This window comes from Leopardus geoffroyi, chromosome C1 (genome assembly GCF_018350155.1).
Source record: "Leopardus geoffroyi isolate Oge1 chromosome C1, O.geoffroyi_Oge1_pat1.0, whole genome shotgun sequence".
Taxonomy (NCBI): domain Eukaryota; kingdom Metazoa; phylum Chordata; class Mammalia; order Carnivora; family Felidae; genus Leopardus; species Leopardus geoffroyi.
In genome coordinates this window covers 19,974,615-20,025,785 of record NC_059328.1, presented here as the reverse complement: position 1 = coordinate 20,025,785, position 51,171 = coordinate 19,974,615, and the positions used below count along the sequence as shown (strand labels likewise).

Genomic DNA, 51,171 nt, shown 5'->3' with positions numbered 1-51,171 from the left:
GAGCTAGAGGCATACATAGAAACTTCTAGATCTACAGGCCCTACCACATCCCAGCACCAAGCAGTCTTTTCCTCCTCAAGCTGACTTGGAATGCTCTGACGTGACAGGCTACAAAAGCCAGAGGGGATTCCAGCTCCTCACCAGGCCCAGGCTGCCTTGGGAGAGGCCCAGGCCAGTGTAGTCACTAAACCCCAGGGCCTCTTTCCCCCCTCAGATTTTATAAATGGAGACTTCATAGCCACAGAGCCATTATCTTAGAACTGGCAGATCCCGCAGGCCCCTTGGACAAGTTCTGGCCATGCCACTGGTCACTGTGAATAATTCCAAAAACCTGAAGCCACTCCTACTCTGAAGAAAACTTAATAGGATCTTACGCTAAAAAGGCAAAAACCTTCCTGTTAGTCTAAGAGTGGTGGTGGATTTTCCGCCTCTAGCCAAGAACCAAAAGGACTACCAGGATCTGACTGACTGGAACGGGCCAGTGCCCTGGTTTCACTCACAGTCCTCAGGGGCAACTACTCTCCCAGTGCATTAGGTCCTAGAAACCAAATTATAGGCTGCCTCATAAATGGAGCTTGGCTATTTAATCAACTGCTTCTGAGCTGGCAAACAGTCCTGAGTCCTGCACACAAATGAGGAGTTTTTACATGCAATTACCCTGCCATTTTCCTCAGAGCTGGACTGTAATGGGAAACCTGGAACCCAGTGAAAATCTGGAAGCCAGAATGGATTTGTCTCCAGAGAAAGCCCTCATCTCCTTTTTTCAGTGGCTGTGAAATTTGGAAAGTGCCCAAATCCCTTTCCTACACGTGAGCACGCTGTTTTGAAAACAGCCACCATTTTTTTCTAGCAATAAGGTAAAGTGCACAAAAATCTATCCACCTGGACTGGAGCAGGTAATGTGGGATTTCTCCATTCCCACTTAAAAAAAAAAAAAAATCTCAAATCCTTCAGGGTCCTCTTCCACCTCTACCTTTAGAGCCCCACACCACTATCCCAGGGACTGACGAGTTGAAGGGAACTTTCTTAGAAACTGGCCCATCAGCTTTCCCTAGGGGCAATGGCAGCGGGAAAGGGGGGGGAGGGGAGGGGAGGAGCTGGGCACGTGGCTGGCTGGAGCTCCAAGACCCAGGTTTGGGGCTGCGGGTTCTCCCCGTGGAGTTTTTTTTCCCCCACGGCCCCAGTGTTTTAACCCCACACCCAGGCAGCTCAGGAATCCCGGCGCAGATTGGAGAACTAGGACTAGGACAGCGCTACCCTCACGAAAGCGCCTCTGCCACCAACAGCCTGATGGCAAATATGGACTGAATCGTTGACATGGAAACCGGACTAAAGTCTTGCTCGCTCCCTCACAAGAGAGTTCTTATCACCAACCCCGACCGCAAAGCACTTGGCAAACGTGGACTGGATCTCCCGCCCAGAGGATCAGGCGGAGTTTCTGTGCGCTGCTTTAACTCCTGCGGCTGCGGCAGCCAAGGAGGGGGGCAGGGCTGCCAGGACAAACCGACTGAAAATGGCAGAGGATGTTCTCATTTTATCTGGCTTGTACAGTGTGCATGGATTGGGCCGAGAATAAGAGAACAACCTATTAAAATCCACGCAGTCAACTGCAAAATGTGGAACCGAGGCCTGGAGGGTTTGTTAAGAGAGAGAAACGTTTGCAGGGAGAGAAACAGCCCTTCCTTTCTCGAAATTTGCTTCCCCTAAGTGTGCGAAATACAAAACTCAACAAACAAACAAAAGATCAGTCTCGGCTCCTTCCCTTCCTCACTCCTTTTGGGGGAAGGCGTTTTAAGCCTTAGGACCCTAGTGGAGGAATTGCCTCTGTTCTGAATAAGGCGCTGGGAATCGGAGGAGCGCGGGGTTGTGGCCCTCACACGCGTCCCCGCCGCGGCAAAGCATCAGACACCCAGCGGAGCTCTCCCGAGTGCGAACTGGAGCTGCGAGTTTGAGCAAAAGGGCAACTATGTCAGTTGACGGAAGCCAGAAGCAGAGTTCAAATCCTGGCGTGGATTTCCGTCTGGAGCTGTCTGCTTCTTAAAGTTTGTAACTCGGTGTTCAGAAACAGCCCCAGCGGAGGCTTTGGGAGCAGTGTGAAAGTCTAGCACTACCATCTGACAGCGAGCAGCAAAACTTTGGGCTGCATATTAAGCGAGGAAAGTGGATTGAAGCAAGAGTCAAGGCAATTCATTATATTATCGGCTCCCAGACGGGAGCTGTAAGTTACGAACTGGATCGCCACGGAGAAAAATGGAATGGAGTCTAAATGGCGCTCAACAGCTCTTAGCGGTAAAATTGTGGCTGCCCAGCACCTAGGATCCTAAAGCAGCAGCAGCAGCAACCGTAGAGGCATCGAGCCTGGCGGGCGCTCAACGACTGCTTGAGTAGATGCTTTCTTCCACTCAAGATTTTAAAATAAAATCTCAAGATTTTAAAATAATTTGGAGGAATTTACATTTAGAATAATAAGGGACACATTTTGAGAAATGTTCATTTCTGCATGAGGCTTTCTTTTTTTTTTCCCCCACGAGAAGAGTAGCTCTGTAAAAATACCTCTAGGCATAAGTCAACTTGCTTTTTTTTTTTTCTTTTTGTATCAATATAGAATGAGAATGCTCCTCACCATCACCTCACCAAAAACTAAAACCAGAAATAAAATAAAGATCCACGTTGGTCTGGTTTGCGGCAGATTGCAAACAAAATGTAACACCCAGGTTCAATCTAACATGAGGAAATAGGTACCAACTCGTACACTCTAATATTTTAGAGTGCACATTTTACTGATCCACAAATTTCATTGATGAGTTTGCTGACTATTCCTTTGGAGACGACAGAGTAAAACTACTAACAATATTTTAAAGGCAAACAAACATACCTGAACTGGAGTTCTATAAAACCACTGGCAGATCAGGAATTTGGACATTTCTGCTGAGCCTCACTGAAGGTCTGTATTCCCCAACTGATACAAAAATAGTAGATGAAAAGCCTACTTGCAAAGAAGCTTGAAAGCCACTTTATACTCCATGAGAAGAGAAACTTCAAGATGCTGTATTTGATACTTACTACACCAAGTTGTTTTTAGATTTGGAAAGCTAAGTACCAACAATATTACCAAGGGAAGATCAGGTCAGCAATCTTAATATTGAAGCCTATTTCTCAGGAACAGGAAAAGTTTGTTATCTTTGACTTTCCATATGAAACCAATGTAGGCTGCTTTTGTTTTGCTTTACTTTAAAACCAATCGAGGAAAAGTTCACACATGTAAAATGATTACAAGGGAAATTTTTGAAAGCTGAGGGTAGAGGAGAAAATCAGAAGGAAGATAAAATATTCGAGGTGGGTATTTCTTTCAGCCTGATTGCATAAAGCTCTCTTCACTGCCATTTTACTGAGATAGGAAAAAGAGAGAGTGGGGAAGTTTCTTGTTGCAACTCTGGAATGGATCTGGAATGGAGTCTTCTGCTCCAACACAAGTTAAATGGAAGAGTGAGAAAGAAGGAAAAACTGTGAGCACTGACAAAATGGAGGGAAGCAGGCATGCAGTCCTGTAAGACAGGATGGAAGGCTAAAACAGCAAATGTTCTGCCTGCTCTCTGCCACACAGCCACCTCAAGAGAATACTCCCAGCGTGCTCATCCCAGGCTTTTTATGTAAGAATCAAAGAAAATCCAAAGGAACCTATTAGGCATAAGACAGGAAGTGAATGGCCCCTAAGGGAAAGCATTCTGACTAGCTTTAATAGAATTTAAACTCAGCCATCCTCCCTACAGAAAGAAAATGGCTTCTTCCAAAGATAAAAGAAAAGTTGACCAAACAAAAAAGTGAGCTGTGGAATACTTTAGTGGTAGTGTTGCGGCACTCCAGTGAAATGCACAACTTACCAATGACACCAAAGGAAACCTGCCGGGGGAAAAAAATCACAGTGGGCTTTGGCACTTTATCAAATGATCACTTTCTGCCCCGAAATTGAACAACATTGGATTCAGAAGCCCCCAGAGGGGCTGGAGGGTGGGGACCACCAGGTTGGTTCTCGTTGGCCTACCCCTCCAAAGATACTATTGGAAACCTGTGTACAAATGTGTTGTTCTTCCAGTCTTGCTGTGGAGGGAGAGAACAGGAGACAAAGGAGAAATAACCCAACATACTTCATTGAACCTATCTGACAGGCCATTGAGAAAACAGTGCTGAACCCACCACCCCTCCCACACATACACACAATCCTCTCTACTACAGTGTATTTTCATCAATAGAGTCCATCCACAAAATACACTCAAACGAAAGAATACACAATGCCATGAAACATTAGGCACTATTTTTGCCCCAAACACTAAGACCAGGATATAGATTATACATTTTTTTAAAAAAATGTGAGGTCCCTTTCGACCTCAGAACAAAGTCTGAGAGCTCATTTATTTATTTATTTTTTCCTAATCAGCCACAGCTACCTAAAAATATGGACACTCTGTCCAACAAAAACTGGAGTTTATGGCTGATGTTGTGTTTCCCCTTCAACCAGCTAAAGTTGGAAGTCCAAAGTATTCTAGGAAAGAAGTGTGATAGTTGACTCCACACCTACTCTCTGGTTTTTTATGAACTAGCAGCCAGTGTTTCTAAAATGGAATCCTAGGAGAGTTGGAATACTACATGGCTTTCAAAAAGATCTTCTCTAGGAAAAAAACTTAGAGGTAAGGAAGTAATCCTGATTGGCTACTGAAGATTTTGAGTAATCCATCACTAGCACAATACTGGAGAGGTTAGACAGAAACCATTTTTATAAACATAACCAAATACCACAGATCAAGGGCACTCATTTTCCCCCTTGAATACTCGCCTTTCATAATGAAGCAACCTTACCCTATGCACCTGCCTTTCTTCAGCAATCCTTGAGTTGCATGTGCTGTTCTGACCCAATCCCCACCAAAACGGGTCCTCTTCTGAGGCTCAGAAATCTTGTGAGCATGTTATTCTTCCAACTAGAAATTAATAGTATGACTATTGCTAATAATAAGATTATTCCAAAGCCATGGTTATAAACTTCATTAAGTACCTTGCTCCTTGCTTTAACTATCTCCTGGAATACTTATTAAGGCTATGTTTGGTGTAGACATTTCTAAAGTGCCACAGTAAGACCCACAGGACAGCCTTGCCATAGCAAGAGCTCTAGGACCGAATGCAGTAACAAACAGGAACAGTCATGCCGAGCCCTAACCGTTCACTGACATCACCTTTTGACTGCCTGTGAGTGATTCATATTCTCAGTGATCTGCTAATTGAAGATTAATTAATTTAGTAAGTTCTTCACCATTGCACATTATGCTATCTGACCTACCTCCCTCATCTCTACCACACGTGCGCGCGCACACACACACACACACACACACACACACACTGACGTTAGGTTTTGGTGTGCAATGCCAAAATGAGAAATATTTAGCAGGAACAACAGGAGAAACATTTTCTAAACAGCTAAAAACATGGAGGGGATCTGGATAATAAGGCACGTTTGTTTTCTGCCTTATTTGAGGTTTTTAATTCTGTACTTCAAACACAGAACACACACACATAGACACACACACATATACAGTATATATAATTCTTTTAAGAGATCACAGATGCCAGCCAGCATTAGAGTTATACCAAACATTTTCTACACTGCCATTTTCCAAACTAAGTGAAACAGAACAAAAACATGGAGAAGGAATTTACAGGAATGGAGTACTACAAAGACAGATGAAAACTCTGGTCAAGGTCTTTTGGGAGATGAGTGGGGATGGAGGATGAACTAGGGAAAGACAAGATTTAAAGGAGGATGACCTACCTAATATTCAAGGCAAAGAGCCTATAGTTTGAGAGCTATCTCAATATTTGAGACAAATGTCTGGACTTTCATTTTAAGGCAGAGTTCCAAATGGCTATCCTCGTTTATAAATTGTAATGATCAATCTTAGACTCACGAAATCTAATCAGATGAACTACGTATGCTCAGATGCATCAGAGCAGAGGCTCTCCATGACGCAAATGACTATCACTGCTCTGTGATGCTTTGAAACCAGTCTAGAATTTTCCACTTTTTGATTGTGGATATCAATTCTCTCATTCAGTTTACTATAAATGGGAGGCCCTTTGACAATTATTTTGCTGTGCCGTACAGCATTGTATATATCCTACCTTTGTACCTCCTATAAAGTACGTTGTAGGCTAATGTCTACTTAAGAGGAAAGACATGCCTCCAAAATAGTATAGGCCTTTTTCACTCAAAACTTATAAGTTCTTAGCACTCAGGTCAAGATCCCTCATTTTCAGAGAAAGTTGATGAAGAAAGAGAAAAGAGAAAGAAAGACAAACTTAAGACATGGCAATACCCATTCTATAGGTCCTTGAGATTTTGGTGAGTACCAAGAAAATAATGAATGTTAAAAGTACTTTGAGATCACCGGCCTAGTTATCAAAGGTATTATTATTAACAATATTACTAATGCTCTTACATGCAGGTTATATTTTAGTCATTCTTTTCCCCTCGTGAGAACTCAGACAAGTGAATTTGGATAACTTCTCCTGTTCCTCCTTCTTTTCTCTCTTCTCTCTCTCCTTTTTGTCTCAGTGTCACATAGGCTTTCACATCGGGTAATTGGACTCTGACTAAATAGTACGAAAGTGTCCATGAGGTACAATTTATGCCACACAGCTGCTTTCAAAGCTCAGGCGCCTGTCCATAACAGTGATCATAACAGGGACTCCTGCATAGATTGGAACCCAGTGCTGCTACGGCAGTTACGTAGAATGATGCGGTATTTGTTCTACCTACTTGACTGAGTCTGAGTTTAGAATGGTCTTTGATCTTTTTAAGAAGAGAAACAACTATCCACCAAAATGAATGGCTGAGATGCACCAAATCAAATAATGTCCTTAATTGGACAGATGAGGGCGAAAAGAACAAGCCGGACTTAGAGTCCGTTTAATTGCACCTCTCCAACAGAATCCTGGTGCTAGATGAGGAAACAGAATACAGCCTTCCACCCTTTTGATCCTTGCTATTGAAGACAAGAATTTGATCTTTAGATCAGTGTTTGGAGGGTTTCAAAATTAGTGACCTGGGAAGTCCCCAGCCAGCAGCTAGCACTTCCTCACTCCATGAGCGTGTGGTTATTCCTTTCAGGGGACTGGTGTCTCCAGCTCAGTCTTTTTGAGCACCTCATGTAGCAATGATGCAAAGCAGAACAGTTACTAGAAGAAATCCTAAATACTCAAAGCTACATTGAGCAGGTAGAAACTCCTGTTTTCTTTTTCAAATGTGAAAACATGTGTTCAAGAGAATTGTTTATAAGATGGATTTTTTTAAATGGCATCTTCAAAACCAGTTTGCTGTTGGAGTGATGTTTACCTTAAACTCTAAACGTTATAAAAGTTGGAGTGATGTTTACCTTAAACTCTACACACTTACCAGTTGACAGCATTAGAGTCTTCTATAATTTAAAAATCAAATAGAGAAGAAAACAAATTCTTGTCTCCATACTGCTTAGGCCTTCGTATAGGTAAGGCTGAGTACACGGTGATAGAAATGTGTTGGCAAGAGGTTAAATTTATAAAAGTATATAAAAAAAAAAGGAGAAACAAATTTCGCTAAGGCTGCATGGCAGGAACTTGCCAGTGACAACGTTTGCCACATTTTCTTCCAGAAACCAGGAAAACCAAGGAGATGAAGTCGGCCTAAAAGTCAGAAGAATATGAAAAGAAAAGTAAATAAAGACATTGGGCAGCCTCTTATATGTCCGTAACTTCCAGAGAATAGCCCGAGTGTAACGTGGGGGAACAAGGCACCTAGACTCACCTAGGGCTGTAGGCCATGAACCTCCAAGGTCAGAGTCTCAAGAAGGAAGAAGCAGCAGGCTTTGCTCCAGCCCAAGCCGTGTGCCAATGATGTCATGTCATTTGTAGCAGGAATCCCTCCTTCCATGGGGAGCTATTAAGGAGGAGCTCTGTTCCAAAACAGGGTTTTCCAAATCGCCTCTCTCTGTAGGCTTCCCCGAGGGCCAGGTATTAGAAGAACTTGCATGCTGTACCTGTAAAGGAAAAGGAAAATAACAGAGGCCCTAAAATGAAATTAAGCAACTCAGTCTGAAATTTTTTTTGATGAAAGTAGGGATAATTGTTGTTGAATTATTTCAGCCTCACACATAAGAATCAGGGAGACTGGGGTGCCTGGCTGGTGCAGTTGGAAGAGGATGTAACTCTTGATCTCGGGGTCGTGAGTTCGAGCCCCATGTAGGGTGTAGAGATTACTTAAATAAATAAAACTTAAAAAAAAAAAAAGAATCAAGGAGGCCGAAATTCCTTATTGAATACCTCAAATTTACTTTGAATCCCTTTTTTCTTAAAATTGTTTAATGTTTATTTCATTCTTGAGAGAGAGAGAGAGGGACAGAGGGTGAGTGGGAGAGGGGCAGAGAGAAAGAGAGGGAGACACAGAATCTGAAGCAGACTCCAGACTCTGAGCTGTCAGCATAGAGCTTGACGCGGGGCTCGAACCCGTGGACCTCGAGATCATGACCTGAGCTGAAGTCGGATGCTTAACTGACTGAGCCACCCAAGCGCCCCTACTTTGAATTCCTTAATATCAGAATGAATTTTTTAAAAGCACAAATCTATGTATGAAAAATTTTATATTCCATATGGATTTTACTAGAGCTCTAAACAACAATGCCTTCTGCAAATGGATGAAGAAAAATATTCATACAGAAGCATCTCTTACACAACCAAAATTTCAAGATTTAAGATGGATTTAGAAGAAAATATGGAGAAATACAGACATGAAAAAGAAAGGTGGATAGATCCTCCCATCTCATACACTTTTGATGACAATAATAGTAATCTCTTGAGTGACCACTATGTGCATGCCATCTAGTCTCTAGTGCTCACAAAAATCCACTAAGATAGATATTATTATCTCCAAATATAAACCAAGATACTGGAGCTCAGATTAAGCAATCCAGGCCATGATGCTTGTAAATGACAGAGTCAGGATTCAAACCTAGCTCTCTTACAAATTCCAAGTCCTGACTTTTCAATAAAAATAGATAGTAAATGCCATAGTGTATTTGGTAATGTACTTTTTCAAGATACCAGTATTAACTGTTTTATTAGATGCATCACCATACATATATATATGCCACTAGACATATTAATGCCACTATCAAGTATGAGGTCAAAATAAAACTATTTAATTGGTCTTTTAACTTTAGTATAGAGCTGACATACTACTGATCCCAATCAGACAATAAACATACTTTCTTTGGATGTCTTAGAGTCTCTCAGTTCAAAATGTGTTTCTAAGACTAGAAGCTTCGGGATCACCTAGGAGCTTCTTAGAAACGTACAATCTCAGGCCCTATTTCAGACCTTCTGAAACAATCTGCATTCTGACAAGATCCTTAGGTGCTTTGTATACAAATTAAAGTGTAAGTGGCACTGTCTTAGAGATGGATGACTCCAGAAAAAGGGATGCCTCTCACCCACACTGAAGTCATCTTTGTTCCTAAGACCAGGGAGGGAGAGAATTATTCACATTATTCACATTATTCACATTATTACCTTTCCTTTCTGTTTTTAAACCAAATGTTCATCAGTCATTCTTTTTTTTTTTTAGTAACAGCTTTATTGAGATATATTAAAATTCACTCATTGAAGCGCACAATTCAATTGTTTTTAGCTTACTCAGAGTTGTGCAACCATCACCACAATCAATTTTAGAACATTGCATCACCCCAGAATGAAACCCCATACTCTTTAGCAGTCGCCCCCCCCCCTCCCCTGCCCTCACCATTCTCACCAGCCCCAACCCTAGGCAACCACCAATCTTTCTGTCTCTACAGATTTGCTTGTTCTGGACATTTCATATAACACAATACAATATATGGTCTCTTGTGATTGGCTTCTTTCACTTACCATGTTCTCAGAGTTCATCCACGTTGTTCATCAATCCATCTTAATCCTTCCTCACAAGTGGAAGTTATTCTTTCAACAGATGTGCGGGTGCCAGGCCAGGGGACCCATCACCCAGTCCTCCCTATGGAACTCCTGAGTGCCACTGCTCCCCTAGGAAAAGCCTTTCTCTTCCCATTACTAACTACCCTAATAAGGAGGTCTTTAAGAGTTCCCTTTGCCCATCTTCTCCCTGGGATTTGGCGGCTCAAGGACAGCTGGCCCTTGGCCAAGTTTCTCTCCACAACACCTGCGGGCACACTACGAGTGCTGCCACCTTATGCCCATTTCTTGAAGTAGTGGACACTGGGTCAGGCCCCGTCTTCCTCCCCAGAGTCCTGCTCTCTGCTGTTTCCACAGCAAGGAAGGTTGTGACTCATGACTGAGTGTGACCAGGAGAGGTCGAGGGTGTGCCGTGTGGGAACACATGCCTGGTACCTTCAAACAACCAAGAGGCCGAGAAAGAAGCAAGTGCAAATGCACTTGGGGCGAAAGGGGACATGATTTTGCAATCTCTCTTCCTGATTCTCTTGGCTGTTTCTTCAGCCACCATTTGCTCTTCCTCTCCTCGCTTCACTTTCATTTCCCTATGTTATTCTTCGCAGAATAGGGAACCTAAACATCTCTCCCCTTTCCTTTCTACCTGGATTGTTTTCTCTTGTGCTTCCAGCAGCCCCACAGTGGTGCACTTAGACATTTGGATTCACTAAGTTACTTCTTAAAGAAGAGAGTCAGTCCAGGGGCGCCTGGGTGGCTCAGTCAGTTGAGCGTCGGACTTCGGCTCAGGTCATGATCTTGAGGTTCATAGGTTCAAGCCCCGCGTCGGGCTCTGTGCTGATGGCTCGGAGCCTAGAGCCTGCTTGGGTTTCTGTGTCTCCCTCTCTCTGCCCCTCCCCCACTCGTGCTCGCACTCTCTCTCTCTCTCTCAAAAATAAATTAAAAAAATATGTACATAAAAAAAGAGAGAGGGGCGCCTGGGTGGCGCAGTCGGTTAAGCGTCCGACTTCAGCCAGGTCACGATTTCGCGGCCGTGAGTTCGAGCCCCGCGTCAGGCTCTGGGCTGATGGCTCAGAGCCTGGAGCCTGTTTCTGATTCTGTGTCTTCCTCTCTCTCTGCCCCTCCCCCGTTCATGCTCTGTCTCTCTCTGTCCCCAAAATAAAATAAACGTTGAAAAAAAAAATTAAAAAAAAAAAAAAAAAAGAGAGAGAGTCGGTTTAAACATTCTGCCTTACTGGGAAGCAGGACAAGGAAGAGGTTTTTTTTTTTTTTTTTTTTTTTTGTTCTCCCAAATCAAGATAGTCTTCTTTAATGGAGAATTCTTGATATGAGACCTAAATTAACGTTCCCAGAGAAAAATCAGCGTAATAACGAAAACACTTTCTCGAGATGCTCGTGGCTGGATTTAGAACCTTGCTGGAGTTCATTTTGGGGTGGACAGTTTGGCTACAGGTTGTTGCACACTACCCCATACTTCCCGAGTAGCCCATATGTCCCCCAGTCATGGCCTTATTCCTGAGACAGGCTTTCCAAACTCACACTTCAGGTACCTCAAGCTCTCACTGTCACTCTGTCATATTCATTCAAGAAATGTTTGGCTCCTACTGCCCTCCAGAACTGTGCCGTACACAAGGCAGACAAGGATCCAGTTCTCAAGGCGTTTTGCACGAGAGAACGTGGAGAAGGATGTATAATGGTACACTGCAGCCGTAATAGACTCGTCATGTGTTTGGCCGATTCCCTCTGTGTGTCTTTTTTTTTTTTTAACGTTTTTTATTTATTTTTGAGACAGGGAGAGACAGAGCATGAACAGGGGAGGGTCAGAGAAAGGGAGACACAGAATCTGAAACAGGCTCCAGGCTCTGAGCTGTCAGCACAGAGCCCGACGCGGGGCTCGAACTCACGGACCTAGCGAGATCATGACCTGAGCTGAAGTCGGCTGCTTAACTGACTGAGCCACCCAGGCGCCCCATTCCCCTCTGTGTGTCTTAATGAACCCTGCTCTCTCGGACTGAAGCAGGCAAGAAAGACCTTGCTGTCTTGGACATCAAGGAAGAAAAGCAGGTGGACTGATGTGGTCCTGGCTGGTAGCCTTGCAGAACCTTCTACCTTCAACTTCCTTTGACACTTGAATCACCCTGAGAGCCACCGAGGTATCACAAAGGCTAAGAACCATGGTGGTAATGGATTTCATATTTCTGAATTCTTAGCTGATAGCTTATACGTATCAGGCTTTGCTTAGAAATTGTTCTTATACACAATGTTTGTTAATTTATATAGTTTCATATTTTTTAGCTGCATAAATGATTTCTCTTGGGGGTTTGTTTGCGTGACCATCCTTTAATCCTTGGACACTTAGAACAGGGTGTTACATACCTTTTCTATTTTCTACTCTTTTTGTCTCTCACAGAGCTGGGCATACCAATGGGAGCTTGTTAAACTTTTACTGTTAGTCAGCTTGTAGTGGAATGCATTATTTATCTTCTCTTGCTTGGGGGTCAAAGCAACCAACCAGATCTAAAGACACATTTAGAAGACCTGTCAACATAAACTGGTGTGTATTTACTCTGACTTTGCTATTACAATTCAGAAAAGCTGCACTTATCCACACCTTTGAAAAATATAACCGCCTGAATCAGTTTTCTAAATAATAAAAGTAATCCCTTTAAGTAGCAGATGCTTAAAAATCTGCCTTTAATGAAATATTATATTAAATAAAATAGATTTCTGCATTCTCAAAATGTATCTTATTTTCTTGGTCATTATTAGCATTCAGAACTCGAGGGCAAAGTAATGCATCTTTGAGAAACACAGAAATATGCTAGGCTTTTTAGTCTACCCAAAATGATCCAAGGTTGGTGTGTTTCTGTGTTCATTCATGTCCTTTTAATAATTTTCTTTTTTCCTTTTCTTTTTTTTTTTACATTCTTAATCTTCACTTTATTTTTTTTTAAGTTTATTTTTGAGAGAGAGAGACAGACAGAAAGAGTGTGAGTGGAGGAGAGGCAGAGAGAGAGGGGGACACAGAATCTGAAGCAGGCTCCAGGCTCTGAGCTGTCAGCACAGAGCCCGGCACGGGGGTCGAACTCACGAACCGTGAGATCATGACCTGAGCTGAAGTCGAATGCTTAATTGAGCCACCCAGGTGCTTCTATTTGTTTATTTTTTTTAATTTTAACTCCAGTATAGTTAACATACAGTGTTAGTTTCAGGTATACAGCATAGTGATCCAACCATTCTATATATTCCTCGGTGCTCATCATGGTAAGTGTACTCTTTTTTTTAAGTTTATTTATTTTGAGAGAGAGAGAGAGAGTGAGCACTGGGAGAGGCAGAAAGAGAAGGAGAGAGAGAGAATCGCAAGCAGTCTCTGCACTGTTAGTACAGAGCCCGACATGGGGCTCAAACTCACAAACTGTGAGATCCTGACCTGAGCCAAAACTAAGAGTCGGCCACTTAACCAACTGAACCACTCAGGTGCCCGGTAAGTGTACTCTTAATCCCCTTTGCCTATTTCACCCATCACCCCCACCTACCTCCCCTCCTCTCTGGTAGCCATCAGTTTGTTCTTTATAGTTAAGAGTCAGCTTTTGGTTTATCTCTTTGTTTTTTCTTTGTTCATTTGTTTCTTAAATTCCACATATGAGTGAAATCATATGGTTTTTGTCTTTCTCTGACTATTTCACTTAGCATTATACTCTATAGATCTACTCATTGTTGCAAATGGCAAGATTTCATTCTCTTTTATGGCTGAGTAACATTCCTATATATATATATATATATATATATATATATATATATATATATCACATCTTCTTTATCCATTCATCTATCAATGCACACTTGGGCTGGCTGCTTCCATAATAATAATTTTCTTTCTGGCTTTTTGCCCCCTATTTTGTTAAGATATTAGATAGTACCTCCTGAGACTTCCTGGGTGCCTAGCTTTGGTAATCCTCTCCCTAATCTGCATCTTGGGAAACCAGATAATCAAATTTATTAGCATTGTGTGTAAAGTAAGAGCAAACAGGTTTTGAATTTGAGAGTCTCTCCTAAAAGTGAGTAGTACTGACTTTCAAAGGCAGTTCAATGTTCCTTTTTATTTACTCCAGTATTCTGGGGGTGCCTAGGTGGCTCAGTCAGTTAAGCCTCTGACTTCAGCTCAGGTCATGATCTCATGGTTCATGAGTTCGAGCCCCACATGGGCTCTCTGCTGTCAGCACAAAGCCCGCTTCAGATCCTCTGTCCCCCTCTTTCTACTCCTCCCCTGCTCTCGCTGTCTCCAAAATAAACATTAAAAATAAAAAGAAAAAAGAAATAGTAAGTATAAAAGCTGATATTCAGATCCAATCCTGAATCAAAAGTCTGGATTTTCTAATTTTTTCTTTCAGAAAACAGAAAACAGACGTTTATTTGTCCAGTAACAGTCTGGCAGATCCTGGACCGCAGGCAGCTCTACTCCACTTGGTCAATCAAGGACTTGGGTTCCTTTCATATTGTTGCTTTGCTCCCCCCGCCCTTTTTTAATGTTTATTTATTCATTTCGAGAGAAAGCAAGAGCAGGGGAGCAAGAGCATTAAGACCTTTTTAATGTTTATTTATTCATTTCGAGAGAGAGGAAGAGGGAGAGGGAATGCCAAGCAGACTCCGTGTTCAGTGCCCCTGGATCCCACGACTCTGGGATCATGATCTGAGTTGAAATTAAGAGTCGCACATTTAACCGACTGAGCCATCCAGGCACCCCAGTTTTACTCTCTCTTATAGGGATTTCACCTCAGTTGCATGGTCAAAACTCTGTCTCAGGCACATCTGGTCCAGCTTGTTCTGGATCAGTAGTGGCCTGACAGGAGTGTGCAGAGGAAACTTCAGGTGCCTGTGTGTTGGGGGGAAGGAGGTATAGGGAATCTGGGTGCTCCTGGATGAATAAGGGTTAAGGACTAGGGGTGCCCATCTCCCTACCTCCACCTACCTCTCTCTCTCTGGTTCCCATACCTAGAAAGCTACTCTCAAAGTCCTCATCCTTTCTATTAAGCCAAATTGCCTTCCTTAAAACCATTGCTGAGAGATAATAAGAGGGTATTCAGCATGTATTCTGGTCATTGTGATCAACTTGACCATGGATGTATTGGCAATAAATGTAACCAACCAGCTGTGTCTATAATCAGCAATTATTATTTGAAGATAAAGTGGAAGTGCTTCTTTCCAGTTGCTACAATCTTCCTCTGAAGGAGGGGTTAGGGATAACTTGGACTAACCCAGCTTGAGCCAAAGGCCAAATCTTTTAAAGTCCAGGGTTAGGTTCCATAAGAGCAGATCTAAAGCCGCCCAAGGAAAGCCAAATGGCCAAATATTGGCCAGGGATATGAACACCCCCTCCCGAGTGCAAAGGCAAATAGTGGATTGGTGGAATATAGTGTTGAGATTTGGGTGAGAACAAGTACAGAAGTAGTTCAATAAGAAGAAATCTTAGATGGAGCGCCTGGCTGGCTCAGTTGGAAGAGTATATGACTCTTAATCATATACTCAGGGTTGTGAGTTTGAGCCCCATGTTGGGTATAGAGGGGACTTAAATAAATAAGTAAATCTTAGAAGAAGAAGAAGAAGAAGAAGAAGAAGAAGAAGAAGAAGAAATCTTAGGCAATTTTCTAAAACACCTGTGACTGGAAGACATGTAGAGGGGTCAATGTGGTTTAAAGGGACAGGATCTTCTGTGAAGATATATGAGATGACTTAAATCAGGGGAGCTATTCACAAGTTCCATTAGCCAATGGCATGGTCCCCTAATGAATAAATGACAGTGAGAATTGTGCTTTTTCTGAGTTTTTATTTAATATTTCTAGCAGCTTTGTGAAGCCTTTAATTCTTTTTTTTATGTTTATTTATTTTTGAGAGAGAGAGAGAGAGAGAGCAGGGGAGGGGCAGAAAGAGAGGGGCTCAGGGATCTGTCAGCAGGCTTCACGCTGATAGCAGAGTGCCCAATGTGGGGCTTGAACTCGTGAACCACGAGATCATGACCTGAGTTGAAGTCAGATGCTTAACTGATTGAGCCACCTGGGCACCTTTAATTCTTTATTTTTCTTCCTTATCCCATTAATTGTGACAAGCACCAATTCAGTTAATTCATATTTTCTTCCATTTTCTGCTTCTGCTTTAGGTAAGTTTTATGCTATGTAACCTATATGCTCATATATATTATTGTATTCATTTCTGCCCAAACTGCTTCTACCCAGTTAGCTATACTGTCCCGTGATTCCACCCTTGGGGTTGGTTTTTTCCCTTGACTTTTTTTCCTTCAAATTTTCAGATTTACAGTTTTGTCTGTTACTTGGCCTTCTGTACACCTACTACCTTTTTGCCTAGAAGATGTGAAACATCTGGTGTTCGTTGTGGTAAAGAGGTTTGGGATTCTAAGGGCTCTTCTTTCTTCAGATCCTGCAACCCATCAAAGTTGGGCCCCAAACTCCGTTTAACTAAAAGTCAACTGAGATCAATAATTCACCCTTCAAAGTTTTGCTTTGGATCTTTGTGTGAGGAGGAGGGAGAAGTAGGGATGTGGGCTGTGAGCTATGACTGATGAGAGATTCTGAGCTACACTACTTAGACACTCCTGATATCCTGACCCTTGAAAACTATATGAGAGGGGCGCCTGGGTGGCTCAGTCGGTTAAGCATCCGACTTCGGCTCAGGTCATGATCTTGCGGTCCGTGAGTTCGAGCCCCGCGTCAGGCTCTGTGCTGACTGCTCAGAGCCTGGAGCCTGTTTCAGATTCTGTGTCTCCCTCTCTCTCCGACCCTCCCTCACTCATGCTCTGTCTCTCTCTGTCTCAAAAATAAATAAACGTTAAAAAAAATTAAAAAAAAACCCACTCACTTAAAATACCTAATTCTATACTTGTTTAATGTCTGTCTACTTCACTGGGGCAGAGACCACATCTAACTTTTCATTAAGCACAACTCCCAGCATTCGGGAGGCATTCAAATATATATATATATATATATATATATATATATATATATATATGTAAATAAATAATAACCAATAAAATAAAGAATCTTAAACCCAAGAGTAATTGGCTGCCAACATTTTGTATCCCTAAAACATGTTTATAATGGTGTCTTTTCAAAAATCATCCTTCACGTAGGACGAAAACATTTATTTGCCTCTATTGTAGCACTATCATATCAAATAGAAGTTGTCCATCTGTGAGCTCCATGAGGGCAGGGACTTTAGTTTATCACCTTTGTATTTACAACATTTGCAAGTGCCCATCACAAAGACATTCAATAAATGCTTGCTGAGTGATAAATTAAGTGATCATGTGGAATGACTAAAGGTAGACTTTCCACGATATGAGTCAAGACTTGAAATTGTGCCATATCACTTAGTATTGCAGTTTGCGGAATTCTTTGCTTTGTTGTAGTATTATCAGTTACACTGAATTAAAAAATGAAGCCCTATAAATAATGCCTCTTGACCCAACCAAATTTTTAAAAAAAATTTTATGTTTTTATTTATTTTTGAGAGAGAGAAAGAGAACGTGAGCAGGGGAGGGGCGGAAAGAGAGGGAGGGAGACACAGAATCTGAAGCAGGCTCCGGGCTCCAAGCTGTCAGCACAGAGCCCATTGCAGGGCTCTAACTCGTAATCCACGAGAGCATGACCTGAGCCAAAGTTGGATGCTTAACTGACTGAGCCACCCAGGTGCCCTGACCAAACCGAATTTAATTTTTTTAAATGTTTATTCAATTTTGAGAATCAGAGACAGAGCATGAGTAGGGGAGGGGCAGAGAGAGAGGGAGACAGAGAATCTGAAGCAGGCTCCAGACTCTGAGCTGTCAGCATAGAGCCTGACGCAGGGCTTAACTCATGAGCCATGAGATCATGACCTGAGCTGAAGTTGGATGCTCAACCGAGCCACCCAGGGACGCCCAGGCGTCCCTGGACCAAACCAAATTTAAATAGGAGGTCCTACTCAGACAGTAAATCAGAGCAAGGATAGTAGCACCTTTTAGTCCAAATGCCATCCCAGTTCAGCAGGTAGAGAGCGCAGGAAGTTGACATCTCAACGTTTATTTATTTTTGGGACAGAGAGAGACAGAGTATGAACAGGGGAGGGGCAGAGAGAGAGGGAGACACAGAATCGGAAACAGGCTCCAGGCTCTGAGCCATCAGCCCAGAGCCCAACGCGGGGCTCGAACTCACGGACCGCGAGATCGTGACCTGGCTGAAGTCGGACGCTTAACCGACTGCGCCACCCAGGCGCCCCAGGAAGTTGACATCTCATAAGACATTTAGATCCACGCACTAGTCAATCGCTGTTTTTGCTAAACCAGCAAATCCAAGATTCTACAATTAGAAGGGCTCTCTTGAAAGACAATGCCATTCAAAATACTAGAAAGTTCAAGTGATAATAGGATTTGGATAACTCATGATACATGCAATAGTAAAGTTCAGAGCAAAATGCCTTGAGACTGTATGTAGTATTTACAGTAATACTTATAAATGGCCATGAGTGTAAATACTAATGTGTCCCAGAGCTTACTTTAAAAAAATTAAACTAGGGGCGCCTGGGTGGCGCAGTCGGTTAAGCGTCCGACTTCAGCCAGGTCACGATCTCGCGGTCCGTGAGTTCGAGCCCCGCGCCGGGCTCTGGGCTGATGGCTCAGAGCCTGGAGCCTGTTTCCGATTCTGTGTCTCCCTCTCTCTCTGCCCCTCCCCCGTTCATGCTCTGTCTCTCTCTGTCCCAAAAATAAATAAACGTTGAAAAAAAAATTAAACTAAATTAATTTTTATTTTATGTTATTGTGAAAACTTACAAGAGAACTATTAAAGTCTTTCTCAAAAAAAATAAAAAAAAAAATAAAGTCATTCTCAGTGGGGGGCACCTGGGTGGCTCATTTTGTTTAGTGTCCGACTCTCGATTTTGGCTTAGGTCATGATCTCATGGTTCAAGGGATCGAGCCCTGCATCAGGCTCTGTGTTGACAGCATGGAGCCTGCTTGGGTTTCTCTCTCTTTTCTCTTTCTTCCCCTCCCCCACTCGCACTCTCTCTCCCTCAAAATAATAAATACATTTTTTTTAAAAGCCATTCTCGGGGCACCTGGGTGGCTCAGTTGGTTAAGTGTCTGACTTCAGCTCAGGTCATGATCTCATGGTTCATGGGTTTGAGCCCCGCATCAGGCTCCACATACTGACAGTGCAGAGTCTGCTTGGTATTCTCTCTCCTCTCTCTCTGCCCCTCCCTGACTTGCATACACAGACTCTCTCGTAAAAATAAATAAATAAAATTAAAACAAAAAAAGTCAATTCTCAGTGGAAAAAGTACATCTAAAGTACATGTTATACCAGAACAGATCAATGATCTGTCCTGACTTCAACTAAAGCTGCTTATACAAATTACATAACCAGTATACATATTAAACCAGTATACTAATTAAACCAGTATACTAATTAAAACTAGCAAGAGTATCAGTTGATTTAGGGATGACTGAAAGTTGCACCAGTTAGTTTTCTTCTGTTACTTACAGTTCTATTGCAGTGGCTTCTTTAAAAAAATTTTTTTTTCAACGTTTATTTATTTTTGGGACAGAGAGAGACAGAGCATGAATGGGGGAGGGGCAGAGAGAGAAGGAGACACAGAATTGGAAACAGGCTCCAGGCTCTGAGCCATCAGCCCAGAGCCCGACGCGGGGCTCGAACTCACAGACCGCGAGATCGTGACCTGGCTGAAGTCGGACGCCCAACCGACTGCGCCACCCAGGCGCCCCTATTGCAGTGGCTTCTAATATAACTTATTCACATTAATGTATCTGTATAGAGTTCCAGCCTCAAAACAATGATGGAATTATCCTTCACTAGTGATCCTTCTGTTGACACCTTCTCATGCCATATACAAAGAAATGCCACAAAACAATAACAACAATGTGTCTCAAATGGCCAAAGTACCATGACCCTGGTCTATAAAACATAGACCCTGGTAAAGAGTCAAAGACAACAGTCAACCTGATCCTTGAGGGTACTCCCATGCCAAAACATTTTCATTTAGATCACCAAAAAGGGAGGGCATAGTAACACCCATGATGGATGACACAGCTTTGAAGAGGGCCTCCTAACAAAGTCAGAGGAGCCACCAACATATACCTGTGTTCGAATGGAATATTCAAGCACGATGCTCTACGACTGGGCTCTGGTTATATGATGTTGATAGAAAGAATATCTCAGCCCCAACTGTGGCTTGTCACCAAGAGTCTTTCATTGCAGTGGTCATAGGGAAGGAGCTTTGTTAACTGATAAAGCTGACAAAGCTGTTAATTAGCAGTTCCTGAGAAGGAACCACGAAGGCCTGAATTACAACTTTCACAGAAGTAGCCAACTTCATTATGTTTCAATTTAATATATCCAATTTCATCATAAATTCTCAAGCTACAATGGCAATAATTCATTCAACAGATATTTTTTAGGGGCACCTGGGTGGCTCAGTCGGTTAAGTGGCCGACTTGGGCTCAGGTCATAATCTCGCGGTTCACGAGTTCAGGCCTCGCGCCAGGCTCTGTGCGGACAGCTCAGAGCCTGGAGCCTGCTTTGAATTCCGTGTCTCCCTCTCTCTCTCTCTCTCTGCCCCTCCCCTGCTTGTGCTCTGTCTCTCTCACTTTCCAAGATAAATAATAAAACATGAAAAATGTTTTTAATAAAAAACATATTTTTTTAAAGGACTACAATTTCCCCGGTACTGTTTTGGATGTTAGGGATACAGAGGTAAACAAAGTGGACAAAAAACTCTACCCATAAAAACTTACATTTTAGTGGTGGGAGACAGATTATAAAAAAATAATTAAACTATAGGTAGAATATCTGCCCGATGACATAAAACAGGAAAGGGGGAAAGAGAATGCAACGTTAGGCAAGTTTGTGACTTTCAACAAGACAATGAAGAAATACCTCGGTGAGAAGGAAACGTGGAACAAAAATCTAAAGTGAGTTTATGAATTAACTCAGGCGGCCATTACACAATGCCATAAATTGGGGGGCTTAGACAACAGACATTTATTTTCTCACATTCTGGAGTCTGGAAATCTGAGATCAGGATGTCCTCATAGCTGGGTTCTAATGTTTATTTATTTTTGAGAGAGACAGAGACAGAATGCGAGTGGGTTAGGGGTAGAGAGAGAGGGAGACACAGAATCCCAAGCAGGCTCCAGGCTCCGAGCTGTCAGCACAGAGCCCAATGCAGGGCTCGAACTCACGAGCTGTGAGATCATGACCTGAGCCGAAGTCGGTCACTCAACCGACTGAGCCACCCAGGCACCCCTAGCTGGGTTCTGATAAGAGCTCTCTTCCTGCTGGCAGAAGGTAAACTTCTTGTTAGACACTTACATGGCCTTTCCTGGGTGTGTGCACATGGAAAGAGACAGTGAGAGGACTCTCTGGTGTTTCTTCTTACTTGGACACTAGTCCTATTGGATCAGAACACCACCCTCAAGACCTATTCAACCTTAATTACATAAAGGCCAACAAATTCTTACACTGGGGGGTCAGGGCTTTAACATATGAATCTGAGTGGAGGACAAAATTCAGTCTGTAGCAGGGAGTAAGCAGTGCAGATAACTGGGGGAAGAATGTTTTAGGCAGAGAGTTTGGGCCAGAAATGTAAGTTAGGGAGTTTCAGCATATAGACAATATAGACATAAAGACATCAGGCTAGATGAAATCACCAGTAGAGTGACTGTTGAGCAAAGCAGAAAAGGAGACTGAGAAGGAGTAGCTAGTGAGTGAGGAGGAGAAAACCAGGAGAGTGTAGTATCATGGAAGCCTAATGAATAAAGCATAGTATTTCAAGAAGGAGGGGGTGAGAGGTCAAATAAGAATGAAGGCTGAGCCCTGACCATTGGATCAACAATATGGAGGGTACTGGTGACTTTATCAAGTGCAATTTTGTTGGAGTAGCAAGGGCAAAAGGCTGGTACTTTCAAGAGAGACCGAGAAGAGGAATTCAGTATATTGAGTAAAAGCAACGAAAGAAAAAATGGACAACTTGAACTATATCAAAATTAAAACTTTTCATGGCAAACGATAGATGCCATCAAGAAAGTGAAAAGACCTGGGGCGCCTGGGTGGCGCAGTCGGTTAAGCGTCCGACTTCAGCCAGGTCAGGTCACGATCTCGCGGTCCGTGAGTTTGAGCCCTGCGTCGGGCTCTGGGCTGATGGCTCAGAGCCTGGAGCCTGTTTCCGATTCTGTGTCTCCCTCTCTCTCTGCCCCTCCCCCGTTCATGCTCTGTCTCTCTCTGTCCCAAAAATAAATAAAAACGGTGAAAAAAAAAAAAAAAAAAAAGAAAGTGAAAAGACCAAGCACCTGGCTGGCTCAGTACAGCTTGAGACTCTTGATCTCAGGGCTGTGGGTTCGAGCCCCACGTTGCGTGTAGAGATTACTTAAAAATAAAATATTTTTGGGGCACCTGGGTGGCTCAGTCGGTTAAGCATCCGGCTTCGGCTCAGGTCATGATCTCACAGTCCGTGAGTTCAAGCCCCGTGTCGGGCTCTGTGCTGACAGCTCAGAGCCTGGAGCCTGTTTCAGATTCTGTGTCTCCCTCTTTCTCTGACCCTCCCCTGCTCATGCTCTGCCTCTCTCTGTCTCAAAAATAAATAAAAACATTAAAAAAAATAAATAAAATATTTTTGATAGCTTTTCTTTTTCTTATTTTAAAAAATATTTATTTAATTTTGAGAGAGCACAAGCGGGGGAGGGCCAGAGGGAGGGGGACAGAGGATCTGACACAGGCTCTGCACTGACAGGTTGACAGTAACAAGCCTGATGTGGGGCTTGAGCTGAAGTCGCACGCTTAACCAACCGAGTCATCCAGGTGCCCCTAAAATCTTTTTTTTTTTTAAGTTTATTATTATTTATTTTGAGAGAGAGAAAGCACACACATGCACAAGCAGGGAAGGGCAGAGAGAGAGAGAGAAGTAGAGAAAATCCCAGGCAGGCCCCAAGTTGTCAGCACAGAGCCAGATGCAGGGCTCGATTTCACGAACCGGGGGATTACGACCTGAGCCTAAATCAAAAGTCAGACACTTAATAAACTGTGACACCTCGGTGCCACAAAAAAATAAATAAAATCTTTTATTTTTAATGTTTCATTATTATTTTTGAGAGAGAAAGAGAGAGAGAGAGAGAGAGAGCAGGGGAAGGGCAGACAGAGGGGGACAGAGGATTAGAAGCGGCCTCTGTACTGACAGCAGTGAGTCCAATGTGGGGCTCAAACTCATGAACTGTGAGATTACAGCCTGAACCAAAGTTGGATGCTCAACCAACCGAGCCACCCAGGCACGCCCCCAAAAATAAAATCTTCTTTTAAAAAAAGTGAAAAAATAGGGGCGCCTGGGTGGCTCAGTCGGTTAAGCATCTGACTTTGGCTCAGATCATGATCTCATGGTTAGTGAGTTCGAGCCCCGCGTCAGGCTCTGTGCTGACAGCTCAGAGCCTGGAGCCTCCTTTGAATTCTGTGTCTCCCTTCCTCTCTTCCCCTCTCCCGCTCACGCTCTGTCTCTCTCTCTCTCAAAAATAAGTAAAAAATGCTTAAAAAATAAACTATTTAGGGGCGCCTGGGTGGCGCAGTCGGTTAAGCGTCCGACTTCAGCCAGGTCACGATCTCGCGGTCCGTGAGTTCGAGCCCCGCGTCGGGCTCTGGGCTGATGGCTCAGAGCCTGGAGCCTGTTTCCGATTCTGTGTCTCCCTCTCTCTCTGCGCCTCCCCCGTTCATGCTCTGTCTCTCTCTGTCCCAAAGATAAATAAACTTAAAAAAAAAAAAAATTCTAAAAATAAATAAATAAATAAATAAACTATTTTAAAAAAAGTGAAAAAATAAAAAAACATTTTAAGGTGAAAAAATAACCTACAACATGGGAAAAATATTTACAAATCTGATAAGGGAGGGATACAGAATATATATTAAAAAGTTACAACTCAACAACAACAAAAAAACAAATAACCCAATTTTTTTCAAAGGGACACAGGATTTTTTTTTTTTTACTGTTTATTTATTTTTGAGAGACAGAGAGACAGAGCATGAGTGGGAGAGGGGCAGACAGAAAGGAAGACACAGATTCCAAAGCAGGCTTCAGGCTCTGAGCTGTCAGCACAGAGCTGGATGCGGGGCTCAAACTCACAAACCATGAGATCACGACCTGGGCTGAAGTTGGAGGCCTAACGGACTGGGCCACCGAGGCGCCCCTGGATACAGGATTTAAGTAGATTTTTTTCCAAATAAGATATGTAAATGACCACTAAACATATGAATAGATGCTCAACATCACTAACCATTAGAAAAATACAAATCAAAACCATAATGAGATATCAAATCACACCCATTAGGAATGGCTATAATCAAAAAAGCAGACAAGTGTTGGTGAAGATGCAGAGAAATTGGAACCCTTATATATTGCTGGTAGGTATGTAAAATGATACAGCATTTTAGAAAACAGTTTGGCAATTGCTCAAAAGTTAAACAGAGTTATCTTATAACCTAGCAATTCCACTTTTAGGTATATATGCAAGAGAAATAAAACTGTATGTCTGGGGCAGCTGGGTGGCTCAGCTGGTTAAGGATCCAACTCTTCAGTTTTGGCTCAGGTCATGATCTCACGGTTCATGAGTTCAGGCCCCACTTTGTGCTCTGCGCTGACAGCATGTAGCTTGCTTGGGATTCTTTCTCTCCCTCTCTCTCTGCCCTTTTCCCCACTCTCCCTCTCAAAATAAATAAATAAACTTATATAAATATATAAAATATATATAATATTTATATATATTTATGTATATAATATTTATATATCCAAACAAAAATCTGTATGCAAAAAAAAGTGTACATGGATGTTCACAGAAGTATTATTCATAATAGCCAAAAAATGGAAACAATCCAAATGTTCATCAACTGATGAATGGATAAATGAAAGTGGTATATTCAGACAGCAGAATTATTATTAAGCAATAAAAAGGAATCAAGTATTGACACATGCTACAACATGAATGAACTTGAAAACCCTATGCTAAATGAAAGAATCCAGTCACAAAAGGCCACATATTGTATGATTCCATTATACAAAAAGTCCATAGAGCAAATCCATAGAGACAAAAAGATTAGTGATTGTGTAGGGTTCTATAGGGTGGGAGTGATTAAGGAACAGGGGGTTTCTTTTGGGGATGATGAAAATATTCTAAAATCAATTGTGGTGATGGTTACACAACTCCAAATATGTTTAAATCATTGAATTGTATACTTTAAATGAGTGAATTTCATGGTATGTGAATTGTATCAAAATGAAGATATTTGTGTGTGTCTGTGTGTGTGTGTGCGCGTGCACACACGCGCGTGTTTAATTGCATAACAATGGCTTGAGGAACAAAGGCATAAATCTCCAGAGACACTCAACATCACCACTTGGGATTCAATTCTAAGTGTATCTGACTCCAAAGCCTGTGTGTTCTTAACCATTCTTCTGAACTACCTCCTAACGATCATTTCCTTAAGTTAGATTTCCTAACGATCATTTCCTTAAGTAGAATTAATTACTGAGACAAAGGATTTGAACAATTTGCTGCAAGGGTTGAAGGAGTCCCTGTAACCATCTGGGCTTGCCAGGTACATGGCCCCCTTCTAGACAAAGTGATCCAAACTGCTCTTTCCTCTTCAAGGGCTACAACTCATACAACCTGTTTTGAATGAAACAGACCTTGCCATCACAGCTGATTAAGACACAAACCAAAGGCAGCTACACACACCCTAGCCAACTGCCACTCAGGCAGTAGTGACAGCTCAGTGTTCAAAGGCAGCACTCAATAGTGAATAATGGCAAGTCAACCCAATCAAATTCTCTTTTTAGGGACATATAAATGCCAGGTGAACAAAGGGAAGGCAAGTAACCGAAGCCTGAACTGTTGAGCTCTTAGCAGCTGTGTGGTAAGTACAGAACATGAATTATTTGTAGAGAAGCTTTCAACTGTCATCTGAAGAGTGAACCCAAACACCTCTTGAAAACAAGCTCACCCAACAAGGAACAGCACACTGAAGTCATTTACTACTACTGACACTAATAAATTAATAGTGATACAAATGATACTACTACTAGTATCATCCATATGATACTAACCTAATCACATGAAGCATTCTCTAAGGAGGTTTCAAAGAGAAACCACGTCATTTCATCAGGTCAAATCATTGTACCAATAAAAGTTTCAAACCAATTGTATTTTGCTCAAGGGGAGCAGAAATGAACAGAAGTTAGAACATCTAATCCAACAAGGCCTCTAAACCTTCTAAATCTTCATCTCTCCCTCAACCTTAACACCCCTTTCCTACCCTGCACTCAGCTCGTGAATTTGCTTTCTATGTCACTAGGAAAATAAAGGCGATGAGATAGGAACTTTCTTGTTCTCTCACCCCCAAATCGACCATCCTATCTCCACCAGCTCTCCTATTCTCTGTCTTCTTTCCTGTGACAAAGGGAAAGTGTCCCCGTTCCTATTAAAGGCTAGTCAACTCCTTTGGGCCCCTTATCCCATCCCCTTTAGCCTAGTCTTGGACTTTGCTCCTGAAGTTCTCCCTAATCTCTCTCACATCGCTGATTCCTCCCTTTCTATTGAAAACATGTAAACATGCTCTAGTATCCCCTTACCCATACTTAATTTTTTTTTCTGGGAATTATTAGAAAAAAAACTTTTGTTGGAGCAAGGAAGGCTTTGAAAGTATGATACAAAACTCAGATAAATTCAACTATGTAAAAATGAAAGATTTCTGGAGAGAAAAACAACGTAAATAAGGTGAAAAGACATATCAGCAACTCCTATCACAGAGGGTTAAAGTGCCTGATGTACTAAGAGCTTCTACAGATGAATAAGAAAAAAACCAACAACTCACCAGAACAATGAGCAAGAGGATGGCAGAGACAATTCAAAGAAATACAACTAGCTTTTAAACTTTTGAAAATATATTCAACCTCACTCAAAATAAAAGAATGCAAATTAAAGGTACAACAAGAAACCATTTTCACTTACTAGATTGGCACAGATAAAAAAAATTTGATAACACACCGAATGGGGAAACACCTTCTCATCATTGCTGGTAGGAAATATACTGGTACAAATTATATAGAAACGTTTTGCACCATATCTGTCAAACTCACAAATGCACTCACTCTTTGACTCAGCAATTCTAAGTAATTTTATACTACAGATATATATTTCCACACATATGAAAAGGCCCATGTATAAAATCATTCATTGCAGTTTTGTTTGTAATAAAAGATTGGAAACCACCTAAATATTCATTAGTAGGATCACTAGGGAATTGAATAAATAAATTATTGTGTGATAACATAATGCAACCATAAATAAAGAAAGTGGGAGACCTTTTTGTATATCTATACAGAACAATCTTCAAGATAAGTAGATAAGTAGAAAAGCAAGGAACAGAAACAGTACGTATAGTGAGTTATACCATCTGTATATTTGTTTAAAAGGAGGAAAGGTAGAAAAAAATATATGTAAATATTTGCTTGTATATACAGAGAATATTTCCAGAAGGATTTGTAAGAGACTGGAAACATTGAAATGAGGGAGGAAAACAGAGTGACTGGGGGAAAGGTATGGGAATGAGATTTGCACTGTAAACAAATCATTTTGTACCATGTAATGTAATCTATTAAAAAGATTTTTTTTAAATAGGCTCCACACCCAGTTGGGGCTTGAACTCACAACCCTGAGATCAAGAGTCACATGCTCTGCCAACTGAGCCAGCAAGGTACCCCCAAAATTTTGTTTTTATATAAAAAAAATTTTTTTCTAAGTTTTCCCTGTCCTATCACCCTATTTCTTTACAAAACTACTCAAAGCATTTGTCTCTATTTGCTGTTTCTACTTTCTCATCTCCATTCTCTTTTTAATCCATTCGAACATAGTTTTTGTCCCTGCCATTCTACTGAAACTACCTTGTCCAGGTCATTATAACCTCTACCTTGCCAGACAAATCCAATGGGCATATCTCTACCCTCATCTTAATCTCTCAACAGTATTCAACACTGTCAACTACTCCCTCCTTGAAGTCATTTCTTTTCTTGGCTTGTAGGATACTTCATTATCCTAGTTTTCTTCTTGCCTCCTTAGTCACACTTCAATCATCTTGTTGGATTCTCCTCTTCCTCTGACTTTTGAAGATTGACTCTGCCTTTGGCTCTTTTCTGCTCTATCCATACTTTGCCCTAGGTGATCCCATTTAGTCACATCGCTTTAAGTACTGCCATGGACCACCTGACTTATAATTCGGTTCCATTTCTCTTCTCTAAGCTCCTGAAGTCATAATTCTATATTTAGTTTTTCAAGGAACCATTAAACTATTTTCTAAAACATGGCATCATTTTACATTCCCACCAGCAATATATAAGGGCTCCAATTTCTCCATATTCTTACCAAGAACTGTTATTATCTTTTATATTATAGCCATCCTAGGAGATGTGAAGTGATATCTCACTGGAGTTTTTATTTGCATCTTCCTAATGAATAATTATGTTGAGCATCATTCATGTTCTCGTTGGCCATTTGTATATCTTTTTTGGAAAAAGACTATTCTAGTCCTTTGCCCATTTTTTTAATTGGGTTGTTTGGTTCTTGGTTAAGTTGTAGGAATTCTTTATGTACTCTAGATATTAATCCCTTATCAGGTATATGATTTGCAAATATCTTGTCCCATTCTATGGGTTGCCTTTTACTCTGCTGATAGTATCTTTTGATACACAAAAGCTTTTAATTTTGATGTTCAACTTATCATTTTTTTTTCTTTTGTTGCCTGTATTTTTGGTGTCATATCCAAGAAATCATTGCCAAATCCAATGACATGGAGACTTTCCTCTGTTTTTTCTTCTAAGAGTTTTATAGTTTTAGTAGTTACATTTATGTCTTTGATCCATTTTTAGATAATTTCTGTATATGGTGTAAGGTAAGAGTCTTTTGCTTGTGGATGTCCAGTTTTCCCACTACCTTTTGTTGAAAAGACTGTCCTTTCCCCATTGAGTGGTCTTGACAACCTTGTTAAAAATCATTTGACCATATATGCAAGAGTTTATTTCTGGATTCTATTTTCTATTCCATTGGTCATGCCTGTTTTTATGCAAAGTAGACTTTTAAAGATACCATTTTTAACTCTTCAGATTGGCAGTATATCAAAACATTGATAACATTCAGTATTGAAAAGGATGTGAAGAGATGAGGATTCTTACACAATGCTGGGGGAAATGAGAATCACTATGACCTTTTTGGAAAGTAATGTAGAGGTGTCAAAATTTAAGATATTCTTTTAATGCAACACATAGGATCTTTTTTATAGAAATAAAAAACTAGTGCATAAGTATATGTGTACAAAGATATTTATTGTGGTATCATTCGTAGGGGGAAGAGGCTGAACTGAAAAAGTCAGGTAGCTATTCTCTTTGCATCTTTCTCTCCTTGCAGTCACATGTTTTCTCACTTCTGTTTTCCTCTGTATTTCTTCCTGGACTTGCAAATGGACCAACTAGATCACTGGGTAGGAGTCTCTCTGATCTTACAAATCTCAGTGTTCACCATCATCTTAGTCTTGAGTTACCATTTTGCTCATTTACAAATCTGCTATTTTTTTATGCCACTTTTTATAGTTTCTACTTGTCTGCCAAGTTTTTCAAGTTTGGTTTTTTTATCTCCTTGAACATAGTTCAGAGAGTTGTTTTATAGTCTGTGTCTAAAGATTGCAACATACAGAATCAATCCCTGTGGGTCTGGTTCTATTATTTGTTATTTCTCCTCCTTATTCATGGTGTCTTGTCTCCTTGTTTGCCTGGTTATCTCTGTGCTGGACACTCTATTTGAAAAAAAAATTTTTTTAAATAATTTGGTGCTGAGGATGATTATATTTTTCTTTAAAGAGGATTTTTATTTACTCTTGCTACTAGCAATTAGGGCCAACTTAATATAAGTTCAGGCCCTGAGATTTTTCGGGGCCACTTAAATGATATGAAGTCAGCCTGCAATATGAGGATTAGTTTCCTTCTGGTGTTCCCTTACACCTACAATGTGGCATTTCATTCTATTTTATTTATTTATTTTTTTAAATGTTCATTTATTTTTGAGAGAGAGAGAGAGAGAGAGAGAGAGAGAGAAACAGAGTGCAAGAGGCAGAGAGGCAGAGAGAGGAGACACAGAATCCAAAGCAGGCTCCAGGCTCTGAGCTGTCAGCACAGAGCCCAATGTGGGGCTTGAACCCAGAACTGTAAGATCATGACCTGAGTCAAAGTAGGACGCTTAACTGACTGAGTCACCCAAGTGCCCCTACAGCGCAGCATTTTAAACTCCTAGCCAAAGCAGAGGGTAAAATGTCAGGACATTTATGGACCCTGGACTCCAACTTTTGTCCCCATCAGCACCCAAGGCTGCCAAAAGTGCAGCTTAGATTGACAGTATGTCTCCTGAACTAGTAAAAGTAGTAAATGCTACCAGACAAAAGCAGCATGAGTGTCAGGCTCATCACTCCAAATTTCTTATCTATCCAAAATGTTGGCCCAGTAATTCCTCACTATCTTGTTAGTTAGTTATTAGATGCTTCTGGAGGATGCTTTTTATGTTGTGTCCAGCTGGGTTAGCTGTCTTCAGTAAGAGGGTTGACCTGAATTACATAGTCTATCATCAGTAACAATGGAAGCCCATTCCGTTTACTTTATTTCTGCAAGAGAAAATCTCATTAGCTCCAGTCAAGGGCCTATTCCTACTCTTGTGGCCAGGGTTCTAAGGTCATTTAGTATACAGAACATTCAATTGCTTTGAGAAGGGCAGGTTCCTAACAAGGGGATATGGGCATGGAATAAATGATTGGCATCTTTAATATACCAAATTACTTGCTGTTCTTTAAATATACCCTCCTATATCATATTCCTGTGCTTTTTCATGTGTTGTCTCCGCAGCCAGGATTTGCTCCCCTCTGTTCACCAGGCAAACTCTTTTTTTATTTTCAAGACTTAACTCAAAGAAGACTACCTTATCTCAAAAACAAGCAAAGAAAAACAAACAAAAAGACACTTCTTCTTCTATATGCTCTTTGTAATGTGCATAAATCTTTTCATAGAAATGATTCTATCCTAAAGGATATCATTCCTATTATTCTATCCTAAAGGATAGGAATTATTTTTTTTTTCACTGATGAGAACTGACATTGTGCCAGGCACATTCAACAAATATTTGTTGAGTAAATGAATGAATGGGAGTAAAGAACAAATGATTCTATAAAATTCCAACTCCAAAAAATAACTTATTTCCATGGTTTGTTATTCACTAGACCTTAATTCTTAGAAAAACCTTTTTCCCTCTCCTGCTAAAAATAAATAATACAGATATGTTTTGAGAAAGAGTAAATAATGATATCATTTTAGAAGCAATTGCCTAATTTCTTTTGCTTTACTAGATTTGGTACTCTCAGATTCTGACTCATTTGTTTTCATGGTTGGAAGACAAGGCTTCAAACTCATTAGTTGGCTTTATGGCCATTTCACATTTTGCCTACCTCCCTCTCCATTCCCACAAACAACACCCCCCCCCTTCCATTTTTATCTTTTCTTCCTTCTAAATTTTCATTCTTTTTTCATAGAAAGGACATTCACTGATCACACAACCGGTCAAACGCAGCAAAAGAAACACACAACTTTATATCCACAGTTCTGTAACTTTTCTGAAAATCAGAGGCCTAAAGCATACATCAAGTTTAATAAGGAGTCATAGCAATTTCTAACAAATTTGGACCATTCATAAGGGACCCCTATCAACCAGTTCTAACAGTTGCACTGCAAGGGAGAAGGAGCAAAATCTTTGTGAATACCAATGAGATACCTTACCTTCTGAAGATCTTTTTGAGAAAGATTAGGAGGGCAGACAGGCCACACATTAGTAATCACCTTCACCAGCACAAGGGAAACAGAAAGTATCTGTTTAACCATATTCCCAAAAAAGGAGAGACTAGAAGAAATCAGACAGAAACACCATAGTAGCTTTAGAAGCTACAAGCAATAGAAGCAACAAAAAGAGAGTTGAGGTGTGACCAGTTATACAAAACTGGAAGCATACAAGAAAAAAATACCATTAAGTAGTTGTTTCAACTTGAATGTGAAGATATCCACTGTCTTTTTTTCATGTTTATGTTTATTTACTTATTTTTGAGAGAGAGAGAGAAAGTGGGGGAACGGCAGAGAGTGAGGGAGAGAGAGAGACTCTCAAGCAGGCTCTGCACTATCAGCTCAGAGCCTGATGTAGGGCTCAAGCCCACGAACTGTGAGATCATGACCTGAGCTGAAGTTGGACTCTTTAGAAAAGAATCAGTAGCCCAAAACTACAGAAGCAAAATAAATATAATAGAGTTTTACCCAAAGAATGACTTACAAAGTGGATTTCCTAGGTTTTTTTTCGTAAAATATGCTCATTCATTAACAATAAGAAACTTCTGCTATTCCATAGGTACTGATAATTTGAGCCATTTCTTTGATCTGTTGAAAGGCTGCCTTTTCAGTTGTAGCCTCAAGTTCCCAGAATCATTGGTGACAACCTAAGTGGATTTAATATCATTTCCCAAGGCTTACTTGGGAATTATCAGCCTGTGATGTTCAAGAATCTCAGGTGCCCCCACCCAATATTTGCATTTTTGTATGCAGAAGAAAAAAATTATTTAAGTTGAGGGGAGGGCAAAAGAAAAGAATGAGTAAACTAATACTTTTTTTAAAGAGGTAACTATTGATGGCATCAGGATGTGAAACCCCAACTATTGGCACCAACCCCACTGCCTCTGGGTTCTAGCATTTTTTATTTTTTATTTTTGAGAGAGAGAGACAGGGGATGTACAGAGAGAGAGAGGGAGACACAGAATCTGAACAAGGCTCCAGGCTCCAAGCTGTCAGCACAGAGCCTGACGTGGGGTTCGAACTCACAAATTGGATATCATCACCTTAGCAGAAGTCTGTTGCTTAACTGACTGAGCCACCCAGGCGCCCCACCAATACTTTAAAAAAACATTTTTTTAATGTTTTTATTTATTTTTGAGACAGAGAGAGACAGAGCATGAGCAGGGGAGGGGCAGAGAGAGAGTGAGACACAGAATCCAAAGCAGGCTCCAGGCTCTGAGCTGTCAGCACAGAGCCCAATGCGGAGCTCGAACTCACGAGCCATGAGATCATGACCTGAGCCAAAGTGGGTCACCCAACCGACTGAGCCACCTAGGAGCTCCCCTAAAATATTTTTTAGATAATACAAATACTATAAGCAGTAATTAGACAAAACAAATTCAGAACCCCAGTTAAACTCTTTGCTCTCAATGTTGAAAATTAAGTGAAAGCAATTTTTATAATTCAGAAAAATAAATACTGTGGAAATGTGGAAAATATGGACTGGCTCAATTCTGTAATGATACATGATGAAATGCCATCTGTACAAGTAACAAATAACAGAACAAATCAATGGAAGTGAAGAATAATCTTCAAATGTAATTTAGACATTTTAGTTGCAAAGATGTTGATCTGCATTCATATGTGTTGCTAATTTAAAGAAAGAACTAAGTAAATGTCTTTCTGGATCCTAATGATAAAAATATAATAATTATTTCAATTTAATTTTCCACTCATTCATTCAAATATTTTTGGAGCACCTGCTATGATGTGGAAGACACTGGGGTTACTATGGGGTGGGGGTGGGGGGTTGAAAATAAAAGGTGAAAATGAGCTCCTAACTTCAGGGTGTATATATATATATATTTTTTTTTCTTAATTAACATAATTCACATACCATAACATTTATCATTTAAATTTAAAGGGTACAGGGTTGCCTGGCTAGCTCAGTCAGTGGAGCATACAACTCTTGATCTTGGGCTTGTAAGCTCGAGCCCCATGTTGGGTGTAGAGATCACTTAAAAATATAAAATCTTGAAAAAATAAAAGTGTACAATTCATCAATGGTTTTAAGTACATTCACAAAGTTGTGCAAGCATCACCACTATGTAATTCCAGAACATTTTCATCACCCCCCAAAGAAAACCTTGTATCTACTAGCAACCACGTCCCATTTCCACCTCCTCCTAGAGCCTGTGGTGGCCACTAATCTACTCTGTCTCTATGAATTTTCCTATTCTGTACATTTCATATAAGTGGAATCATACAATATGTAGCCTTTTTAGACTGGCTTCTTACATTTAACATAACATTTTCGAGTTTCATCCGTGTTCTAACAAGTTTCAGTACTTCATTCTTTTTTATTTCTAAGCAACATTCCATTGTATGATTATACCACATTTTGTTTATCCATTCATCAGCTGACAGACACCTGGATGGTTTCCACTTTCAAGCTATTATAAATATTGCTGCTATGGACATTTGTGTACAAGTTTTTGTTTGAACAAAGTTAACTAATACAGAATGATTAATCAATGTACTAATTATGTTTGGATTAATGCATCAATGTATTGATACAGAAGTAATGGATAGTGGTAAGCATCATGCAGTGGATTTTTATTGGTTTTGGCTTCCCAACTTCGATTCCTCCTTCCTATTAGTACAGTGTCCATATTCGCTTATGTGTAATAACATAAGGAAGCTTCTAAAGAAGCTGACTTCACACTCAAATCCAGGGTAGCCCTTATTGGCTTAAGTCCAGCACATCCTATCTCCATGGACATTGATTAGTTCAGTGACAGGCAAGTGACAGTAATTCAAACCGATGAGATATGAAAAGATCTTTGCTGGGGCTTCTGAGAAAGATGCTTCCTTGCTATTCTGAAGTAGCTGCCTTGAGAGATGTTCTTTTACTACTAGAGATGAGGGAAGCACATACAGCTCTCTTAGAAACTGCTACAGTCATATTGAGACTGAGCATATTGACCCATACCGAGCAAAATTTAGAAAATCAAAGATTTTGTAAAAGAAATCAGGTCTTTGGTAATATCACTGAGCCTCAATACCGAGGACCAAGTTTCAGGTGACGATTAACAAATTCTCTTAATTTATTTTAATGTTTATTTATTTATTTTGAGAGAGAGAGAGAAAGCATGATGAGTGGGGGAGGGTCAGAGAGAGACAGAGAGAGAGAGAGAGAGAGAAGGAGAGAGAAAATCCCAAGCAGTCTCCATGCTGTGCTGTTAGCATAGAGCCTGACGTGGGGTGCCATCTCACAAACCTGTGAGATTGTGACATGAACCGAAACTAAGCCGAGCTTAACCAACTGAGCTACCTAGGTGCCCCTCCCTTAATTGTTTAAGCCAGTTTGAGTTGAGTTTGTCTGTTGCTTACAATCAAAAGATTATATCATAATATTAACGGAAACTAAATTTTTATAGCACTTTATAGTGTAAGTCTAAGCTATGTGAATTCAGTGGTAGACACATTGGATACTGCCTGAGGGAGTCATGAAAGTCTTCCTGCAGAAAGTGACATTTGAGTTACAACTTGCAATTTAGAAAGTATTTACTAAGTACAATGGACTAAACAAAATTAGGCAGATTTCTTTTATTGCAGATCTTCTCAGAGACTTTAATATTCATTCATAATATATGCATAATATAAATTATACATATATTCAAGAGAGGGAAATAATATACCATGTTTACTAAATTTATTTCACTCTGAACACCTAGTAATATCTCAAAGAATCCAGCTGGCTTGGTAAACACTGGTATGTATAATGTGTCAGTGGATGGCTAGAAGAGAAGAAAAGATCATCTTGGCCATCTTATTAGAAAATTTTCATGAAGACGAAGGCATTTGAAACAAATTTTAAGAGATTGGTGAATCGTGAACAAGTAGAATGGATCTAGGTAGTTTCTTGACCAAGACAAGTTCATCAATTAAACCCTTTAGTCAAGAAGAAATCTGAAAGGGTAGTCATCAGCAGTGTCATTCTTTAAAGTTTATCAGGAAGGCTTTTTTTTTTTTTTTTTTTTTCTGGAGTCCTGGAGCAAATTCAACAAATAAAAAGATAATAGCTATTAGTAAAATAAGCTAAAGTGAAAACATTTTAAATGTATTGCCCACTGTATTTGTAGGAAATACCTGTAGAAGAGAGGCATGAGTAATGAGCGACTGATTTCTCTGTATTTGATAAGACATCTAGTAATCTGCTTGTCACATTTCAGTTTCACTTTATAATTGTGAATGAACCCTGAGATACATACTACATCTTTTCAGCTCTGGCTGTCTAACAGGAACAACTGATAGTTGGAGAAAACTCTGCAAGTTCGTAGGTTATAAACTTAGGGAATTAAGGGTTGTTACCTTATTAAGACAGAATCATTAAGTCTCTAAAAGCCCATTTACAATTATTCATGGTTAACACCATTTACCTCAAATGAATAGTCCTTTCTTTTCTTCATTTTTCCAAATCAGGTCTATGAATAACGGGGTGATTAAAGCTTGAAAAGGAAAAGAGACCAGAGATACTCACATGCATATCCATTTTTTATTTTCCGAAGAAAATTGTATAACTTTGCCATAAATTGCTTTCAAGAAAGGCTTAGTTTACACATAAAAAGATGGTGGGGACGTGAAGATGGGGGTGGGTTGGGGGATGGCAGTGGGAGATTAACTAATAAAAGAAACCCAAAGACTATTTCTCTGAAAAGCTACATGGCAGAAGGAAGAAAATACAAACATTGGCCTTAGGACAAAGTCTCCATTGACTTCTTACATCCATCAGTCAGCGCTTACCCAAACTCCCCACTGAAGTAGCATTTTGCATACCACACACCTACCAATAGAAGGTCAATTTATCCTGAAGCAGGTAAAGCACATAAAACCAAATTCCTGGGCTGCAAAGATGCAAATGCTGACAAAATAAGGTGTTTACAGGGAACTTCTTATCAACAGCTAAGTCTTTAAAGGAGAAAAAAAATCTGAGATACTCCTCAAGGTACCAGATCCATACACCAAACATTTTCTTCCAGGTTTTGTTAACTAGGGGCTGAATCGTTAACAGAACTATCTTAAAAATACATAAATTATGAGAAATTATTATTGCCATTCCTCTTCCCTTTAAGAATTGCTACATTAGGGAGCCTGGCTGCTCAGTTGGTAGAGCATGTGACTCTTGATCTCAGGGTAATGAGTTTGAACCCCACGTTGGTCTTAGAGATTACTTAAGGAAATTAAAAAAAAAAATCTACATTATTATTAGGACCCAAAGACTTGTTCACTACCCTCGTCTTTCACTTCCTTCTTGCTAATTCTTTTTCTTGATACTTTACTCTGTTCCTGTGAACCTGATTACCAAAGGTCTTTTCGAATAAACAATTCATATTTTAGGAATATAGATAATGGTATTTTTTCAGCAAGTCGAATACAATTCAAGACTCTACTTTTTGGGGCTTAACAAAAGATCGCTCATTCATTAACTAATAATATTCTAATTATTGTCAATTGTTTCCATTGGACTATGGAATTTTTTATGGTAGAGACAGATATTATCAACCACTATTTTTTCTTAAATTATTTTCGAAATACTGTGTAAGTATAAAATAATGCACTGAAGATACACAAATATACAAGGGTATCTTTCATTATCTTAAAATAAAATGATCTCAGCCACTCCCCCATTGTATCACCCCAGGAAGTAAAAATCATGGAATACAACTATTTCTTCACCTTTCACCATGGCAAAAATGACAGACAGAATGCATAAGCTAAGTCTGCTCTGGAATGGTAAAAAGGCAAAACTGAGGAAATAAGGAAGATCCAGGTGATTGAGAATTGAGAACTAAGTAAAAGATAAGGATAGGAAAGAGAGAGAGACTGACAGATAGACCCAAGTCCATATAATTACACTGTAGGAAATATAAGATCCAGATAAGAACATGGGTGCTGAGATAGAAAGAACAGGGTCCTGGGAGTCAGGTTATTGCATTCTTGCCCCACCTCTCAGATACCAGCGTTATGATGCTAGCTTCTGTTTCCTCATCTGGGGTATAAGGAAATTGAACAAACTGCCTCTGATATTCCATCTTTAACTTTCTAAGAATCAATGGAAGGCTCCCAAGTGGTGGAAGGTAATATAAGCCAAGATGGAAATTTGGAGGAATCTGAAGCCTAGCAAGACTCTCACAGAGGGAGTGAAGACAGGAACAGCCAAAGTAGGAAAAGAAACTGAGAGAAGTTGAAGAGTCAAGAACAGATCCCACATGAACGGTCTCCATTTTTCTACCAACACTCTAAGAGAAGAGAAAATAACCCAATTTAATAACCTAAAATAAATCTTATAATGTACTTACTGCTATTAGGTTGAGCCATATACAAAACTGTTGATATTCAGTTGTGACAAAACTAGCAATTTCATATGGTTCAAGTTAATTATTTTCCATTATCCCATTTGGAGACAAGGAGTCCTCATACCGATGATAATTAGCTGATTTACATAGAAAACAACATATTTGAGCCCTTAATTTCTTTATAAAGCTGATATTAGTCAGTAACTAGTAGAACTATTAAATGACCCACACCAACTACTGTGGTTAGATCACTCTCCTTAAGACTATAATTCTGAGATGCTATATCCTCTCTTTCTCCCAGCATATTATGCCTTAATTTTCCATCAAGAAAACGGAATCATAGAATCACAGAAATGAAAACATACAATTTTATTTTAGTTTTTATTTTTTTATTTAAAAAATGTAATGTTTGTATTCATTTTTGAGAGAGAGACAGAGTGCCATCGGGAGGGGCAGAGAGAGGAGACACAGAATCTGAAGCAGGCTCCAGGTTCTGAGCTGTCAGCACAGAGCCCAACGTGGGGCTTGAACCCACAACCTGTGAGATCATGACCTGAGCCTAAGTTGGATGCTTAACCGACTGAGCCACCCAGGCGCCCCCATACAATTTTATTTTTTTAACATTTTATTTATTTGTTTGTTTGTTTATTTGTTTATTATTTTTTATTTTTTTATTTTTTTTAAATTTTCTTTTTTCAACGTTTATTTATTTTTGGGACAGAGAGAGACAGAGCATGAACGGGGGAGGGGCAGAGAGAGAGGGAGACACAGAATCGGAAACAGGCTCCAGGCTCTGAGCCATCAGCCCAGAGCCTGACGCGGGGCTCGAACTCACGGACCGCGAGATCGTGACCTGGCTGAAGTCGGACGCTTAATCGACTGCGCCACCCAGGCGCCCCTATTATTTTTTATTTTTAAGTAACCTCTACACCCAGTGTGGGACTCAAACCCACAACTCCAAGATCAAGAGTTACATGCTCCACTGACTAAGCCAGCCAGGCGTCCCAGAAAATATACAATTTTCTTGAGAGTACATAAAAAGACCTTGAGATGGCGTGACCTATGGAAAAAAGTTTAAACAATAAAATAAACCATTACTCTATGGGAGAAGGGTTACAAGTAATACCATATAAAAGAACCCAATTATGTACAGAAAAGGTTGGCAGTAAAGAAAGATGCTGAACCTACAAGAGAAAGGGGTATCCCAACCATAAGCTCAAAAACTTCAAATTGATCCTTGCCTAATCATGAAGGAACTGAAAGAAGCATTTAGTTATGTTACTGTGGTTCTCTAGTAGAAGGAACTAGCTCTAAGGAACCAAGAAACTAAAAAGAGAAGTAAAAAGGGGTGGCTCAATTTTTGCCATCCAAACACAAACACCAAAGGATCAGTTAGTGTTGTAAAAAGAGGACTGACATCTGGAGATCTGAGTTTGGGCCCTAACTCTTGTCACTAACTTGTTGCGATCTTGAGCGAGTCTTCACCTTCCAAAATATGAATTTTCACCTCCTCAAAGTGAGGGGGTGTAACAAATGATCTAAAACAATATAATTTCAAACTGACAGAACATTTCAAGAATAGTAGAAGGAATCTTAACTACAGAGAACACACAGTAGGGAGGTGGGTGTGGGGGGATGGGTGAAGTAGGTGCTGGGGATTAAGGATGCACTTGTTATGATGAACACTGGGTGTTGTATGAAAGTGTTGAATCGCTATATTGTGCACCTGAAACTAATATTACACTGTATGTTAACTAACTGGAATTTAAATAAAAACTTAACAACAACAACAAAAGAATAGTATGGGGCACCTGGGTGGCTCAGTCAGTTGAGCGGCCGACTTCGGCTCAGGTCATGATCTCACGGCTTGTGAGTTTGAGCCCAGTGGCGGGCTCTGGGCTGGAAGCTCGCTCGGAGCCTGGAGCCTGCTTCCAATTCTGTGTCCCTCTCTTGCTCTGCTCCTCCTCCGCTCTGCTCCTCCTATGCTCATGCTCTGTCTCTCTAAGAATAAATAAAACATAAAAAAAAAAAAAAAAAAAGAATAGTAGAAGGAACTCCTCTTAAGTTTTTTATCCAAATCAAATTTTATTACCTCTGCTCCATATGCCTTATTATTCTACCTTTATATATATAGACTTATAAATATATGCATTTTTCTGAACCATTTGAGACTTAGATATCATACTCTTTTACTCCTAAATTTTTACTCCGTGTGTTATTTACTAAGAACAAGGTCATTCTCTATGCAGCCACAGTATAGATATAAAAATTGGGACATTTAACATTGATACAATACTATTATCTAATTCACGATCCATGTTAAATGTTGCCATTTGTACTAAAATCATTTTTTTTTATTTTTATTTTTTCAACGTTTATTTATTTTTGGGACAGAGAGAGACAGAGCATGAACGGGGGAGGGGCAGAGAGAGAGGGAGACACAGAATCGGAAACAGGCTCCAGGCTCTGAGCCATCAGCCCAGAGCCCGACGCGGGGCTCGAACTCACGGACCGCGAGATCGTGACCTGGCTGAAGTCGGACGCTTAACCGACTGCGCCACCCAGGCGCCCCTGTACTAAAATCATTTTTTAGGGCTTTTTTTTTTTTTTTCCCCTAGTCCAGGATCAAATATAAGGTCACACACTACATTCAGTTTTCATGTCTCTTTTGCCTCTTTTAATCTGGACCAGTCCCTCAGCCTTTCTCAGCCTTTCTGTTGTTTCCTGACCTTGACGTTTTTGAAGGGTACAGGCCAGTTATTTTGTAAAATGGCTCTCAATTTGGGTTTGTTTGACATTTCCTCATGATTAGATTCAGTTTGTACATTTTTGGCAGGATTACCAGTGAAGCAATGTTGTGTCCTCAGTACTTCTTATTAAGAGATGACGTAGGCTTGATGACTTGGTGAAGGTCGTATTAAAGAGGATCCTCCACTATTTCCCCTTTATAATTATTAAAATAGTTTATGGAGAGATACTTCACCATGCAAATACCCTGCTCCTCAACAAACTTCCACCCATTTTGCCAGTTTCAGCATCCATGAGTGAGTTTCTCACTCCACCATTTCATCTATATTTACTAGTTGTCATCCTCTGATAGGAAATGCTTTCACTTTTCCTACATTTATATAATGATTTATTTACTTCTTTATATCAGTGTGGACTCATAGGCTCTTATCTCATTCAATGGTTTATAACCCGTTACTAATAGTAATTATTTTGATTAAAGCAGGGTTCTTTTTTTTTTTTTTTTTTTTTTAAGTTTATTTATTTTGAGAGAGAGAGGACACAAGTTGAGGAGGGGCAGAGGGAGGGAGAGACAGAATCCCAAGCAGGCTCCATGCTGTCAGCGCAGAGCCCGATGTGGGGCTCAAACTCACAAACTGTGAGATCATGACCTGAGCCAAGCTCAAGAGTCAGACATTTAACTATCTGTGCCACCCAGGTGTCCCAAAGCAAGGGTTCTTAATCATTCTTTGTACCATGGACTCCTTTGTCAATGTGGAGAAGCCTACAGACCTCTCGTCAGAATGATGTTTTTAAACTCATTAAATATTTACAGACGACATTACATAGGTTTCCAAATGCAACATACTGAAATAGTGATCAAAATATTAAAAATTTATGATACAATGTGCTTCATTATTAACACAATAAATAACAAGATCTAGTAGTAAAGACTTCAGGGGTGCCTGGGTGGCTCAGTCGGTTAAGCATCCGACTGACTCAGGTCATGATCTCTCAGTTCGTTAGTTTGAGCCCCGCGTCGGGCTCTGTGCTGACAGTTTGGAGCCTGGAGCCTGTTTCGGATTCTGTGTCTCCCTCTCTCTCTGCTCCTCCCCCGCTCGTACTCTGTCTCTCTCGCTCTCTCAAAAATAAAAATAAGAACATTAAATTTAAAAAAGAGTGCAAACGCTATCAACAGGTCTGCAGCAACTGCAATGTGATAGGAAATTATCTGTGATTTCTATCAGTGACATTCCCAAGTACGGTACTGCTAATACTGCTATGATTTTGTTACTAACACTCATATTAAAAGGAAGTGCTAAATTTCAATATTAGTGAAAACAAAGATGTAATTTTCTCCCCATCCATGCTCGTGAATTTTATCCTGGATGCCAGGTTTAGAACCCCTGATATAGTCTCTTGGTAATCCCAGCCTCCCGAAGGCCCTACCTTAACATCACATTATTATTCAAGCCCAAAGTTTCAGTCCTCCAACATAAAAGTTATCACACAAATATAGAAAAACTAGATATGACTTGAAGACACTGATTTGAATAAAAGAATAAATTGCTTTAAGAGTCCAGGGCCCTGCAGCACTAAGGCAAAAAAAGTGGCCCTCTGAAGAATGGCCTTGAGCTGGTTGTGGGTCCAGCAAGACCCAAGGTAGAGAAACGGAAGCCCAAATAAGAGGAATGACATACCCAGGATCCCACAAAGAATGGAGTCAGTAGCAGCAGCCAGAAGAGTCATCTTCAGAAGGCTTGGTGAATGTAGTGTGGCTTCTAAAATGAAGAAACAGAACCCTTATGAATTCCGGCTTTCATGCAGGACCAACAATAAAGATATGTTTATGCTAAATGACACAGAGGTGGACAATAAAGGGGAAAACAAGGCCTAAATTCCATTAGGAAAGAGCTGATGACTTGTGTCAATTTTTCTATAGGTTTTAGTCTACAATGTGACTTTCCCTTAAGAAATCAGATAGCACCACTGTTGTCCCAGATTAGTGATAATAAACCACAGCAGCTTGACTCTACTGTCTATGGGCCACCGTTGCAGGTTATAAGTAACAATTCAGTCACATATAAGAATTCTGAAAATGATCCCCAGATTTAATAAAAAGTAGTGCATTCTCACATGTAATGTTTTCATTTCACCTAAGAAAGACTATGTTCCTGAGGTTCTCACAATTTAACTTTTGATTTTAAAAGTTAGAAACAAAATGAGATTGGGGTGCCTGGGTGGCTCAGTCAGCTAAGTATCCGACTCGGTTTCAGCTCAGGTCATGATCTCATGGTTAGTGGGATCAAGCCCTGCATTGGGCCCTGCTCTGAGCATGGAGCCTGCTTGGGATTATCTCTCTCTGCTCCTCCCCCCGCCCCTACATGCTCTCCCTCTCTCTTTCAAAATAAATAAACATTGAAAAAATAAAATAAAATTCTTTAAAAAAAATAGGGGTGTCTGGGTGGTTCAGGTGGTTAAGCATCTGATTTTGGCCCAGGTCAGGATCTCACAGTTTGTGATTTTGAGGCCCATGTCGGGCTCTGTGGTGACAGCATGGAGCCTGCTTGGGATTCTCTCTCTCTCTCTCTCTCTCTCAAAAATAAATAAACAAACTAGAAAGAAAGAAAGAAAGAAAGAAAGAAAGAAAGAAAGAAAGAAAGAAAGAAAGAAAATGAGATTGAGCTGAAAACCTAGTCACTTATCTTATAGCACCAACCCCCTGAGAAGCATCAGTTTGCAGACCAGGATGTAACTTCAAGGTTGAAGTTGCAGTGAACTCTGGTTACAGAAGCAAGAGCCCAGCAGAAACAGAGTATGTGAATGGAGCAAATAGTGGAAAAATCATTTTAGAAGGGCAACTTCAAATGCTAAAGTTCAAATGCAATGCTTTCTAAATTGGTCAAAAAGTACTTTAAGATTTAAGTTACATTTAATCTCTTTGACTGTAAATGCTTTTCTTTGGGAGTGGGTGGGTAAGTTTGGAGTCTGTTTAATCACAGGATTCTCCCCCTCCTCCTGCTTTAGGAAGTTTGAATTCCACTGCAACCTAGATGTTACCACTCTACCACTGGTCTTCCTTAAAATTCCTCACCAAATCTATGTATGTAGGCAACGGCTTAAATGCAAGGCTATTTATCCTTCCTGAAATAAAAACTATGTTTGTGAGCATTCATGCAAAGTTAAATAGTACATAATTCCTAATGCTTTCCCATCTTTCTTCAGCATTTAAAATCCAAAGACCCAGACATTCTTACACTTAAATTTCTCTTTCCTGACATTCTTGTTGTCTTTTTTTTCAATATTGGACGGTGCCATTATTCACATTCCCATTAAATCACTGCCCACTCCTGCTCATTTTCTGTTTAGCTCGTTCTTAACTATTCATTGCTCTGTTTCTTGATCTACACGTTCAGAACCTGAGGACTGCACGTGAACAAGGGGAGAGAATTGTGGAAACCACAAATTAATATGTAACTTATGTGTTTTTTTTTTTTAATAATAAGAAATAACAATGAGTTTTTACCGATTTGAGCCTGTAGTAGTTTTATCTCCACTACTAGATTGCATTTTAAGAATAGCCCCGTCTTAGGGCACCAGGTTGGTTGAGCGTCTGACTTGGCTCAGGTCACGATCTCATGGTTCGATGAGTTCAAGCCCCGCATCCAGCTCGCTGCTGTCAGCACGGGGCCCACTTCGGATCCTCTGCCCCCCTCTCTCCATGTCTCTCTCCCGCTTGCACTCTTTCACTCTCTCAAAAATATACAAACATTAAAAAATAAAAAATAAAAGAATAGCCTTATCATGTTCAGCTTTATATCCCACGAAAGACCTAGCACATAGGAAGCATCCATTTGGTGAACAATGTTCAGAAAAGTGTTAGCACGCCACACTCTTAGTCTACTTAACAAAAAACTCTCTTGTAATGAATCTGGACTGGTTCTTAAGACCACCATCATGATTAGAAGACATCAGCCCAATAAACAATTTAGAAATATTTACAATAGAGGAAAATCATGATAAAAGTGTCATTTCACACAAAATGTAACAAAACAGATCCAAATTTACAAGGCTTGGAATGAGACTCTCAAAACATTTGAATCTGAATTAAAAAAAAAATTTTTTTTTAATGTTTATTTTTGAGAGAGAGAGACAAGGTGTGAGCCAAGGGAAGGGGAGAGAGAGAGAGGGAGACACAGAATCCGAGGCAGGCTCCAGGCGCTGAGCTGTCAGCACAGAACCTGACTGGGACTGAACTCATGACCCGCGAGATCATGACCTGAGTCAAATCTGGACGCTTCACGACTGGGCCACCCGGGGTGCCCCTAAATCTGAATTAATCAATCTCTAGATATACATAAAATTATACAAGTCTCCTGTTTCCTTCAGTTCCCAGGTAGAGCTTTAAAGTTTGTGGTACCAAAAGGTTTACAGTAGTGGTGCTTCAAGAATTCTCTAGGACATCTCTTGTCTCCCATGGACTTGAGATAACTTTAGAGCTGAAGCCCAGGAAAGAAGTAACTTTGGGAAGAGGGGGAATTCAGGATAATAATATCCAACCACATTAACAAAAAGGAAAGGTTATCTTTATAAAATAAAGTGGTATTAAAAATTTTTTCTAAGTTAATTTTTTTGAGAGAGGCAGAGAGAGAGGGTCTCTCTCCAAGAATCCCAAATAGGCTCAATGCTGTCAGCACAGAGCCCTACAAGGGGCTAGATCCCAGAACCATGAGACCATGACCTAAGCCAAAATGAAGAGTTGGACGCTTAACCGACTGAGCCCCCCCAGACGCCCCTAAAAAGGTCTTTTTCTTAATCGAGGAGGCCAATTCCATCAAAATGTTTTCAAATCCTGAAAAATAAAAAATCTCAAAGGGGGGAAGGAATAAGAGAATTACAAGATCTAAAAGAAAATATTACACATCATGGTAAAAAACGACCTTACATTGAGCAAATAACCTCCATCACCTCTATAAGCCTGTGTCTTAAGATGCCGACGTGGCCCTTGGCCCTTCTTCTGACTTAGTAAACGCTACCTAGTTGATTTGGGGTAAATTGTTTCTATGGCTTTTGCTACCCGGTCTGTTGTGGCTTGCCCTAGAGGTTTCAGGATCCCAAGAGAAAGACTGGGGGACTGGCTTTCCAAGGTTGCTTAAAATTAGTGGAAACCGAGGGTTTAATCTTTCCAGGGTCGGGGCGCCTGAGTGGTTCAGTCGGTTGGGTGTCTGACTTCGGCTGCGGTCATGATCTCACAGTTCGTGGGTTCAAGCCCCGCCTCGGGCTCTGTGCTGACAGCTCAGAGCCTGGAGCCTGCTTTGGATTCTGTGTCTCATTCTCTTTGCCCCTCCCTCACTTGTGCTCTGTCTCTCAAAAATAAATACATGTAAAAAAAAAAAAAAAAAATCTTTCCAAGGTCAGTTCAGGCTTGATTTGGGGAAAAAACTCAAGGAGTGTTCAGAATCCAGCCAGTCAGACCTCTGGACCTTAACTTCCCCATCTGTAAAATGGAGCAGGCGATCGCCACTCAGAGAGAGGAAGAATCACAGGATCACAACCCATGGCTCCGCCAACGTGAAAGCCGCCATCCAGTTAGGGCAAGAAGTAGGCGGCGCGCACAGAGGAGCGAGAACAGGGCAGTTCGCAGGAAGTGCTTCAGGGCTGGGAGGGGAAATAGAGGGCGGAGGCGGGAATGTGAAAACCGAGCGCTCGCTGCGGAGTTTGTACCGAAGCTCAGGGGAGGCGGGGCAAAGCTGAGGTGAAGGGGTTAGTCAGTGGATAGGCAAGATGGGCCACCTCCCCCGAAAAGAGAGGGTTGGGTGCGGGGGAGGCTCTGAGGTGGCGGCTGAGGAACGTGGGGGGAGGGGTGAAAGCGAACGCTCTCAGGAAAAGGGGCGGGAAGCGCGCGCTAGCGCGCGCATGCGCGCGCCTGGCTCCTTCGGCGCACAGGCCTGGGTTTCTGACCGCGCGCCCCGCGCCGACGGCGCGGACGTTAGAGAAGGAGGAGCCACGCGGCCCCTCCTCGCCGCGCCGGGACCTGAGCGTCCAGCCGCGCGTACCCCGTGGTGGCGGGTCATCACTTTTTTCTCCAGTGGGGGTTTAGGTAGCCGGGAAAGGAAACACGTTTCTCTCCGTTGCTTTTTTTCGTCCCCTCCCCCACGAAAAATGGGACGGGAGGTCCTGGGCGTGTCAGGGAGAGTCCGTTCCGGGTTTTCCCGCCCACTTTAACTCCGTGAGCGCTTCGACTGCGCGGCGCTTCACTCCACCGGGCGCGCCCGAGCCCTCCGCCGGAACTCGTTCCGCCTCCCCCACACGTCTTTCTCCGGCAATGCAAAGTGGGAGCTCGGACCTCTTTCCCTGAGGCCCTCAGGCCGGCTGTCACCCCCTATCTCTTCGGAGTTGCGACTCTGACTGCCCCTGGCAGCTAGAATTCTCTAATAATGTCGCTCTGAGGGACTACTTGATGTCTCCGTGCGCTCGGTGGTGCGGCCGCGCTCTGAGCTCTTCCTGGAAACTCCCGCCTCGGGGAGCCAGGAGAGCCCGGCCGGGGGGGAGGGGAGCGGAGGGGACGCACACGCCCCCCTGTCCCGGGGGAGGGCTCCGCGCCCCCGCCCTCCTCCCCGCGGGGAGGGGAGGGAAGGCGCGAGAGGGGGAGGGGAGGGAGCGGGGCGCGGAAACGGGGGGGGGGCGCGGCTTCCCGCCCCACCCCCCACCTCGAGAACAACGGGTTCCCGCTGCTGCCCCCTGCCGCCCACAGCGCCCCGCACCCCGCGCCCCTCCCCGGCCCCGAGAGGGGCGTCGGGGGCGCCGCCGCCGCCGGGGCCGTGGGAACCGGTGCCGAGACTTACAAGAACTGACCGGTTTCCTGTCAGAAAACTTCCAGTTACTTTAGAGAAGCCGGTTGGGCCAACTTGGTCCCCGCCGGAGTTGGCCACATTTCACTACAGCCTGGTGACCTCCCTTCTACTTTAAAACAACGGGGAATAATCTTGGGGGAGGCAGTGGGTTGATAAAACCAAGAGCAACACCACGTTGCACCGCGGCGACTCAAAGGAAATTAAACAAAATACTGACTGTGGGGAATTTTTAAAGGGCTACCCAACAGAAGGAACTCGGGTTTTTCAAGTTAAAGCTTCTCCCCCCGCCCCCCGCAACTGTATGTACACAAAGATGTAAGTCAGGAGCGTTCACCAGCGCAGTTCATCAGCTCGTGAGCTTACTTGAGTTTGTAGTCCAGAACACCTTCCCGAACTTTTAAAAAGGCGGTTGTTTCGGAATCCAGCAGGAAAAAAACCAATTCGAAAGAGCCTGAAAAAGTTCAATTAGAATAGCAGCCACATTTCAACATTTCCCAGATTTTGCAATATTAAACTGTGAGGGTTTGAGCCAAATTTTAAGGCAGGAATTCTCACTGCCAAATTACAAATTTCTCAAAATGAGGGGTGTTCAACCAAATTGCTGCCAGACCCCATAAACAGGCACTAACAGCACTGCTATAATTACACCTTATTATCTCCCTCTCAGTCTTCCTTGATTCACTGCCGGGTAAAATCCTCATCCCGGGTGTCACTAGCTGGCCTTTTTTCTGGGGCTGAACAATCACACACCTCCCGTTCCTCAGTTCACCCAGTGCCTCTTTAGCTGTATAACTGATCTGCCTCTATTCCATTCTTCACAGTCCATCTCTTCCTAAAATGGAACCCAATCAGATGGGTTCTTTTCACCCCCCCCCCCCCCAGCTTCCCTAGGGACTAAGAAATGAAGACGATGAAAACAAATTTATCGGAATTACTCACAAGAAACATTTCTTCTTTGAAGAAAAGGATTTAGGCCAAGAAACCAAATTTGTTGTTTAACTCAAGCCCCCTACAGGGATTTAGCATAGTGGGTTGAATGCAGTTAAACCAGCTTAATCACTTTCTTTGTTCTGGGCTCTTTGCATTTATTTAATGTTGTATTTTAACACGATTTGACACAACCTATACTAATTTCTTCTGTTAGTGTAGAGTCTGCATTGTAGACCGTACAAGATAAGCAAACAAGTTTCTGCGGAACATTTGGCGTTTTGTAGAATTCGGTACTAAACTGCTATATGACCAAGACCAAAGCAGTAGGGTGGTTTGGGGGGTGGGGGGAAGGGGAGGTGGGAAGTCACGTTTTCATTTTTAAATCCAGAGATTTTTAAAGCACAAAACATTGGCCAAGGTAGACCACTGAATTCTTTGGGTAAGATCTGTAGCTCCCCCGCTGTCACTAGGAGTCATATTTACTCATTTTCGCCTGGAAGTTTTGTTGTTGTTGTTGTTGTTGTTGTTGTTGTTGTTGTTGTTGTTGTTTCAATAGCAAGAAAAGAAAGATCATGCTGGATCTCATCCCCGCTAGATTTTAATTCTTCTAGCCTTTCTCCCTCTTAAATAACAATCCTACCCTGCTTCTCACCAGCCCCAGATTGAGGGGCATTCATTCACAAATGACTCCTGAGCCTCTTTCTGAAAGTCTGCTTCCTTATAAAGCCAAAACCTCAATACTAAGGCTCAATGAATTAAGGCTTGTAAAGATGCAGGCGGAAAACTTAAATGCCTGGAGAAATAATCTCCTTTCTGTTTTGGCTTTATCCAACATGCAGGAATATCTGTCCTTTACTATGTGGGAGCCAGACACTGTTCTAAGCTCTTTATATGAATTAACTCCTCACAACTGGCCTAAGAAGTGGGTACAATTGTTGCCATTATTTTACAGATGAGGAAATTAAGACACAGAGAAGTTAAGTAACTGGCACAAGATCACCCAGGCTGGAAACTTCAGAGACAAGGTTTGAACTCAGGCTGCTTCCGTTATTCTTCTCATCATCCAAGCTAGTTATTACTTTAACTGTCCATAGAGTGAAGGGGTCACTGTTCGTTCACCACATTTTGCATTCAGGATGTCCCCTATAAGACGAAGTCCTGGGCCATGGTGTGTGTGTGTGTGTGTGTGTGTGTGTGTGTGTGTGTGTGTGTGTGTGTATGTGTTTTAAATTTTTTAATGTTTGTTTATTTTTGAGAGAGAGAAGAAGAGAATGCAAGTGGGGGAGGGGCTGAGAAAGAGGGAGACACACAGAATCTGAAGCAGGCTCCAGGCTTTGAGCTGTCAGCTCAGGGGCCCAATGCGAGACTCGAACCCCCGGACCATGAGATCATGACCTGAACTGAAGTCGGACGCTCAACAGACTGAGCCACCCAGGCGCCCTCTGGGCCGTGTTTTTTTCCTCTGGAACTCCAGTAAAGTGAAATTCGTTGAGATCTGCTCATGAAAAGCATTCCCAAATCAAATTACTCTCTTGGAAGCCAGCCTCAAACTGCTAGCATATGTATTTGTAAATGCTAACCAGGACAGACGCGTCCAAACTCACCGGATTCAGAACATGCCTACCTCGCGTTATAAAGAAAAAAGATGGTTAGAAAGCAGTTTGGATTCTCTGATATTGAACTAGGTAGAAAGCAGGAGGTGAAGTGGGAAGAGATAAGGTGATAGAAACCAAGAGAAAATGAATGTAACATATGTGCACATGCAGAGATCAGTACTACACTGCAAGAATGAAGATCAAGGTCATGCAGAAGAAGAAAAGTATGTGCATGTGTTATGACAGAACTAGAAAAGGAACATAAAACCTAAAAACGACATGGCAAGGGGAGGCAGTGGGGAGTCAGGTTGGGCTTTCCCCCATAGGGAGTTCAGATAAATTAAGTAGAATTTTAGGCTGGATTAAGAGAAATATAGCATCTAGAACAAGGGGGGGGGGATGGGAATCCACTTTATTCTGTATTAGACCACATCTAAGTGACGTGTTCACTTTTAAACGGATGTAATAAAGAGCAACCAACCAAGATGGTGAGGAGACTTGAACCCCTGGGTAATCAGGAAAAGTTGAAGAATTCATGAGTGATAGAAGAACCATGTTGAAATACCTGAAAGGCTACTGAATGAAAAGGAAATTAAACTCATCCTGGGGCTGCCCCAAGACTAGAACTGATGATTAGGAGCTTTAGAAACACATGTTTTAGTTCGGAATATGGAAGAAGTCATGTAATAGACTGTCTTAGAATGTAGCAATCTCCATCCACATCCATCACTAGAAGCATACAAAATGCACGTGGTGGCTGGACTATATAATGTTCAAGGTGCCTCTCATCCTTGCTTT

At 41.4% G+C, this 51,171-nt stretch overlaps 1 long non-coding RNA gene across 2 annotated transcripts; it reads right to left on the bottom strand.

Annotated features, from left to right (window-relative positions):
- Positions 1–23,502: 23,502 nt before the first annotated feature.
- On the bottom strand, positions 23,503–49,066 carry LOC123597419. 2 transcript variants are annotated; one of them, XR_006712116.1, is made up of 3 exons: positions 47,840–49,066; positions 42,695–42,775; positions 23,503–23,524 (listed from the first exon to the last, which is right to left on the bottom strand). It is a non-coding gene; the product is annotated as an uncharacterized LOC123597419 (long non-coding RNA). The 2 variants fall into 2 exon arrangements; XR_006712117.1 differs by lacking the exon at positions 47,840–49,066 and adding an exon at positions 47,051–47,369.
- Between the last annotated feature and the right edge of the window lie 2,105 nt (positions 49,067–51,171).